Source organism: Sminthopsis crassicaudata, chromosome 2, assembly GCF_048593235.1.
Source record: "Sminthopsis crassicaudata isolate SCR6 chromosome 2, ASM4859323v1, whole genome shotgun sequence".
Lineage (NCBI taxonomy): Eukaryota > Metazoa > Chordata > Mammalia > Dasyuromorphia > Dasyuridae > Sminthopsis > Sminthopsis crassicaudata.
Genome location: NC_133618.1, coordinates 36,011,427 through 36,083,515, shown reverse-complemented (window position 1 = coordinate 36,083,515; position 72,089 = coordinate 36,011,427). Strand labels below are relative to the sequence as shown.

Here is a 72,089-nt window from a genome sequence, read left to right as displayed (position 1 = left end):
TAGAAGTATGCCTAGTTTTCCCATAAGTCAAAGAGGTCAGAGAGCTCCCCTGTTCAGCTATTTACTCTATTTTTATTCCTCCCTTCAAAACTCTACTATTTCTTGTTTCAAATCTTAAGTTTCCAATCTTAACACACATACCAATTTAAAGTGGTTTTAAAATTACCCACTTTAGTTTGAGAAAATTCCTAAAATCACCCATGATATTCTATTCAAACATTTTTTCTTTTCTTTTTTAAAAATTTATTTATTTACTTATTTATTTTATAATAGTTTTTATTTTTTTATGCATGGGTAATTTTACAACATTGACAATTGCCAAACCATTTGTTCTAATTTTTCCCCTTCTTCCCCCCCCCCCCCCCACCAGATGGCAGGTTGACCGATACATGTTAAATATGTTAGAGTATAAATTAAATACAATATATGTATACATGACCAAACACTTGTCAAACTTCTTTTCTTTGATAAGCCACCAAAGAGTTAAGCACCAATCCTTGTTTTACCTTGAAAAATTTTTTTCCTCTTGCTGAGTATTAAAAACAGGCTCCTTGTTTATAGCAGTGATAGCCACTGTTCTTTTATGTGGAAAATGTAAATGTAGAAAGAGAATGAAAGGGTGTGGGGGAACAAGTAGGGAGAGGAGGGAGACAAAGAAGGGAAGAGGAGAGGGAGAAGACAGAAAAGGAGGAGAAATAACAATAATGTGGGAATTCTTGGTGCCAGTAATATTTAATTTACCTTACCCTCCAAATGAAACATTACAACTATAAATATTTTAATTTTCTGGACAAATGTGTAGCCCAATACATTTAGAAGATTGAGATTCTCTCTGATGAGTATTTTTACATCAAAGAATGAATATATGTGCATTTATCATTTTTTAAAAATGACTTAAAGAAAAGGCTTAAATGACATAGGATCTCCTTATCAAAGATTCTGAAGTAAAAGAGAGACTAGCTGGGCTAAAAAACGTTACTTGACAGATGAAAAACCTAGGCAAAAGTTCTTATATTTGCCAAACTTTACAGAGGTGGAAAGAATTAGGGGTGTCACGCGCGAATTTAACCCTAACTCCTACTGTCCTTTCATTGTCATTTTGTAGACACACACACACACACACACACACACACACACACACACCACACACACACGGGCCAAACATTCACAAACGTCTCTTGGGATGAAAATATTTTCAGTAATAATATTGGGGACAGATGGATGGATAAGAGAGATAAGCAGATTATAAACTCCTAGGTGATTGATATAAACGCTATTATATTTGTATATATATATATATATATATGAATAATTCTAAATATATCAATGTCTTGCATACATAGTAGATTCACTTATACATATAATTTAAGGACCGTAAATTCCTACTTAAAATAATTATCAAATCAGGAACTGTTACAGCTGAAGTAATGAGAGATGTTTTCTATAATATCTACAATTTGTAGGTAAAGAAACTAAGACCCAGTGAGATTAAGTAACATTTCTATAATCCTTCAGTAAGGAAGAAACACATCTGGAAATAAAGCAGAGTAATGTATTTCTTGTGATGGAGTCCATAAAAAATTAACACTGAATCTCAGGAGCAAACCAACATTTATTAAGCCCCTATAACATACCAGTGCCTAAGCACTGGGGATAGAGATGCAAACCAGAGACCTAGGAGTTTAGGACTTGCTGGGGGAAGGGCAACACACAAAAGAGAAGTTCCAAGGGGGAAGACACAAGGTAAGTTGGTGTGGTGATAAATTTTCCATGGAGGAAGAAGTCCAAAACAAATGCAATCAAAGAAAAAAAAGAAGTCCAAACTGGGAGCACTTTGGTAGCAAAGAAGGAGATATTTGAAGGAAGTGAGTTTCTCGTGCTGCCCTTCATGAAGGGGAAGTTGAGGATTTCCCAGGTGCCCCATCCATAATAGAGGCAAAAGTTTTGAGGGAGTGTGAAATCAAGAACTGGGTAAATCACCAAACTTTTCTGAATCTAAGTTTTCTCATCTGTCTCATCCAACTCTATCCACTGATGCCATAATTCATAGGATCAGACTGATTTCACAATTATAGAGTAGGAACTCTGTCACCTATGTTGCTGGAAGATTGGCACACCATGAGAAAATTGATGTGCCTATACTCAAGGAGCTTTCATGTTGTTTTTGTGAGGGGAAAAAGCTCTTAGATGTCATCGGATTCAACTTATTTCTGAAAATAAACAACTAACCTCATCCTTTCTAGAATTTCCTTGAGAGTTGGTCATCCAATATGGACTTGGAAAACTTCTTGGATGCCAAACTGAGCACCTCATCATGACTCCCCTCCTCCAGGGCCATCTCCATTTCTCTTGCACACCATCTTACGAGCAGACACAGATGGCTCCAGAGGAGAAAGCGAAATTGCCCATTCTTCCCCCACTTAAATCCAACTCACTTATATCACCTCCCCCACATCATGATCTTTTTTGAAAATGAAGGACAAAAAACAAAAACAAAAGACAAACAGTAGCAATTTATCCCTATGGAGCTGAGCAGAACAAGTCAATCCAATTTCTCTTGTGTGTGTCATCTTTTTTTGAGTTCAAGTCTTGTTAGCAAACTGCTGATAAAAATGAAACCATTTGGGGTACAGAGTATATCTCAATCAAGTGTTCTCCAACTTTTAGTTTTTGGTGACACCTGTATGAGCCTGTTGAAGTCTATGGATGTCTTCTCAGAGCAATGATGATGTCTCAATTTAAAAACGTGCAAAAGTTACAGATTCAATTGAAACTTTTTCTGCAATGAAATTTGAAGAACTCACAAGGTTGCTCGGGATACTATTAAAAACATCTCATCTAAGATGTACTCACCAGCCATCTTGAAGCATTTCAAATTCAATGATGCCCTATGTAACTTCACAAAAGCGAGTAATCCGAAGACATTTATTAGAGTCCTATCAGTTCCCTGGAAGTTTGTTGACCTCCAGGGTACAAGGAGACAAAAGTTGTCTTGTGTTAACAATCTATCCTTTGAGCAGTAAGTGATAACACAGCTGATACAAGCAGGCTGAGTTTACACCTCAGCTTCACACCTTAGCTCCACATCTCAGCAACTCTTCACTTGGATGGGGCTCCAGGCTTCCCATCCTGTTTGTCCATGGGACTTTCCATAGGGATTATCAAAGGGTTTATGACAAACTGATTATGGAACTTTACACTTTAAGATTTGATTCTCATTATTATACTGTGGCAACTCAATTTTTGCAACATGTCAAAAATTTAAAGTCACCAGAACGCTTTTATGTCTATAGCTTGTCTGATAATAAAAAGAAATGGATCATGGTTCCAGGTAGCTCCTCTGGAGAGAGATATGCCATTTATATAACTGGATGTGATGAACTTGAGGCCATGATAGATTCTTGGAAGAAGAATGATATTGTTGGGAAATCCTAATAACATTGTGTGGTCACAATCCTGAATGACTAAGAATTCAGACCTTTTGCTGAGAGGATAAATTTACTCAATGCTTAAATCAGGACCTACAGTACCTTGACCATAAACTTCTTTAGATATGAAGATACAAGATGTTAATGTCATTGTAAGTCAGCCATTGTTGTAATTATCAGCTATGTAACTTACTGGGTAGAGTACTGGACATAGAGTTAGGACGACCTGGATTCAAATCTAGTCTCAGACCCTTATTGGCTGTGTAATCTCGCTGAAGTCAATTAACCTGTTTTCCTGTTTTCTTAAATGTAAAACAGAGGAAAGAACAGGTTTTTGTATGGATTAAATGAAATATGTGTAAGGATGTTTACAATTTCTGACAAATTTATAGTTGACTTTTGTCTATTCTGCTGATCAGAATTAGATCCCCATGAGCCACTAGGAGAATTCAAATTAAAAACATAACATAACAAAACAAACAAACAAAAAACAACTTAATGACATTGCAAAAATTATTAATTTTTTTTTACTATTACCTACTCCTCCAGAAAACCAATATCCAACATCCCTTTCTTTTCTTTTTATTTCAATTTTCAATGTCATTTTCCTCTCTTCTCAGGTCAATGCCCTTATGACCTGATAGTCCCTTCCCCCAGATCCTCAGGGGGTTGTCAATATATGCTATCTATACTTCTGGCCAAGATGGCGGCGTTGAGGCAGACAGCTGATTGAGTTCTGCTTTTTCTCTCAGGACTTACTTCATGACAAGCCTTAGAGTTAATGCTTGATGGGAAAAGAAAGCCACAAATAACTGCCAACAGAAAACATCCTTGAAATTCGCCAGAGAAGGTCTGTGTTTACTCGGGGGAGGGTTGAACAGATTGGGCAAAGACTGAGGGCAGGCAGGGAGAGTAAGATAGGAAGCTCACACAGCTAGAACTGGAGGGGGGAGGGGTGTGATCTCTGCCCTTTCTGTGAAAAGATTTTTACCCCAGTGTGGATGTTCTGTTTTTGGCAGCAAGCCAGGAGCAGCAGAGAAGGTGTAATTACCGGAGGTGAAGAATAAAACCCCAGAAAGCTATCATCTCTAGGGACCTGGCCACCCCCACCCCCACCCCCACCCAAAGTGACTCATCATGTTCTTAGAGCCTCAGAGCAAAGAAGCAACACAGCCTTTGCTGTCCTGTTAGTGCCTCGCTGCTGTCTCCCTCAGTCTGTTGAGGAGGCCAAGTAATATAATCCAGTCCCATCTCCCCCCAAAACAGACCAATTGTTTCTCTTGTCAATTTGTTTTCTTCCATTCCCACTCTGACAAAATGAACAAAAAATTTGAAAAGCCTCTAACCATTGAGAGCTCCTGTATGGAGAGAGAGCAGACTTCAAATACTGAGGACACTAAAAGCAGACTGTCGCCAGAGGAATTCCCTAAGGGGGATATGAGTTGCTCCTCAATATATAAGACTCTCATAGAGGAAATCAAAAAGGCTCTCACAAGAGAGCTAGAAGAGAAATGGGAAAAGGAAAGGGAAGCTTGGCAAGAGAACCTGGAGAAGTCATTCCACACATTTAAAGACAGAGTGGATAAAGAAAACAAATCATTGAAAAATAAAATTAGTGAAGTAGAAAAAGTAAACAACTCCAAGGAAAACAGGATTAGTGAACTGGAAAAAGAAAACAGCACTATAAAAAATAAAATGGATGAAACGGAAAAAAAATTCCATAGAAGATAAAAACTCAATTGGACAATTACAAAAAGATATAAAAAAAGTGAGTGAAGAAAATGCATCATTGAACATTAGACTAGAATAAGTAGAAATGAATGATTCAAGGAAAAACCAAGAAGTAGTCAAGCAAAACCAGAAAAATGAAACAATTGAAAAGAATGTCAAGTACCTTGTTGGAAAGACAACAGACCTGGAAAACAGATCCAGGAGAGACAATTTGAGAATAATTGGACTCCCTGAAAAATGTGAGGAAAAAAAGAGTCTGGACACTATTTTCCAGGAAATTATCAAAGAGAACTGCCCAGACAGTTCAGAAACAGAGAGTAAAATAGACATTGAAAAAATTCATCAATCACCTATTGAAAGGGACCCTAAAATCAAAACGCCAAGAAATATATTGGCCAAGTTCAAAAACTATCAGACGAAGGAAAAAATACTGGAAGCTGCTAGAAAAAAGCAATTCAGATATGGAAGAGCCACAATAAGGATAACCCAGGATCTAGCAGCATCCACATTAAAAGAATGAAGGCCTGGAACATGATATTCTGAAAGGCTAAGGAACTTGGTATGCAGCCAAGAATAACTTACCCAGGAAAAATGATCATCGTTTTCCAGGGAAGAAGATGAACATTTAACAAAATAAATGAATTCCATCTATTTTTGATGAAAAAACCAGACCTACACAAAATGTTTGATCTTCAAATACAGAACTCAAGAGATTTCTAAAAAGGTAAAAAGAAATCTTGAGAACTATATTTCTGCTATAAAGATATGTAAAGAACACATGTATAATTTGTCCTAGAAACTAGAGGTGGAAAGGAAATTATATCATAAAAAAAGGGTAAAGTGGTGGTACTATATCTAATGAAGAGGCAATGGTAACCTATTATATCTGAGAGAAAGAAAGGAGGGGGATGAACATAGTGTGTATCAATAGAAATATTCGATTTATGGTGAAACTTCTTCCACTTCATTGAAAAGTGAGAGAGAAGGAATAAACTAAGGGGAAGGAATACAGAAATTGTGAGAAAAAGGGGTAAAATAGCAAGAGGAACTTTAAGGTGGGGGAGGGATACTAAAAAGGGAGGGCTGTGAAAAGCAAGTGGTGTTCACAAGTTTCATACTGGGTAGGGGGGTAAGAGGGAAGGAAAGTAGAAAAACATAAAGAGGGTTAATAGGATGGCAAGCAATATAGAATTAGTCATTCTAACCATAAATGTGAATGGGGTAAACTCCCTCATAAAGAGGAAGCAGTTAGCAGACTGGATTAAAAGTCAGAATCCTACTCCATGTTGTTTACCTGAAACAGGGTGATACATTCAAACTAAAAGTAAAAGGGTGGAGCAGAATCTACTATGCTTCAGGTGAAGCCAAAAAAGCAGGGGTAGCCATCCTCATCTTAGATCAAGCAAAAACAAAAATTGATCTAATTAAAAGAGATAAGGAAGGGCATTATATCCTGCTAAAGGGTAGCATAGATAATGAAGCAGTATCAATATTAAACATATACGCACCAGGTGGTGCAGCATCTAAATTCTTAAAAGAGAAATTAAGAGAGCTGCAAAAAGAAATAGACAGCAAAACTATAATAGTTAGAGATCTGAACCTTGCACTCTCAGAATTAGATAAATCAAACCACAAAATAAATAAGAAAGAAGTCAAAGAGGTAAATAGAATACTAGAAAAGTTTGATATGATAGATTTTCTTCTCAGCAGTTCATGGAACCTATACAAAAATTGATCATATACCAAGACATAAAAACCTCAAAATCAAATGCAGCAAGGCAAAAATAGTAAATGCATCCTTTTCAGACTACATTGCAATTAAAATTACATTTAATAAAAAGCCAGGGGAAAATAGACCAAAAATAATTGGAAACTAAATAGTCTTATACTAAAGAATGATTGGGTAAAACAACAAATCATAGACATAATTAATAATTTCACCCAAGAAAATGACAATAATGAGACATCATACCAAAATGTGTGGGATACAGCCAAAGCAGTAATAAGGGGAAGTTTTATATCTCTCCAGGCCTACTTGCATAAAACAGAGAAAATTGGGCTTACAACTAAAATTGCTAGAAAAGGAACAAATTAAAAACCCCCAGACAAACACAAAACTTGAAATTCTAAAAATAAAAAGTGAGATTAATAAAATTGAAAGTACAAAAAAAAACTATTGAATTAATAAAATTAAGAGTTGGTTCTATGAAAAAACCAACAAAATAGACAAGCCCTTAATAAATCTGATTGAAAAAAGGAAATAGAAAAAGCAAATTGTTAGTCTTGAAAATGAAAAGGGAGAACTCACCACTAATGAAGAGGAAATTAGAACAATAGGTAGGAGCTATTTTGTTCAACTTTGTGCCAATAAATTTGATAACTTAAATGAAATGGAAGAATACCTTCTAAAATATAGCTTCCCAGATTAACAGAGGAAGAAGTAAGTAGTCTAAATAGTCCCATCTCAGAAAAAGAAATAGAACAAGCTATTAACCAACTCCCTAAGAAAAAATCCCCAGGACCAGATGGATTTACATGTGAATTCTACCAAACATTTAAAGAACAACTAACTCCAATGCTATATAAACTATTTGAAAAAAAAAGTAGCGATTGAAGGAGTCCTACCAAATTCCTTTTATGACACAGACATGGTACTGATACCCAAACCAGGTAGATTGAAAACTGAGAAAGAAAATTATAGACCAATCTCCTTAATGAATATTGATGCTAAAATCTTAAATAAGATATTAGCAAAAAGACTTCAGAAAATCATCCCCAGGATAATACACTATGATCAAGTAGGATTTATACCAGGAATGCAGGGCTGGTTTAATATTAGGAAAACTATTAGTATAATTGACCATATTAATAATCAATTTAATAAAAACCATATGATCATTTCAATAGATGCAGAAAAAGCATTTGATAAAATCCAACATCCATTCCTACTAAAAACACTTGAGAGTATAGGAATAAATGGACTATTCCTTAAAATAATAACGAGGATATATTTAAAACCGTCAGTAAACATCATATGTAATGGCGATAAACTAGAACCTTTCCCTGTAAGATCAGGAGTGAAACAAGGTTGCCCACTATCACCATTACTATTCAATATAGTACTATTAACACTAGCCTCGGCAATAAGAGCTGAGAAAGAGATTCAAGGAATTAGAGTAGGAAATGAGGAAATCAAACTATCACTCTTTGCAGATGACATGATGGTATACTTAGAGAACCCCAAAGACTCTGCTAAAAAGCTATTAGAAATAATTCAGAATTTTAGCAAAGTTGCAGGATACAAAATAAATCCACATAAATCCTCAGCATTTTTATACATTACCAACACAATCCAACAGCAAGAAATACAAAGAGAAATTCTATTCAAAATAACGGTTGATAGTATAAAATATTTGGGAATATATCTACCAAAGGAGAGTCAGAAATTATATGAGCAAAATTACAAAACACTTAACACAAAAATAAAGTTGGATTTAAATAATTGGAAAGACATTCAGTTCTCTTGGATAGGCCAAGGGAATATAATTAAGATGGCAATACTCTCTAAACTAATCTATTTATTTAGTGCTATACCAATCAGACTCCTAAGAAACTATTTTAATGACCTAGAAAAAATAACAACAGAATTCATATGGAACAACAAAAGGTCGAGAATTTCAAGGGAAGTAATGAAAAAAAAAATTAAATGGAGGTGGTCTAGTTGTACCTGATCTAGAACTATATTATAAAGCAGCAATCACCAAAACCATTTGGTATTGGCTAAGAAATAGACTAGTTGATCAGTGGCATAGGTTAGGTTCACAGGGCAAGATAGTGAATAAAAATAGCAATCTAGTGTTTGACAAACCCAAAGAACCCAACTTTTGGGATAAGAATTTATGATTTGACAAAAACTGCTGGGAAAACTGGAAATTAGTATGGCAGAAACTAGGCAGGGACCCACATTTAACACCACATACTAAGATAAGATCAAAATGGGTCCAAGATTTAGGCATAAAGAACAAAATCATAAATAAATTGGAGGAACATGGGAAGGTTTATCTCTCTGACTTGTGGAGGAGGAAGGAGTTTGTGTTCAAGGGAGAACTAGAGACCATTATTGATCACAAAATAGAACATTTTGATTACACCAAATTAAAAAGTTTCTGCACAAACAAAACTAATGCAAACAACATTCGAAGGGATGTAACAAATTGGGAAAACATTTTTACAGTTAAAGTTCTGATAAAGGCCTCATCTCCAAAATATACAGAGAATTGACTTTAATTTATAAGAAATCAATCCATTCTCCAATTGATAAATGGTCAAAGGATATGAACAATTTTCAGATGATGAAATTAAAACTATTTCCACTCATATGAAAGAGTGTTCCAAATCACTATTGATCAGAAAAATGCAAATTAAGACAACTCTGAGATATCATTACACATTTGTCAGATTGGCTAAGATGACAGGAAGAAATAATGATGAATGTTGGAGGGGCTGTGGGAAAACTGGGACACTGATGCATTGTTGGTGGAGTTGTGAAAGAATCCAACCAATCTGGAGAGCAATCTGGAATTATGCCCAAAAAGTTATCAAAATGTGCATACCCGTTGACCCAGCTGTACTACTACTGGGCTTATATCCCAATGAAATACTAAAAAAGGGAAAGGGACCTGTATGTGCCAAAATGTTCGTGGCAGCCCCTTTTTTAATGGCTAGAAACTGGAAAATGAATGGATGCCTAACAATTGGAGAATGGGTGGTTAAATTATGGCATATGAATGTTATGGAATATTATTGTTATGTAAGAAATGACCGACAGGAGGAATACAAAGAGGCTTGGAGAGACTTACATCAACTGATGCTGAGTGAAACAAGCAGAACTAGGAAACCATTATACACTTCAACAACAATACTATATGAAGATGTATGCTGATGGAAGTGGATTTCTTCAACATAGAGAAGAGCTAATCCAATTCCAATTGATCAATGATGGACAGAATCAGCTACATCCAGAAAAGGAACACTGGGAAATGAGTGTAAACTGTGAGCATTGTGTTTCTTTTTTTTTGTTAGTTTGTTTGTTTTGTTTTGTTTCTCATCCCAGATTATTTTTACCTTCTGAATACAATCTTTCCTTTGCAACAACAACAACAACAAAATTCAGTTCTGCACAAATATATTGTACCTAGGATATACTATAAGATATTTAATATGTATGGGAATGCCTGACATCTAGGGGAGGGGGTGGAGGGAAGGAGGGGGAAAATTCAGAACAGAAGGGAGTACAAGGGATAATATAAAAAAAATTACCTATGCATATGTACTGTCAAAGAAAATGTTATAATCATAAAAATTAATTAAAAATATTTTTTAAAATGTCTTAGGAAGATTCTAAAGATTACCTGGTTAGGTAAGGTACCTTATATTGAGGTCCTTTCTTGAATGAAACTGCCAAGCTTTCATACTCTTCAGCAGAGAGCACAATTCTGATATGCTGGCCACATTGTTCAAATGCTAAATGTATTTTTGCCTAAAAGATTATTTTGTAGAAGACTCACATAAGGCACGTGTTCACATGGTGGTAAGAAGAAGTGATACAAGGGCACTCAAGGTCTCCCTAAACAACTTTGGAATTGATTTCAATACATGCAAGATGCTGGTAAAGAACCAATCAATATTGTCTGCCCACATCAAAGAAGGTGCTGTGCTCTATGAGCAAACCAGAATTAAAGTGACTCAAAAATGTGAGATGCATAAATTTAGAGAATGTACTGTAAATGTTCACATGGACTATTTGTGCCCAACCTGTGAAAGTCCAACACTTCTTCAAGAATGAGGAACAACCAATCCACAACTGGGAGCAAATAAAAAATGCTGATTTGGGCATTCAAAGCCTTTCATTATATTCTAATCAATATTGATGTAATATTTGTTATCCAGACACAAGTCCTATTCCAGAAGTCTCATCATGAAATGGAAATAACCTGTTTTGGTTTTTCAAAATCAAGCAAAAACAAAACAAAACAAAACAAAAACTGGTTTTGGGATTCAAAGCCCTTTATTTCATTCTAGTCAATATTGATGTAATTTCTATTGTCTAGATACAAAGGCCTGGAGAGACTTATGAACTGGTGCTAAGTGAAATGAGCAGAATCAGGAGATCATTATGTAATGCTGGAAAAATATTTTTTGGGGGGAGGTTGTTATTGATATAGTCAATTATGCTGTTAATTTTCCTAATATTGAACCAGTCTTCCTCGGTAAAAACTCACATGGTCATAATGTTTGATCTTTGTGGTATATTGTTGTAATGTCCTTGCTAGTATGTTATTTAATATTTTTTGCATCAATATTCAATAGGGATAGTAGTCTACAATTTGCTTTCTCTGTTTTTGCTCTCTTTGGCTTAGGTATCAAAACCATATTTGTGATTTAAAAGGAATATAGCAGGATTCCTTTATGTATTTTTTCCATATAGTTCATATAGCATGGAAATTTATTATTATATGTTTGACAGAAATCATTTGTATCTATCAGTTTCTGGGGATTTTTCTTAAGAAAGTCATTTATCATATTCAATCTATTTTTCTAAGATTTAAATATTCTATGTCTTTGTTTTAATCTGAACAATTTATATTTTTGTAAATATTCGCCCATTTTTCTTAGATGGTCAGTTTTATTGGTATATAATTGGGCAAAATGTTGTGCCACAATTCCCTTTGTTCTGCCTCAATTTCTCTAAATTATTCTGCCTCAGTTCCTTGAATTATTCTGCCTCAATCCCCTTGGATGCAACCCCCCCCTTTCCTGCTCATTAGACTTGAGATAATTAGGACTGCAGAGATCTGGCCACCCTGGCATTCCAAAAGATAAAATTCCAGATGTCCTATCTCAGTTACCTAATTGGCATCCTCTATCTCTAAGTTCCAGACTTTCTATCTCTAATTGACTACTCCTTTCACTCTCTATTTATAAGAATTTATGGTCCTCACCCCCAACCCTGTCAGAACTGGATTGATGGTCTCTTCTTGGAAATTCCCGCTCTAAGTGTTCTGACTCTGTCCCTTGCCTTTGTCTACCCTGATCTCTGGAAACATATAATTCATTGGAATCTCACTTTCCTGGCTGAGGCTGAGGCTGAATGTTTTAAGACATTAGCTCTGGGACAAAAATGGATCCTTTGGTCCCAGAAAATCTCTCCCTCTCAGAAATACAAATAAAATATTAAAAACTCTCTATCTTGCCTCAGTTTCTCTGGCATTACAAAAATAGCTTCTTAAATTGCTTTAATTTTATCTTTATTGGTGGTAGCATTTCCTCTTTTAATTTTTGGTACTGGCAATTTAGTTTTTTTCTTTCTTTTAAAAAAACAATAATTCATCTCCTTTATTAATTTTTAAAAATAAAATGAAATTCTATCAGTTCAATATTTTTCTCTTACTTTCAATTTTATTAATCTTTCCTTTGATTTTTTAGGATTTTTAGTTTGTTCCTTTTTTTTATATATTTTATTTAGAATTTTTTTCACAGTATATATGCATGAGTAATTTTTAAAATAATATTATCCCTTGTATTCATTTTTCCAAATTATCCCCCCTCCCTCCATTCCCTCCCCCCATGACAGGCAATCCCATACATTTTACATATGTTACAATAAAACCTAGATACAATATATGTGTGTAAATCCCATTTTCTTGTTGCACGTTAAGTATTAGATTCCAAAGGTATAAGTAACCTGGGTAGATAGACAGTAGTGCTAACAATTTACATTCGCTTCCCTGTGTTCCATCTCTGGGTGTAGTTATTTCTGTCCATCATTGATCAGCTGGAAGTGAGTTGGATCTTCTTTATGTTGAAGATATCCACTTCCATCAGAATATATCTTCATACAACATTGAAGTGTACAGAGATCTTCTGGTTCTATTCATTTCACTCAGCAACAGTTGATGTAAGTCTCTCCAAGCCTCTCTGTATTCCTCCTGCTGGTCATTTCTTACAGAAGTTTGTTCCTTTTTTTAAAAAATTGAATTCCTAATTCATTGACTTGTTTTTTTTCTCTTAAAAAATAATTTAAGAGTTAGAAATATACATTTTCCCCTAAAGCAATCTCACATATTTTGGTATGTTGGCTCACTGTCATTATTTTTAATGAAATTATTGTTTCTATGATTTGTTTTTTGTCTCACTCATTTTTTTTTTAAGGATTATTTAGTTTCCAATTAGTTTTTAATCTATGCTTTCAAGGTACTTTATTGATATAATTTTATTTCATTATAATCTGAAAAAAGTACATTTAATATTTTTGTTTTTCTGTATTTGGTTTTTATGGACTAATACATAGTCAATTTTTGTGAAGGTAACATGTACAGTTGAGATAAAGATATATATGTCCTTTCCATTTCATTCAATTTTATCCTATTCTATTCATTTTAGATATCTCCATTATAGCTTTATTGTCTGATTTCTCTCATTTAATTTTTCCTTTTAAAGAACTAGGACGCTCTGCCACTTGGTTTTGATATTACTTAACTATCAGTCTCCTTTTGTATCATTTCATCAGTGGCTTTGAGTCAGATATTGTTCATATTAATAGAGGCTTGGTTACTGGTTAGCCTAAAATGGCTGGAGGAATAGCCTTGAACCCTGAATGAAAGAATTAAAGGAAATAAAAAATAAAAATTTCCCATAATACCACCATTAAACACTTATCACTGAATTCAGCACATATAATTGCTTAATAAATATCCCTTGACATAAGCACTTAGACCTTGTGCTACTGGGTACCTGTATCAAATACTGGTATTATTTAATTGAGTAGCTAGGGGATTCCGTGGGCAGAGGGCCAAGCTTGGAGTCCCAAAGGCCTCAGACTCTTACTGGCTGTGTGTGAGACCCAGGACTTCACCCTATGTGCCTCAGTTTCCTCATCTGTAACATGGGCGGAAGAAGAAAGTAGCAGATGGCTCCAGTTTCTCTGCCAAGAAAATCCTAATAGGGTCATGGTGTAAAACGTGACTGAACAACAAAGTTTCTGCGTTGTTGCTTTCACAATGCCCACTTTCTGTGGTCCTGTCCAACTGATTGCAGTTTTAGAATTTCTCATAGGAAGAGGGGTCAGGAGGGGCCCATGATTTCACAGGTAAAGGAAGATTCTGGATGAAAAGCTCTCTCTTCCAAAGCAAGTATAGCCAAGGATCATCTGGCCTAGTGACCTCAGAAATCTGGAGTTTCTGTGACATTCAAGGGCAGGGCTAGTTTCTGTCAGACAGGATAGTCACTGAAAGAGAAGCTGCATCTGAGCTAGTTCACCAGTACATTTTGCTTCTGCTACATGTTTTAATTTTCTGTAGGTTTTTGTTTTGTTTCCAATAAAAAACAAAACAAAACAAAACAAAAAAACCTCCCCCCTCTCCCTTTAAAAAAATCTAAATATTTTCCTAATTTAAAATGTCACGTCCCAGAGAACCACAAAGCCCACTCAGATGGAAAGCAGAATTTGACGCATGCCCAGAAAACCTAGGGAGGTGTCACCTAAGCAGGGGCCACTGGCCCCTGGGGGAGTGGGAGGGGAGGGGGGGGGGGGACAAAAGTGACGCACGCGCAGACATTTGGCAAGGCTTCCTTTTATTGGCTGCGCAGCCGAAACTGTCTTTTAATTTACTTTTGACGTGTAGGTTTTTCTTCATTTTAAAAATGTTAACTCAGTATCACATGACCCACCCCAAAATTAAAAAAAAAAACAACCGCACTAAAAACCTAACCTTCCCTTAATTTATGTTTATAAAGCTTCCAACTTTCGCGGAGACGTGTAGTCAATTCCCAGGGAAGACTTTCTGAACAAGGAACGCCCACTGACGGCCATTTTGCAGCCTCGCTTCCCAAGATAAAAGTTCTACGCGGATTTAGCGTTTACTAGTCCTGATTGGATGGATCCTGGTGAATTATGGGAAATGTAGTTCAAGGCGATCTGCGCATTCGCAGTTCTTGAAATGAAGCAGAGGAAGGGTTTGGTTTTTCCAGCTTTTAATTCTGGACGGGCCTTTGTGCCAGTGGGTGAGTCAGGGAATGCATAGGTGTGTGCATGCGTGTGTTGTAAGTTCCTGTTTGTGCGGGCTGGGCTGTGCTTGTGTGCAAGTGTCCTGGGCAGGGATGTGCGCGTGCATGTATCCGGGGCTCTGCATGTGGGCGTGCAGGGGTGTACGTGTGCAGAGGTGTGTCCATGCACGTATGGAGGGGTGTGTATGTATATGTGTGTGCGCGGTGACGTACGTGTGCAGAAGTGTATCCGTGCATGTATCCAGGTGCGTGTGCATCTGTGCAGGTGTGCAGGTGTATATGTGTGTGTGTGTAGATGTGCGTCATGCGTGGGTGGTGTGTTCGTGGTGTTGGGGAGTGCAGGGAGCCTCCCTCTGGGACGGCGAGGGGGAGAAGGAATGAGAGAGCAGGAAAGGGAATGTCGGTATCAAGCCTACAAGTGTGGGACAGGAAATTTGAACCCAAGACTTGGCACCCCAAATGACGTGAAAGGCTGGCCCGGGAGAGGAGTTGAGGGTCCTTGGGAGCTTGAGGGGGTGATGAGTTTATCCTTTTTGTATCCCCAGTTGGTTGATTTGATTCCCCAAGAGCCAAGACAGAGAGAGAAGGGGATCCATCCAGGACAGCGAACTCTGACATCACCCACACTTCTAGGAAACATCAAAAGAAATGAAGCGAGTCTAGGGCAACCTTTTCTTGATGAAACCGCGCTGATTCTTCAGCTTTTCTGCCTCCAACTATTCCCTGACCACAGCCTTCCAGAATTTTGCAAGGAATCAAGGTCAAGCTTGGGGATCTGGAGTTTGTAGATTCACTTCTGCTAAACTTTTCTGAAACTTGGGACGACATTTCCCGTGCCCAGTTTCCTGGCACCTCTCCCATGCCTCCCTCTTATTTTGATAATACCTCGGCAAGGACTTCAGAACTTCCACTCGTGGGTGAAACGGGGGCGCCTGCTATTTGATGAGATGGTTTAGTCTGGGTGAGAGATAAAGTTCCAGAAATTTAAAAAAACAACTGATCAGTTTCTTCTCGATGTAAGAACTCTATTTTCATGGACACATGTTCCATGCCTTCTGATCCTTTAATGTTGTAGCTGCTAAGTCCTGTGTATCCTGATTGTGACTCCCTAACATTTGTCTCTTTGTACACATATAATTTGTACTATATTATAGTAGTATAAATATTACTATTTGTAATATTTTTCCTTAGCCTAAGAATTCTGAAATTTGGTTGTCATAATTTTTTTATCCAGATTAAAGTAGTGATAAGATACTTCCAGAGATCCCTCCCAACTTTCTTTTTGCACAGGAAAAGTTTTGTCTTTAGCTTTTTCACTTTTCAGGGGCTTTGGAGTAATTATTGGTAGGAAAGCCAGGTGTTATCTGTTACCTCTACTTACAGATTTATTCTTTAAGAGTTTATCATTGTAACTGGTTGATGGGACAAAAGAGAAAAAAGGAAAAGGGGAAAGTATCTGATGCTGTGGCTCACTTTGGACCTATTCTCATTGGGACCAACTTGTTATGAACTGATACAAAAAAACTCAGAGAAGTTAGTTTGTTCACAAAAGTTACTTTGTGTCGGATTCTTAACAATTTGGTCTGTAAACAGTTGATGTAATTGTAGATCCTCTTCCTGTAAGGATGATTGTGTGTGTGTTTGTGTGTGTGTGTTCGTACTATTTGGAAACAACTAGGTAGGAAGGTCTCTTTTCTGATTTCTTTCTTTCTCTTCACATCTGTTTTTTTTTTTTTTTTTTTTTTCAGTACTGTTCTTCTCCAAGAAAGGTGAAACTAGAAGGAAATGGCTTCTGTGCTTCTCACAGCTGGGCCGCAGGTGAGTTAAAGACTTTCTCTTTCCTGAAATGCCATCTCTGTTCTCAAAGTTTGGACACTTCTCTTTCCCTTGTTCTCTGTTTTATGATTGCAGGGGCCTGAACTCATTTTGTACCGACTGGCAATTTTTGACAAATACTTTAGAATTCATAGATTCTTTTTGAGCTAAGAGGAATGTAATCCAACTCTCTTAATTTCATAATTCATGAAACTTTATCCTTTAGCATTTTCTGCTAAGGAGGAGTGGATTTATTTTGTAAGTTAGTAGTGATATTGTCCAGTATGCATCAATTGACTTAGAGCTAGAAGGAAATCAGGTGGGTTCTTATTAGTGGGAAATAACTGAATAAACTGTGGTGTATAAAGATATATTGTCCTTCAAGCTATGATAAGTACAAAGATTTTGGAGAAACAAAGAAAGACTTGTATGAATTGATACAGGTCAAAAAATAACAGTATTTGAGAGTTGGAAGGGACCCCTATTTAATCCAACAATAAATGTAATGTAATAGATGATTTGCCAGATCACCCAATAATTGGTGAGGCAGAATTTGAACTCAATTCTCCTGGTCCCAAATCCAGAACTACTAGCCATGATTTATAGTCCCATTCAAAATCGTTTTTATTAATGTTTCTGTAGTAGTGGTGAATATTACTCTTATGATTCCTCTCTGTACTATACTACTTATACATCTTCCTCTATTTCTTTGAAATCTTCATATTTATCACTCCTTAGATCATAGTAACCAGTCTACTCTTTGGAAATACTGTTGCCTTTTTTCTGTTGCAAATATCACTGTTAGAGATTTTCTTATATATAGGTTTTTTTCATTTTGTCAGTAAACTTTTTGAGAGTAAAAAACAAACAAGAAAACTAATTAATTGTGAGATCAGCCAGCTGGGTCAGAGAGTGTGAAGAGCTTTGTAACTTTTTTTGTGGAATTCTAAAGTGTTTTCTAAAATGGTTGGACCAGCTAGCAGCTACAGGATGTTTTTATATCCCAACAAACATGGAATTATTCCATCTTTGGCAGTTTGGAGGGTATGAATAGAAAGTGCAGAGTTTTCATTTGTCTGATTATCAGCCCTAATGAACGGGTACTTTTGGGTGATTGATTCTTGAATGTCTGTGTTAAATCTTTTGGGAATTTCAGAATTTCTTTCCTTCTTTTCTATTAGGAACTCGGTATTTGGATAAATTTGTAGAGTTATATATCAAAATTTTATCATCTTTTCTGCAGAGATTTCCTTATCTGTATCTTTACTTAGAATTAGAGATCTTGAGCTATTAAAAAAACAAACAAACAAACCTCAGAAGTCATGTTGTCCCAAGCCTCTCAATTTACAGTTGAGGAAACTGAAGCTCAGAGAGAATAAGATCTGGCAGGCATTATAAATCTTATAGTTGGCATTTGAACCCCTTGTCTTTTGATTCCAGAGCCAATACTCTTTCCCTCATACCACTGTGCCTCTTAGTATACACATATGTATTTTTTTTTGAACAAAAGTATTTTATTCTTGTTGAATTCAAGTAATCTATTTTGCCTTATGTGACATTGTCTCCATTGTATCTGCTTACAAACTCATTACTAATTCTTTGACCAAGTGTGCCTGTTTTTATTCATGCATCCTTGAGCATTTAAACAGAGAAAGCCGGTCCCCATCTGCTTACATATTCATATTATCTCTTCTCTCTCTGTGATAATGAAAGGCTGGAAACTAGGTAGATTCTCATTAGTGGGAAATAACTGAATAAACTGTGGTGTATAAAAGTATATTGTTCCATAAGCCATGATAAGTATGAAGATTTTGGAGAAACATTGGAAGACTTTTATGAATTGATGCAAGTCATTCTGCAGAGCAATTTGGAACTATGCCCAAAGGCTTATCAAACTGTATACCCTTTGACCCAGCAGTGTTTCTACTGGGCTTATATCCCAAAAAGATCTTAAAGGAGGGAAAGGGACCCACATGTGCAAAAATGTTTGTAGCAGCCTTTTTTGTAGTAGCTAGAAACTGGAAATTGAATGGATGCCCATCAGTTGGGGAATGGCTGAATAAGGTATAGTATATGAATGTTATGGAATATTATTGTTCCATAAGAAATGATCAGCAGGATATTTCAGAGAAGCCTGGAGAAACTTACATAAACTGATGTTGAGTGAAATAAGCAGAACCAGGAGATCATTATACATGATAACAACAAGACTATATGATGATCAATTTTGGTAGAGGTGGCTCTTCTCAACAATGAGATGATTCAAAACAGTTCCAATGATCTTGTGATGAAAAGAGCCATCTACACCCAGAGAGAGGACTGTGGGATCTAAATGTGGATCACAATATAGCACTCTCTCATTTTGTTGTTGTTTAACTTGCATTTCATTTTCTTTCTCATTTTTTCCCTTTTTGATTTGATTTTTCTTGTGCAGCAAAATAATTGTATAAATATGTATGCATATGTTGGATTTAACATATTTTTTTTACCATGTTTAACATATATTAGATTACTTGCTGTCTAGGGGAAAAGGTGGGGAGAAGGGGAAAAAAATTGGAACACAAGATTTTGCAAGCAAGCGTTAATGTTAAAAAATTATTCATGCATATCTTTTGAAAATTAAAAAGCTTTAATTAAAAAAAAAAAGATAATGGGATCTTCACCTGGCTTGTAAGAAGTATAATTTCCAGGTATAGGAAATGACCATTCTGATGTCCTCAATATGTAGGATAGCCTGGAGTGAGAAGATACTTAATGAGGAGGCCATTGGCAGTAACATAGGCAAGAAATAATAGGGACCTGAACTAAGTTGATAATCTTGTGAATAGAGAGGAGTATTGATACTAATCTAATAGATGAATGAAGGTAATGCCTAGATAGAGGTTATCTGGATTTCAGCAAAACTTTTTTGAACAAGTAAATTTAGATTGATAGCATTGTTTTTTTTTACATAACTATAATCCTGTATCCATTTCCCTCCCAAAGTGCCATCCCTTATAGCAAATATTATTTTTTTGAAATATAAAGAAGAGAAGTCTGAAAAAAAATCAGCATAACTAATACATCAAAAAAGTCCATAAGTATGGGCAATGTCCAGTATTTCTCTATCTCTGTAAAAGGGGTAGGATTGTGTTCTCAAAGCTCTTCTTTGTAGCTATAGAAAAATTTTCTGCTTAATAGTATAACATCCTTTTTTATGCTTATATCAATTTATATTATGTTGTTTATTGGACATAATATTGGAGTGTATATCATGTGTATTGTTTTCTTGGCTCCATTTCATTGCATCAATTTGTGTAGATCTTTCCACACTTCTCTCTATTCATTACATTTTTTATTTCTTAGAGAAGTTATATTCCATTATATTCATATTCCATAATTTGTTTAACCATTCTCCAATCTATGGGCATCTATTTTGTTTCCAGATTTTTGCTATCAAAAACATTCTATTTAAAAAATTGTGGTGTAGATGGGGACTTCTAATTAATGACTTCCTTTGGATAAGCCTAGTAATGGAATCTCTGGCTCAACAGTTATGAATATTTTAGTTCAAATTATTTTTCAAAATAGTTGTACTGATTCACAGTTTCACTAGCAATGAACCAGCGTGCCTATCTTCCCCCCATTTTTTTTTAAACTATTCCCAGCTTTTGCTGTCTTTGTCAGTTTGCAGAATGGAAGGTAAAATCTTGGGATTGTTTTAATTTGAATTTCGATTATTATTTGTGATTTGAAAAATCTTTCATATAGTTGTTAAGTTTCTAATGTTTTTTTTGAGAACTATTTATATCCTTTGGCTTCTTGTATTGGGGAATAGCTTTCGCTTTTATGTGTATACCCTTGTAAATCAGGATAATATTTGCCTTTCTGTAATTTTTGTGGTTCTTCTCTCATTTTCTCTGATTTTTTTAAATTGAATTTTTATTGGCACCTTTTTTCCTGTATTGCTTATATCTCCCCTTGTATCTCAGTCAGCCCTCCCCGTAGAGCTATCCCGTATAATAACAAATAAAAAAGGGGGGGAAAGTTTAGTAAAATTAACCAACTTATAGCACAAGTCTTTATTACATATTTACAATGTGTCCTTTACTTTGCAGATTCTGTTCTTTTCCTATTTTGTGTGAATCAGGACAATATTTGTTATTATCTCAATGTGTTCCTCTCCCATTTTTCATAAACTTCCAGATATCTTTGAATATGACTCAGCAATCACACTTGTTGGCCTTCTTAGCACTCAGGCAGGTTTTTCATCTCAGATGATTTGGATTCACAGAAGGCAGAACCAGGAGAACAGAATACATAGTGCATATTATTAGAAGAACTATATGGCAAGAAACATGGTGGACTTCTGGGAAAGGCCTGATGCTTCTGACTAGACCATGAGAGGTTATGCTCAAAGCAACTGGATAACTTGCTTAACCACTCCGTACTCTGGGGGATCTTTCTCTAAGGCAATTTTAGCTACAAGAAAAGTATTGATTTACATTGATACAGGGAATTTTCCTGCAAGGGAGCTCCTCATAGGAGCAAAATAACAGGCCAGTACCATCCCTTGCTGTTGATTCTCACAAGATTATAAAGCAGGTGTTATTTTTATGCTTATTTTACAAGTGAGAATAAGGTAGAAGTTGCAGATTTTTATTATTTTTATTCCTATTAATTAATAGGAAAATATTGGCATCGATCCCTAAATTGTGATTCTCAGGATGGTTAGATGATAAATTAGAATCAAATAGCTGACTGATGCTTAACTAACTAGTGTGTGTTCAGCACAGACTTTATTATACTTGTAATATTTCAAATCTTGAAGGAACCCAGTGATATGATTGTTCTCATTTTGATTTCATCAGTTGTGCAATTTGGGAGTTTTCAAGTAAAATGGATGATTCACTTTGGGTTCAGTATAAAAGCTCATTTTGTAAGGCTGTCTTTGAGTGGTAAACCTTTTTTTATAATATTGAGTTTGTATAAACTGAAGTAACAAATAAGTGAGCTCTTCAAAAATAGCAAAAATAGAATATTTAAAACCCTTAATGCTTTGAGAATCAGTGCTAACTTTACTTTTTGTCAACTTCACATCTTCCTCTTATTCTCCATGAGTTTGATCCCCAAGTGAGCAGGTTCTTGTTTGCTATTTCAGATCCCATTGACATTCCAGGATGTGGCTGTGGACTTCACTTGGGAGGAATGGAGGCTTTTGGAACCTTCTCAGAAGGACATGTACTGGGATGTGATGCTGGAGATCTATGAGAATTTTGTCTCCCTTGGTAAGGTCAGCTCTCCCCCAGACAGACTTATTAATTTCCCTTATGTTGTTCTCTCATTTCCTCTTGGCTAACCGATGCCTGAAGGGCTATTCTTCTCATGGAGGGATATTGTCTTGACTGGGGTAGGGAGTGACTTCACAGCTTTTGGTAACCAGTGTCGCTGGTATATCTTCTCTGTACTTAAGTGAAAGTTAATTTGGGTTGTATGATGAGAAATCAGCACTTTTACTGGACTTCCCCCTAAGGCTGAACTTTCACAACTTGGCTGTTCATTCAAGTCAGAGTCTCCCCCAAATGCTCAGTATAGTATCTTCCTAGAAAAGATTGGAATAATATAATTTCCTCCGAGCCAGTGATCCATCCCCTTTGTTTTGTGGGAACATATGCAGCCATCTGAGTCATGATAGCATGCTTCTAATTCTCTGATAAGCAAGAGGATTCTGAATTTTTTCTCTGATCTAAACATTTTATCATTTATTTTCTAATAAGGAGGCATTCCCATTTCCATACCAAATGTGATTTCTCATATGGAAAGAATAGAAGCACCATGGATGGCAGAGGGAGGAGTCCTGATTAGCACTTTCCTAGGTAAGTGAATAAAAAATAAACAGATGGGAAACACAGTAAACTTTATCCTAGCTGGTGAGTAAAGCTTCTGGTCAGGGAGCTTTCCTTAGGCCTTTTAAGAAGAATTATGTCATAGTGTATGAGAAGAATGAAGAAGGAAGACATGAGATCCTCCCAGAGTAGTCAGTTTTCTGATGAAATGAAATGTTGACAGCCATGTGAAAGTTTTTTTGAACAAGATAGTATAGATTTTCAAAAGCAATAGGTTTTCTCAAAAAGTAGCCTGAGTATATGCAACATAGTATTAGCAGTAAGAGTACTTTGAGAGTTCAAAAGAACAAGTATTTAAGAATGAGTGATTTAGTAAAACTTTATTAAGAATTGGGTAACTGTGCAGAAGAGGCAGTTAGAATTTGTACAAATTGAGAGGGAAGGGAAAAGGCATTCTTTGTTGGAGAACTATCATGTGAAAGGCAGGCTATGCAAGAATTTGACTGGAGCAGAAGATGTTTTGTAGAATCCATGAGCAACTTCCTTGAGGAACTGAATTATCCTTTAGCTTAAGTACATTAGGGTAATATAGCAGGTTTTTTTTGTTTGTTTTTATTTTTTAAAGCAGGGAAGTGGTATGATGAAATTAATGTTTGGAGGAGTGAGGGCTCTTGGAACCTTCTCAGAAAGACATATTTTGAGATGTGATGCTAGATAACATATTGTAAAGTTTTGATTGGAAGAGAAAAAAGTGGCAATTTTTTTGCTAATTACCTGTTTCCCTTCTAATTGTACTTGCATTGGTTTTGTTTATGCAAAATTTACCTAATTAAAGTTATACATTTTATCTTCAATGATCCTCTCTTTAATTCCTTGTATGATCATGGACTTTTCCCCTATCCATAGAGAAGAAAAATAATTTATTCCTGTCTTCTCAAATTTGTTTTAAAACATGACCTTTTATATTGAATTTTTATATCCATTTGGAACTTATCTGGGTGCAGAATATTCTAAACCTAGTTTCTGCTCAGACTGCTTTCTAGTTTTTCCAGCTTCCCCCCAAATAGTGAGTTCTTACTCTAGTAATTGAGGTGTTTAGATTTACTAGGTTTATTTGTTTCATTGTGTTTCATATCTCATTAGTTTTACTGATTAACTTGTAACCAATACCAAATAGTTTTGATGATTTTTGTTTTGTAGTATAGACTTCCTTCCTTGCCATTTAAAAAAAAAATGTCCCTTTAGATTTTTGAGCATTTGTTCTTGTAAATGAAATATATTATTATTTTTTCTATATCTTAAAAATAATCTTTTGGTAGTTTGTTGCATGGCAGATACTTTATTCCTAAGGGGTTATTGGTTTGAGAGGCTTTCCCCTGAATTTATCTGCAGATTATTGTGAAGCTTGTTAATCCTTAGTTTACAAAATTAATCTATTTCTTCTTTCTGAAGATGGAGATATTATTCCTAAATTTCATGAATAAGGATATTCTGATGACATTTATAAATGCTTTCAGTACTGTGGAATATAATTTATTAAATCTGTGCAGCTAGTTACTCTGATACAATATTTCCTTAATTATGTTGGGCTTTAATTTCCCAATAACAATGACTGTGTAAATTTTTCCAGGTTAATCATGATTGTCTTTAAAGGAAAAGATAATGTAGACTTAGTATAAATCCCTTTGTTTCCTTCCACCATAGAGAATAAAGGCTATTTACACATTTATGTTGCTTTCAGATTCTCTTAATCAGAAGACAAGATGTGAAATCAAGGAGCCAACTTTAAAGCAAGATATTTTTGTGAGAGAACCATTCCAAGGAATACTTACAAAGTATGGCCCCTGGCGATCTACTTTGGAAGAAACTTGCACTCCTGATGTTGAGTTAAATAGGCATAAGGAAAAGCAAGAGAAACAGTCTATGGAAGAAAAAATCACTAATGAATCTTCTACTGAATGTAATATATTTGGGAAAAACCTCATCCTGGGATCAGTTGTCATTCCTCAACAGAAAATTTCTATAGGAGGAAGTATCTATAAATGTGATACACTTGGAAAGAACTTAAAACAGGTTTTAGATCCATTTAAACATAAGAGAATTTCCATTGGGAAGAAACTTTGTAAGGATAGTAAATGCAAAAAGCCCTTCAGTTGCCAGACAAATATTATTCATTACCACAGAAAACATGTTCAAGGGAAACTCCATAAGTGCAATGAATATAACATAAACTTCAACAGCATTACTGTTCATCAAAAAAATCACAGTGGGGTGAAACCCTATAGATGTGATGATTGTGGGAAAGCCTTCAGTAAGAAAGGGATCCTTAATAAACATAAAATAATTCATACTAAAGACAGACAATTGAAATGCAATACATGTGGGAGAACTTTCAGATACTACTCATGTCTTATGCGACATCAGAGAATGCATGCCAATGAGAAACCCTATAAATGTAATGAATGTGGGAAATGCTTTAGGCAGAGGGGAATTCTTAAGACACATCAAATAAGTCATACTAGAGAAAACCATTTGGAATGTAATCTGTGTGGGAAAGGTTTCAGATACCGTGCATCTCTGAGGGTACACAAGAAACTACATAGTGGAGAAAAACCTTACATTTGTAGTGAATGTGGAAAAGCCTTTAGCCTCAAGGGAAATCTTAAAAGTCATGAGAGAATCCATACAGGTGAGATGTCTTTTGAATGCAATGAATGTGGAAGGGCATTTATCCTGAGGAGAGCTCTCAATAGACATAAGAGAGTTCATAGTGCAGAGAAACCCTATATATGTAATGAATGTGGGAAAGCCTTCAGGTGGTGTACAAATCTTAAGACACATAAAAGGACTCATACTGGAGAGAAACCCTATAAATGTGATGAATGTGGGAAAGCGTACACTGATCATCAAAGCTTAATTCGTCACCAACTATTTCATGCTGGAGATAAAACTTTTCAATGTGATGAATGTGGGAAGGTCTTTACCCACAAAGCAAATCTTAAACGACATAAGAGATCTCATTCTGGAGAAAAACCCTACTTATGCAATCAATGTGGGAAAGCTTTTATTGCAATGGAAAATCTTAAAAGACATATGAGAATTCATACTGGAGAGAAACCCTATAAATGTAGCGAATGTGGGAAAGCTTTCACCAGTCATCAAAGCCTAAATAATCATCAGGTATTTCATACTGGAAAAAAAACATTTCAGTGCAATGAATGTGACAAAGCCTTTACGACAAGAGCAAACCTTATTATACACAAGAGAGTTCATACTGGAGAGAAACCTTATGTATGTAATGAATGTGAGAAGTCATTCAGTGTGAAGAGATCCCTAACTTTGCATAAAATAACTCACACTGGGGAGAAACCTTTTGAATGTAATGAATGTGGAAAAGCCTTCCGCCAGAAGGGAAGCCTTAAGAGACATAAAAGAATTCATACTGGAGAGAAACCTTATAAATGTAATGATTGTGGGAAAGCCTTCACCAATCAAGAAAGCCTAACTTACCATCATAATCGGGAGAGACCCTTTCAGTGTAGTAAATGTGGGAAAGCCTTCATCCGGAAAGGAAAACTTAATAAAGATGCAATTACAGATACAGAAACAAAACTCAATATCTGTTATAAATGTGAAAGAATATTTAACCAAAAGGGAAACCCTAAGACACATGAAATAACTATAGAGAAACATTCTGAACATAATTAATAGCTTAATGGATCTTGGGAGGAAGATGAGCCTTAAAATCTCATTCTGTCATATAACTCCAATTGGAACTTGGGGGCCATTATGTAAGAAATGATTATATAGGGACAGGGCAATGATTAAGGGTATGATGGGAGTGGTAAGGAGTTGTTTTTTTTTTTTTTTTTTAACCCTAAGTCATGTAGTTAACTACCACCATGGACTTAAAATCATCATTAGAATGCAGGATTTAAAAGAAAACATTTAAGTCTATGTGAATTCAAGTGGCTTTTATTAGTTCCTTAGATGGTTGTGGTGTGTTAATCCCAAGCTGTGCATTCACTACAAGAGCATCAACCTGACCTTGCCAGGGAAAGGCTTCTGATATCTGCACTCTAGGAGATGAGAACAGAACATTAAGTAGTGATTAGGGGTTAAGTTCAGAGTGTACCTCAGTAACAATAAAGTGTCAGAGACAATACAGTTTAGGTTTGAAATGATAATCGGTAGAAGTGGATGGTGGAGGGCAGAGTTCAGCCAACACAGAACAGTTTGGTTTAAATTATCAGAGGGCATCAGCCATTCTATAATATTAGAGATGTGAGTTGCTCCAGCCTTATTTATGCCATGTTCATACCAGTATTTCATGTATTCCTTTAATGTATTCCCTAGACAAATATTTACTACATGTGTCGTTTATGTGTTTCTTGGTCGTATGTCTGGCAAAATGGTGAGTCTATGCTCAGAAAAACCTGAGTTCAAATCCAGCCTCAGACACATACCAATGGTCTTATCCTGGGAATTGTTTATTCTCTGACTGCCTCAGTCTTCTCATTTGTAAAATGTGGATAATAGTTGTAGCTACCTCCCAGGGTTGCTATAAGGATCAAAAGAGATAATAATTGTAAAGTGTTTAACACAGTGCCTGGCACATAATATATACTATATAAATGTTATTTATTTATTTATTTATTTATTATTGCTGTTATATGTTCTCTACTGTACTTCCCAATTGCAACTGTGGTAACCTGTGGGAAAACCTCATGGGTGCATGGGAGTATCTTATTACATCATTTATTATACTATTTGATTAAATATCTTTTAAAAAATGTGTCTTCATAGTGAATATTGATCTACAGGGTCCCTCAAACCTAGGAAAAAGGTTTTTTGGGCCCTTATTAGAAAAAGTAAGGGAAATATTAGAGAAAATCTTGACAATAGAATTGTTTAGAAGTGGAATAGATTGCTCCAGGAGCTAAGTGGATTCCTTAAAACTGATAGTTTTAAGTAGTTGTTGGATAATTATTTGTCAGATGTTACAGAGAATATTCCTATTCAAGAATGAGTTGGAACAGATAATCTCTAGGCCGTTCTTAATTTATATCTAATGAGACTCTTAAATTTTAAAATACATGTAACTTGGATTAAATGGGATAATACTTGTAAAGAACAAAAGAAAACAAAGTTGCTACTGACTTTGTTTTGCTCATTGATTAGTTGTTGATTTAATACCAATACCTGGATAAGGTAATAACTTTTCTCATAACAATAAAATTTCATACAAAAGCCCAAGCTGAAAAAAAAAGATCTCTGAAAAAAAAATTAGATATACCAGACAGTTATTTGGGCATATCCAGCATTCCTGTTGCTAACCTTTTATAAGTCAACCTTTGAAAATAGAAATAGAGGCAGCTAGGTGGTTCAGTGGATAGAGTATTAGACCTAAAATAAGGAGGACCTACTTGAGTTTAAATGTGACCTCCGATACTTAACACTTCCCATCTCTGTGACCCTGGACAAGTTACTTGACCCCAATTGCCTTAGCAAAAAAAAAAAAAAAAAAAAAAAAGATACTATATTAGATTGTTTCCTATCTTGGGAACAGGATAGGGGTGGAAGAAGAGAAAAAGTTGTATCACAAAGTTTTGCAAAAGTGAATGTTGAAAATTATCTTTGTCTGTATTTGGAAAAATACTATTAAAAAGAAAATAGAAATAGCAACCCTTGTAGTAGGTACCAGAAGAGTCATTCAGAATGGTCACTATATGGCAATGGTATCCAAATCAAATGGAGATGACATAGTGACTTAGAAAAAGAGATTATCATCAGCTATGCTGTATATTTATTTTGTTAAATATTAACCAATTATATTTTTCTCTGCTGTTGGGAAAGGGGTTGCCTTCAGCTCTGAGGTAAAAAAAAAAAAAAAAAAAAAAAAAAAGTACTTTTAGTACTCTTGGTTCTTATTTTACTCTGCCTTTTTTTCCCCTGGGCATTTCAATTTCTTTTTTCCCCTAATTTTTATTTTCATTTTCCACAATTACAGGTAAAAACCAACATTTTAAAAGGAGTTACATATGTACATTCTTTATTTACATGTTTCCTTATGAATCATGTTGGGAGAGAAAAATCAGAATAAAAGGGAAAAACCATGAGAAAAAAAAAAGAAGGGAATAAAAATTGAACATAGCATGTCTTGATTTTCATTCAGACTCCATGTGTCTCTGGATTCAGATGGCATTTTTTATCCAAAGTTTATTGGGGGGGGGGGTGCAGCTAGTGGTGCAGTGGATAGAGCACCAGCCTTGAACTCAGGAGCACAGGAGTTCAAATCTGGTCTCAGATACATAACACTTCCTAGCTGTGTGACCCTGGGCAAGTCACTTAACCCCAGCCTCAAGAAAAAAAAAACAAAAACAGAAACACACACACACACACACACACACACACACAAAAAAAAACAACCCACAGAGTTTATTGGGATTGCCTTGGATCACTGAAGCACTGAGAAGAACCAAGTCTGTCATAGCTGATCATCACACAGTTCTGCTGTTGCTGTGTATGATATTTTCCTGATTCTGTTTTTTTTCACTCACAATGCAGTATTACTATACCCATTATGGGAAGAAATGATATCTACTGGAGAACAATAATAAGGCCAAAATGTGCTGTGGTTCTTAGCAACTCATAAATTTAGTTTTAAATGATCCAGTTACTACTAAAGAAGAAGATGGTAGTAAACAACATAGTATATGTGGGAAGGAAGGAGAAAGGAAAAGATATATGTGTACATATTTTCTCAGTATGTTCTAAAAAGGAAAACTGAGCCATATGGTTCAAAGTTCAGTAAAGCAATGATCAAATTGAAATTGTACAATTTGCACCTTGCTTCATTTTAACTTACTTCAGTAGTCAGTACCCCTCTAATAGTTAAGGTAAATTTTTCCTTGTTTGTTTTGATCGGCTTGGAAATTTTCCAAAGTGCCAGGAATTGAGTGATTTGAGAAGGGATGAATTTGATAAATTAAAGTGATAATGGAGTTCTAGCTTGACCCTTTGAAAAGGAACTGTTTGGAGAAGAGGGTAAGGAGATGCCTCAGCTTCAGCTATGGAAAAGCTCCCTTCACTTTCCCTCCACATCCATTCCTTTTGATGGTAACATGTTATACTGGAAATGCAGACAATCTGGAGATAGTGAACATGATGCCTCCAGTTTTGAAATACAAATATACTTACTTATTGTTATCTTCCTCAGAGATCCATGAGGTAGGTATGTAGCAAAAGAGGGTAAATTTCCCTATACATTCTACTAGAAAAAAAAAAGAAGAAAATGGTTGAAACCAATAAGAAATCCAGCCCAAATGCAATGAAAAGAAATCAAAGAAACAGAAGAAATGCTATGGTCCACTTAATCAGCTCAAGTATCAGAAGTAATAGAGATAAGAAAACAAACTATTAAATATACCTAGAGACAGCTCCAAATGTATAAACAGTGGAAACAATGAATTTAAGTTAAGATTGGCAATGTTAATTAATGGATAACCATGAGAATCTCTTATTGGGATCTATCTCCTTATGGAGCTATACAAATGTTCTGGCTCTTTGTGAGGTCCTAGTATTACTCCCTCCTGAATGGGGACTTGAGTCAAAGGTGATTGTCTACTGAGGGACTTAAAGCAATTAGGACACCAGGTGGTTAATTGTGTGAATTGAGTAAATCACACTGATTCCATCTTGTGATTCATTTCTGGAGCTATCCCAGTTCCCTCTCTATCCAATTATGGGATTAGTTCAAATTCTGTCCTGGGGGGGGACTTTATTAATTTGTGAGAAAACCTTATTGCATTGTTTAAACCTAGACTGTTGAGATTGAAAAACTGGACTACTTCTCCTTGCTGCTTAGAGACCCTTAATCCAAGTCCTAGGTTATTCTCTGACCAGAAACAATCAAGCAACCCCTATGGCCCTGTACTGATCAATCAGTTATTGTTTCCATGTTCCTTTGATTGTTTAGAGATATTTGGGGATGGGGGAGAAGTGGATCAGCTCCTTTTCTGATTTCAGGGAATTGCACCTGTTCACTCTTTCCCAAATTCCTAATCTTTCCTTCAATTAAAAATCAGTTGATCTAATGCTTCAGTGTTTCATTTAATTTATGGTTTTATTGAATTGTTCCCCTTGTATTTGGGGTACAGTTCTAAGCTGAAGAAGAGACCTTGTCCTAGTTTTTTGGACAATTGTTATCCATGCTTAATAAATCAACATGCTCAGAAGGTTAAACTTTTTTTTTCTCAGTCATTTCATCTTCCACTGCTACATCACAAAGAGAAAGAATGTAGAAAAGTCATAAAATTATGGAAATGCCTCTATCTGCTTTCTCTTTGGGATGTTTCCAGTACTTTCTCTCCCTTGCACTTCCATAGAGAAGGACTGAGAACCCACTCCTTTGTGGAAAAGACAGCTATAGGGAATTGTTTTGTTTTTGCTGAGGCAATTGGGGTTAAGTGACTTGCCCAGCATCACACAGCTAGGAAGTGTTAAATGACTGAGGCCAAATTTGAACTCAGGTCTTCCTGACTTTAGGGCTGGTACTCTATCCACTGCATCACCTAGTTGCCCCTATAGGGAATGTTGGAATGTAAGAGAACCTAACTTTTCTGACAAACAGTTGAGTAAATTAATTATATTAGATTTTTTTTTTTAAATTCAGGGCAATTGGTAGTATAGTGGATAGAGTACTAGACTTGAAAACAGGATACTCTTCCTTATTGGCTTAAATGCCACTCAGGATACTTAAAGGTTATGTGATACTGAGTAAGCTGTAAAATAAGCTGCAGAAGGAAATGGCAAACCACTCTATTACCTTTGCCAAGAAAATCCCAAATGTGATCATGAAGAGTCAGATGTTACTGAAATGATTCAACCTAAAAAATGAACAGAAGTAGCTATAATCTCTTCCACCTAGTCTGGGACCACACAAAAAAGACTGCCAGAATACCAAGGAAACCATAAATTTAAGTAAGCCCATAGGTGGAAGGCATGCACAAAGACCCCTCCCCGCAAAAGTGCTTTATTTATTCTTTGAAATTTGAGATTTCTATTTTGTTGTTTAGTTGATATTTAAATTATTGCTTTTCTCTTTGCTTTTTTTTTAGTTGCATACCCAGTTTCCTAATATGTTCTTTCTTTCTTTTGTTGATGAATGTATTTAGGGATGTGGATTTTCCTATAAGGATCAATTTAGCTACATCTACAAAGTTTTTAGCATGTTGTCTAATTGTCAAGTTATTAGTCAAATTTTTCCAGTCAAATTTCCAAAAATTTCCATTTCCAGTTCTTTGACTCATCAATTCTTTGGAATTAAATTATTTAGTCTTTAATTGATTTTAATCCATTCTTCAGTCAATTTATTAAATATAAATTTTATCATATGGTAAGTCAAGAATTTTACCCAGGAAGAAGTAGTATACTATCTCAAAACTATACTCCAAAGAAGTAATTGTTAAAATAATTTGATAAAAAGTTACACAATAGAGGTCAGTCAATGGAACAGATTAAACATTATGTACAAAGCAAATGAACATAGTAGCATAGTGTTTGATACAAAATATGCAAAATCTCTGGAGAAAATTCATTATTTGACAGCAACTAGAAAGCAAGCTTGGAGAAGTTAGGTACAGAAAAATATCTCACACCGTATTAAAAACAAAGCTCCTGGGGCAGCTAGGATAAAGTGTCATTCCTGAAATCAAGAGGACCTGACTTCAAAACTGGCTTTAGACACTTTATATTTTCTAACTGTGTGACCCTGGGCAAGTCACTTAATCCCAATTACCTCACCTCGAAAAAACCCAAAGAAACCCAAAAAAACTAACCTCCAATTGGATATGGCTTAGATATAAAAGGTCACATCAAAGAAAGATTTAGTGACTAAATGACAGAGATCACAGAAATCAAAATGCACAATTTTGATTGCATGGAATTAAAAAAAATTTGCATAAACAAAATCAATATATTAAAATTGTGTTGAAGATAATGGGAGAAAGAAAAAAAATCTCTGAAAAAATTTTTTTTCTGATAAGTCCCATCACTCAAGATATATAAAGGATTGATTCATGTGTGTGTGAAAAACAGAAGCCTAATAGATAGATGGTCAAAAAATATGAAGACAATTTTTAGAAAAAGAAATCCAAGCTACAAAATCCCTATCAAGAAATGTTCCAAATCATTCTTTGAAACAGTATGGAAGTTCTATCTCACAACCGTCAGATTGGCAAAGTTGATAAAAAAATCAAAATGAAAATTGGTCAAGAAACTTTGGGAAAATAAGTACACATTGTTGTTTGAGTCATGAACTGGCTTAGTCATTCTCGAAAATATTTTGGAATATGCCCAAAATGTCACTAACTTTTGTTAGCCTTTTGACTTGGCAACATTAGACTTATTCTTCAAAGAAATAAAAGAACTAGAAATTATGGACATATCTTTTAAGTAGTTAATGGCTGAATGTGAGGTTAATGGAATTCTATGGAGGTGAAAGAAATGACAAAAATCATGGTTTCAAAGAAACCTGGGAAGACTTGTATAAATCAATGAAGTGGACAAAATGAGAACAATTTGTTCAATTAAAAAGATTTGATGAAAAACAGGTTCCTTATCTCCTTTCTCCCCAAAATAAAAGGAATAGACAAGAAAAAGAAGTAGGGAAAGGGGAGGGATTATTAAATCATTTTAAAATGCACAGAAAAAAGTGGAAGGCAGATAGATTGAAAGACAGGCTAGAGGATTTTGAAAGTTACATGTTGAATTTATTATATTGTTAAAAACAATAAAGGAAAAAATAAATTTACTCTACCCTTTTCTACTTCTTAAACCATAAATTTATCACATTTGTGCCCCAAATTTTGTGATCAGAGTAAAAAGCATATAGTTATGACAAATCTCACTAATTAACTTATATTATGCATCATCTTGGGGCAAATTGTTACTTATAGTATTCTTGATTGTTGTTCTTTTCTGATTTAAAAATTATTTCTCCAGCCTTTCACCACTGGCATTATACTTGTTGGTTTCTTGTTTTTGAATGTATCAACACTGACATCATTTTCTTCCCTTCTTTTCTCTCCCTCCACAGCCCAATGCATTATGCACTAGATCCTAGAAGCATTAGATTTTGTACAAAAGGCACACTTTCTTTTTTTTATTAATTTATTTTATAATTATAACATTTTTTGACAGTACATATGCATAGGTGATTTTTTACAACATTATCCCTTGTACTCCCTTCTGTTCCAAATTTTTCCCCTCCTTCCCTCCATCCCCTCCCCTAAATGGCAGGCATTCCTATACATATTAAATATCTTATAGTATATCCTAGGTACAATATATATGTGCAGAACCGAATTTTGTTGTTGTTGTTGCAAAGGAAGAATTGGATTCGGAAGGTAAAAATAATCTAGGGAGAAAAACAAAAAATGCTCACAGTTTACACTCATTTCCCAGTGTTCCTTTTTTGGGTGTAGCTGATTCTGTCCATCACTGATCAATTGGAATTGGATTAGCTCTTCTCTATGTTGAAGATATCCACTTCCAGCAGAATACATCCTCATACAGTATTGTTGTTGAAGTGTATAGTGATCTCTTAGTTCTGCTCCTTTCCCTCAGCATCAGTTGATGTAAGTCTAAAAGGCATACTTTCTATAACTAAGCTTTTAAGATGATGAAAATGTTGGCTAACATCAATCTCAACTGTCTTTGAATTTTAGTTAGAACTCAGATTTTCTAGAACTAAGAAAGTATGAAATGGACTTTTCCTTTCAGAAGACAAAAGCCTATTTGTTCAGTAGGACTATACTGAGGGACAGGACCTAAAGGTAAGGTGAAGAACTTAGCACATGTCAAAAAGAAGCTGACCCTGAGGGACTCTAGTGAAATTCAAGCTAAAAAAAGCTACAAATAAGAGTAGTAGGAGTAGTTATTTTGGTCTACTTTTTTTTTTTTTTTTTTGAAAAAGCCCTGACTTTGTCAAGGAAAAGGACACTAATTGCTGGAAATCTCTATGTGGATAGGTAACAGGAAATTCCCTAAGCCCTTGACAGATGGGGACAATCATGAGGCTTCCCTTCCAACTGTGACCTAGAAATTACACACACACATCCATCAGTCTTACCATATGCTACAAATACCATCTTAACTGTGTCACCCTATATCCTCATCTTTCTCCTATCTATCATTCCACAAATATTTAATTCAATATGCATGACCAAAAAAAAGTGAGATCAAGATATTTAAGTACAATGTAAAGTTTAGTTTAATGTATAATGTTTAAGTATTATGTAAAATAAAATCCTATTTACTGCCTCACATATGTTTTCACTTGATGTAGGATGTCTGTTTTCTTTTTCAAATATTGTCTTGCAGTCTTTGATCTTTGACATTATTTAAAAAAAACATATTGATATAACACAATATTTCATAACAGTCAAATAAACCTCCCTAGAAAATAGTTTATGAATTGCTAACAAAAAGGAAGAGCAGCTAGTTGGTGCAGTAGAAAGCACCTAGTATAAAATCAGGAAGGCTAATCTGAGTTCAAATCTAGCCTCAGACACCTACTGTGTAACCCTAGCCAAAACTTTTAACCGTTTGCTTTAATTTCCTTGTCTGTACAAATAACCTAGAGAAAGAAATGACAAATCACTCTGGTATCTTTGCCAAGAAAACCCCAAATGAAATCACAAGGAATTGGACACAACTGATATGATTCAACAACAAAATGGAGAGAAGGGCCTTTAACCAATTATGTAGTACTAATAATTCTACATTTCGCCAACTTCTTACCTGTTTTACTTTATATTGTGATCATAGATTGTTTTTTTTTTCCTTTCCTACTATAGCATATACCCACACACCACTTCAAATCAACATTATTTCCTTTAAGATCTTCTAGTTAGGTTCATAATCAAATTCATGGGATTTGAATATAGAGAAACAACATCGGTAGATATCTAGTCTAATTTATAGCAAAAAAAAGAATTACCAATTTGACTCTTGGTTGAAAGTTGTAGCTTTGGGGTCCCCTCTAGGACCAAATCATGACTAGGATCTTTTGAGGGCTTAGTCTATCAAATCTCTTATTAATATTTCTTTGAATTATGGATATTTAGCTAGTTATTCACTTCTTCCCCTAAATCATCTGTCTCACAATTTTCCCATCCTACTTTGTTTTCAATCATATATTCTTTGCCCTTACAACTTTCCTACTAGAGTATTTTCCTAGTCTAACCACCTGGAGTCAGTTAAAAGAATTTGAGTTGGGAGAGACCTTATAGGCTATGTAGTCTCTTTATTGTACCTTCATAGGAATAGCCTCTGTTATATCTTGACAAGTAAAGTGGTTAGATGACATAGTGGATGAAATGACACAATATGTCATTGAGTCAGAAAGATCCAACCTAAGACACGAGCTGTGATCCTGAACAAATCACCTGAACTGTCTGCTTCAATCTCTTCATCTGTACAATGGAGATAATTAAAGCACCTACATCCCTGGGTTGTTTAAGTATGAGATACTTATGAAGTACTTTCAAAACCTTAAAGTGCTTATGTAAATGGCAGCTTTTGCAATTAGCTAACTATGATCTTTCATTTACCATTTAGGACCACTAGTGTTAGGGAAACTATTAACTCTTGAAGAAGTCTACTCTGCCTTTGGCTAGGTCTACTGTCATGCTTTCTCTTAATATAATAACTTACTTTTTTAATGTAGCCCACTAGAAAATCTTCTCCAGATTTGAATTTATCTATGAATGAATGCTTACTTGAAAACACAGCTCACAGTTCCAACAAATGTATTTACCTTTATCAGACAAACATAAGACACACTAATTAAAAAAAAGTTAATCAAATAGCACAGTAAAGAAAGCAACAACAACAAAAAAAAAACCCATGGAGTGCATATCCCACAGGTTACAAAAACGGTTGGAAATATTCACATAGTACTCACATGAGCTGGGAAGACAAATGGAAGGCACACACAAAGGGACACATGTTAAGGGAAAAAAATAAGGTACAGATGTAGCCACAGCACATGTATGACTGGAACAATGCATCTCTGTTTTCTGGTGATTGTCACATTTCAACTCTATTGTGTTGCTTCTGATGATTTCATGTTTACTGAGTGAGACTGTGCAGGGGTTCCAGCATTAAGGGATACCCTTCTGTTCTCTGTTCTTAACTGAAGTACAATGTTTAGAAGTCCTTAATTTATAAGGGGAAGACTACTATTCTTAATGCACAACTTGGAATTATTAAATACATGACATTTGTCTGGGGAACTAACAAACGCCAATAAGATGCTCTCTGAAGCTGTCTTTTCTTTTGAATCCAATTGTCGGATGATGATTTTAAACCCATGGCCCTCATCATGATCTGACTTTGGGTTAGACCAATCCTCATAACTCCTCTGTTGAAGATCATAAATCTATGTCCTCAAAAAGCATCATCTTAAACAATGGCTCTTAAGCTTCTATGGAAGCATACATATATATATATATATATATATATATATATTTAATTATAGCTTTTTATTGACAAAACATATTCATGGGTAATTTTTCAACATTGACCCTTGCAAACACTTCTGTTCCAACTTTTCCCCTTCTTCCCTCAACCCCTCCCCTAGATGGCAGGTAGTTATGGGAATATATGTTGACGGGGGCTTTAGATCCATCTTATATTTAAGATCTCTGAATAGCAGGCAACTCAACTCGAACTGAGGGCTAAAATGAGATTCAGTTGAAACATGTAGGTTAAACAATCTCATCTTTACTTTTACGCCCAATTGCTGCTTTTCACTTAGACTCAAGCTTTTCAAGTTTCCTTACATATAATAAACTGAAATCTGCCTCTTTACAACGTCTACTTTTTCATTTCTAGGTAAAAGTAGAGTAAGTTAATCTATCTTCCATATGAATTCATTTTGATTCTCACCTTGTCTCTCTGAATAGTTTCCTAAGAAAGTATATTAGGTTCTCAGAACTCTGCTCCCTTGGTAGCAACTCATTTGACTTACGGTGAGGTTACTGTCAGTTACCTTAAAAGAGTTTGTCTCTGAATGAATTTTAATTCATTTATAGATGAGTATCATGCTGTTCTTTTTCTAAACTTTCCCAATTTTCTTAAATTTAAATGGACATTACTTCAGTATAAATTATCTGATATGGCCCGAACCTGAATATTTTCCTACAATGTTTTTATTCAAAGGGGACAGGGGAGGTTTTATGAATTTCATTATGTACAGTAATGTTTGAACATGGCAGTTGTCTCCACTAAGAATTCTGAGGTTCTTTGAGTACAATTATCACACTGGAATGGCATCCTTTGAATATAAAATGAAATGGATCTTGAATTCTGGTCAGTTTTCCCATACTAAGTAAATAGAACAGGCACCTCATTGAATGAATTCTCTCACATGAATTAAGTTTCCTTCTACTTGAAACCTTTTGAATATTATATATAAATGCTTTCTCATTAGTATGAAATATTGATGGTAATTTAGGCTTTGATAATACTTGAAGTATTTCACATTTATTTATATGGATTCTTTTATGTATTTTATGGCTTCCTAACATTAAGTAATTCAAATTGTATTTCTCCACTATGAGTTATTTTATGTGTATTAAGATTTCCCATCTGGTTAAAGGCTTTTCCACATTCATTACAGATGTAGAGTTTCATTCCCTTATGAGTTATGGAATGTCTATTAAGTTTTCCTTTCTGGATGAAGGTTTTCCCACATTCATTACACTGAAAAGGTCTCTCCCTGGTATGACAGACTTGATGGTAAGTTAAACTTTGTTGATTGGTAAAAGCCTTTCCACATTCATTACATTTATAGGGTTTCTCCCCCGTATGGATTCTCTTATGTCTTTTAAGACTTCCCTTCTGGCTAAATGCTTTCCCACATTCATTACATTCATAGGGTTTCTCTCCAGTATGAGTTATTTTATGCATAGTCAGGGTTCTCTTCACATTAAATGACTTACCACATTCATTACATACATATGGTTTCTCTCCAGTATGAACCCTCTTATGTATATTAAGGTTTCCCTTTGTGGTGAAGGCTTTCTCACATTCATTACATTGAAAAGTTTTCTCTCCTGTATGAAATATTTGATGATGAATTAGGCTTTGGTGATTGGTGAACGCTTTTCCACAATCATTACATTTATAAGGTTTCTCTCCTGTATGGATTCTCATATGTCTTTTAAGGTTTCCCATGACAATAAAAGCCTTCCCACATTCATTACATATATAGGGTTTCTCTCCAGTATGAATTCTTTTATGTCTATTAAGGTTTGCTCTCTGAGTAAAAGCTTTCTCACATTCATTACACTGAAAGGTTTTCTCTCCAGTATGAAATATTTGATGATGAGTTAGACTTTGATAATTGGTGAATGCTTTCCCACATTCATTACATACATAGGGTTTCTCTCCAGTATGAATTCTCTTATGTGATTTAAGACTTCCATTCCATCTGAAGGCTTTCCCACATTCATTACATACATAGGGTTTCTCACCAGTATGAATTCTCTTGTGTTTGTTGAGATCTCTTCTCAGGATGAAGGCTTTCCCACATTCATTACATTCAAAAGGCATCTCACCTGTATGAAATCTCTTATGCGTTCTAAGATTTCCCTTCAGGCTGAAGGCTTTCCCACACTCATTACATATATGTGGCTTCTCTCCAGTATGAATTTTCTTATGTACCCTAAGGGAAGCACGGTATCTGAAACCTTTCCCACATACATTACATTCCAAGTGGTTTTCTCTAGTATGACTGATTTTATGTGTCTTAAGGATTCCTCTCTGGCTAAAGCCTTTCCCGCATTCATTACATTTATAGGGTTTCTCACCAGTATGAATTATTTGATGTTGTTTAAGAGATGAATGGTATCTGAAGCCTCTTCCACAGGCACTACATTCAAAACGTTTCTCTCCAGTATGAATTAGTTTATGTGCACTAAGACTTCCTTTCTTGCTGAAGGCTTTGTTACATTCATTACATTTATGGGGTTTCCCCTGAGGGTAGGTTCTATGGTAATAAATAAGGTTCGACTTATAGCTGAAGGGCTTCTTGCATTTACTATATTTGAGTTTCTTCCCAATGGAGATTCTCTTAGGTTTAAGTGGGTCAAAAAACTGCTTTAAACTCCTTCCAAGTGTGCTGTATTTAGGAAGACTTTCTCCTACATGAACTTTCTGTTGTGGAATAACAACTGACCCCAGGTTGAGCTTTCTCCCAAATATATTATATTCATGAGCAGATTCATTAAGGATTGTTACCTCCTGAGACTGTGTTTCTTGGTTTCCTTTCTGCCTATCTAACCTGTCACCACAATCCCAAGTTTCTCCCCATATGGAATGCCAGGGGCCTTCCTTTACAAATTTCTCTTTAAATAGTTCTCCCAAAAAAATATCCTGCTTCCCAGTTGACTCCTTGGTTTCACATCTTGTCTTCTGACTAAGGGAATCTGAAAACAACAAAAACATGTCAATATCCATTTTCTCCCTGGTTGGAAAGTCTTTTTACTTAAAGTTAATTAATATGGAAAAAGCAGAATAATCATTGCTACCAGGGAATTTTAAGCCCAACCAAAGGGATCTATCTTAGGCTCTAAATTTAACATTTTAATCAGTGACTTGGAAGAAAACAGAGATGGCAGGTGTATCAAATATGGGGATTATCAAAAGCTGGCAAGGAAATAGTTACAGTACACCTAGCTGCTAGGAAGCTAATTTAGTGATTGATACCTCTCAAGACTGCATCTTTTGCTTTCCCTTCTGTCAGTCTAACCTGATATCACAATCAAAAGTTTTTCCCTTTATGGAGCTCCCTATGTAGTTAGAAAGAAATATTTTCATTCTGAAAATCAGTTTTTGATAAACTGCAAGATAATTTCCAGGAAAATACAGGAATAAACCTACTAGATGACCAATGATTTGTAATTGCTTAGGGGAAAAAGTGTTGATTCCTACATTAAAGCATAAATTCACTAAAAAAAGAGATTATGCAAACTAACATTTTTATAAGATATAACATTTATAACATATAACATTTATGACATATAACATTTTTATAAGATGAGTGAGCTGGTGGATAAGGAATTACTGTAGGCATCAAGGTAGCTAGATTTCAACAACCTATTTGGAAAATCTTATTTCTCAGGAGATAGTTGATGAATAGATTACACAAATGTGGGTTAGATGAGAGTAAATTTGTAGATGCTCAAATAATCTTTCCCCAAGTCTCAAATATGGATTTGTTGTGAATCTGCAATATATTTCTTTTTGTTTTATGCCTGAGAACTGTGGACCTGGCCTTTCCCCATTCATCATTTTTGATCAAACAACAGAAGACACTCTAATTTGCACAAAGAAAGGCAATCTGGCTTGGTGGTTTGAGAGTCTGAAAGACCCAGGATCAATTTCCTCTCTGTCATATGTTATCTAGGCAAATCATGTAACTTCTGTGTTCTAGGAAACTTCCACAGTCTAGAAGAATCACAGAAAGGACCAACATGCATTGGCATTTTCTTTACCTTATCCTTATTTAATATAAAAAACTAATGAAATCAAAGAGAATATTCTTACCAATATTGCTGAAATGAAGGTATATGAGATAGCTAATAAAAATTAGGATTAAAAAAAAACTCAAGGAGATGGGCTAGAAAAAACAATTTGCTATTTAATAAATGCATATTCCTGTACTCAAGACATTGACTGTACAAATGGAAGATTATAGATACATAGTTGAGAAATAAATTCAAAAGGCCTGGGATTTTAGGTGATCCCAGGGAAAATATGGACCACCAATAAGCAGTGATTTCTGCTATTCTTAAGCTATTCTTATGAACAGGGAGAGGTACTAGCCAGATAACAGAGAAATAAAGTAGACAAATAAGGTTGTATGACAAATATGACAAGACCCAATGAAAAATCATTATTCTCTAGATGTCAGCCTGGAAAGAATTCCCCAAAGTTACCAAAGGGATCTATCCTAGGCTCTGAATTTAACATTTTAGTCATGACTTGGAAGAAAACACAAATGGCAGGTTTATCATATGTGTGGATGATCAAAAGCTAGTGAGACTGCTTAATACAATGGAATATAGGTTAGGATGACCAAAGGTCCTGACAGACTAAAATGTTAAGTTCAATATAATAAGCTTAAGCTTATGATGTTTATATATAAAGTCCTATACTTGGGTCACAAAACATCAGAAACACAAGTTAAAGGAGGAAGGGCTCCCTCATCAAAGTTCACTAAAAAAAAAAAAAAGCAGATTTTAATGGATTGGAGTGTAGCATCACAGCATATCAGTGGTTTGATTTGACAGTTAGAGCACCTAATGTGATTTAAGGACAATTCAGGTGAATTTCACAATATTCTACCCTGACACATTAGCAAACTAGCTAATGTAACTTTAGGGTATACAAAGTGGCTTGGGGTCCCGTGCAAGGGAAGTGATATTCTGATTCTATTCTGTCCTGAGGATACCAACATCTGGAGTGTTCACTTCTGGTAGGAGAGGGCAGAGTTCATCTAGAAGTGTGTGCCTGGGAGATGGAGAGGGTTACTGAAGGGAAAGAGGAAAGGAGATAGGAATAAGTATAAAAGTCAGAAAACAACAAAGGATTGGCAGAAGTGGCTTAGGATCAGATTCATGGCTTTCATCTCACAACTGAGTTATTTAGCCATTCAAATGCCCACAGTTATTTCATCTTCTAATCTAACAACCCCTTCACAGATGACATTATGATGTTCCCAAAACATAAACTTCATCATAGCATTTCCCTTTCCAATAATTGTTATTACCTTCACCCATATAATATAGCCAGTTCACAAAGGAAACACTGAAGGGAATCCACAGGGCATCATAAGCTCCAGTCAAACTGTCACTATTGCCTAGAGTGCTTTTTATATTATTCTTCTCTATCAAAAATGCTTCATTCCTTTTTTCACCTAATCAAATTCCAATGGGATCTTCTGGGGGAAGGGGATATTTAAAATGGAGATGTTTGGAAAGTTGATGTAGATGTCTGGAGATGTCCAGGCAATGTGGATTTGGCACCTTCTATAAGAGGAGATGTAAGAGATAAGAGAGAATAGAAAGAAGATGAGAAGGATGAAAGGGGGTAGAAAGAGTGGAAGAGAAATAGAAGAATGAGGGGGAAAGAGATGAAGGAGATAAGAAAAAGAAAGGATTTTTGTACACTGTAAATTCCAGAAAAGCAGTTCTGAAAAGAGGTGTTAAAGTTGTAAAGAAAAATGAAATAGGAGGAGAGTAAATTAGGGATTCTGAATATAAGGTAAGGGTTAGCATTAGAAAAAAAGAAAAATTTTTCTAAAAGTGATTAAGAATGAGTGGAAAATGATCAGAAAAGTGATATTTTAAGTGAGAGGGGAGAAAACTCAAATGAAATAGAAAGAGTACTTCTTCAAAGACCTAAGAACCCTTTAGGAGAGCTCCCTGTCCAGCAGGGACCAATGACTATTTGTGATGGTGCTTACAGTGTTTTCCACTTGTTAATTCTTCACTTACTCACCTAGGAAAGTGCTAATCAGAACTCCTCCCTCTGCCTTCCATGGTGCTTCTATTCTTTCCATCTGGGAAATTACATCTGGTATGGAAAGAGGAACACCTCCTTGGGGAAGGGGGGAATAAAGGGAGAGTGAGGAGGTCACAGATAGAACTCAGAATTCAATCTTTCTCACTAGGGAATAAAAGGCATGCAAGGCAAGACCAGATGGAGTACTAAGGTCTCCTGAAGTCTCCATATTGTATTATCAAAAAGTATGAGGGAATGGGTCACCAGCTCAAAGGAAATGATTCTATTCTAATACATTCTTAGCCTAAAGAAAATGCAAACTGGTGACATCTTCCAAGTATCTACACTAGCTCTTTGGGGGCAACTCATTGATTTGAAGGAATAGCCAGTAATAGAGATATGCAGTCCTAAGGATAGCCCACTAAAGCTACTGATGATTTCCCATCATACAATACATTTTTTCATTTAAGTAGTGACTCGGTACCAAACATCTGTGAAGATACTCTCTATCATATGTATTCATAACATTATCCTTTCATGAGAAAGGAAGTACTTCAGGAATCAATCAGCCACAAGGAAATGAAGGGAAGTTGATAAGTCCATCTGGGGGAGAGCTGACCTTACCGAGGGAGACAAAATTCTCATAGTTCTCCAGCATCACATCCCAGTACATGTCCTTCTGAGAAGGTTCCAAGAGCCCCCATTCCTCCCAGGTGAAGTCCACAGCCACATCCTGGAATGTCAATGGAATCTGAAATAGCAAACAAGACACCTGATCACTGGGGATCAGACTCAGGGAGAATAAGGGGAAGACATGAAGTTAACAGAAGGTAAAATTAGCACTGTTCCTCAAAGCATGATTTTAATATTTCTGGAGAAATGGCTTATTGGATGCGTCATTTTATGCTAGACTCAATATTATAGGAAAGTTTCCTGCTAAAAGTCAGCCTTACATATGAGCTCCCACATTGAGCCCAAAGTGAATCATGCTTGCAAACTCCTGTCATGGGAACAATTTCCTAACCTATGCTTCCACCCAAATCAGTTTTTCCTTAAAAGGTATTGAGACCGACCTTCTCTATCACAAAAAAAGGGCAACATTGGGGCAGATGGAGCATGTTCTTTCTGCCTCTGAACTCCTTAGGGTACAGCGGGAGAGAGAACAGCACTAGTTAGGGCATGAGTTTGTAACCAGACACTTCAAAGACAATGTCACAAAAGGCAAAAAAATTATTTCAATTCCATGGAAATAAAATGCTTTTGCTCAAAAAATGCATATGTGTAGAATAAAAAAAGGGAGAGAAGTACTGTAGAAGGAGCAATTGCTTTGAAATCAGAGGACCTGTATTCAAATCCTATCTCTGAGACTTATGATACCTGTGTGGTCTTGAACAAGACACTTGTCCTCCCTGACCCTCAGTTTTCTCAAATGTAAAGTGAGAGGCCTGGAATTCATGGCCTCTGAGGTCTCTTCTAGCTTCAGATCTGTGACACCAAGAGAAGATGTACTTGTGAAATTTCTGTGCGTGCTGCAATCCCCTGATTCTAACACATAAGTGGGAAAGGATATTAGCAAAAATTTTCAAAAGATTTTATGTATTCACATACTAGCTCTGCTAATTTCTACCTATGTGATCTTTCCCAAATCACAACCCTTCGGTCCTGTTTGTCATCTATAAAATGAGGTACTTGGACTACATGGATGGCATGGGATATCCCTTCCAGTTCTGAATCAACAAAATGTTATTAATTTATATACTAATATGCTATACTAGCATACTAATTTATAATTTGCGCCCTCATCGTTGCTTTCGATAAACACAAAACTATCCAGGTTTAACAATGTGAAACCTTCCTAGCCAGAACCACTCATTTATCCTGTTTCACTTGTAGGTTTTCTGGAACTGTACAATATAGAGGATATAAACAACAATAAAATGAAGGTTTGTATAATGTATCAAAATTTATGTGAATGTGTCCTGCTGCCTCAATAGACTCTTTGATGACAGAAATTAGGTTTTAGATTTATTTAGCTCAACACTGACTACACACTGGATTGAACATACCAATGAGTAGTCAAAGGGGCAGTCAGAATAAAAACTCTGAATAAGCAGGATAAGACCCAGATGAACTTGAGTAAAAGAATTCATCTGTCACCTGTGCCTCAGCTTCTTCATCTATCAAATTAGGATATTAAACTATTCTTTCCAATTCTAAAGATCTCTATATATTCTGTCATCTGGAAGAATCCCACCAGTCTTCAATGGACAAGAACTGAGATTCAGATCCTAGATGCAACTTGATCAAAGACAAGGTAACGAGAATGTTCTACACTTTGAGAAAAAAAGATGGCATTTCAGGGAAGGGGATAAAAAGGCCTAACTCACCTGGGATTGGGCTGTTAGGAGCACTGAAGTCATTTCCATCTTTCTTGGGGAATTGTTCTTTCTTGGAGAAGAGCAGAGTACTCACTAAGAAGCCAGAACTGCAGGAGGAGAAAGAAATCAGGATGGCGAACAGTACTGCTTTGTTTCCCTAAATCTTTTAGGGGTAATTTCCCTTCTCTCCACATGCTCATTGTAATTACAAAGGGAGGACCATTTGGCTGGGTTGTGTGCATGACTAATCAGAGAAAAATATGTGAATTAAAGGATTTAATCAGAAATTCCGGCCACAAACAAACCACAGATTTTGTCCCTTGGATCACCTGTGCTACTGAGAGATCCTAAGATGCAGCAAAGAACATGAAGGACAAATTCCTTTCCTTGAGAATATATCTGAACTCAGCTAGCATCAGTCAGATTCTCTCCCTAACTTCCCTTTTCCCTTCCGTGGTCCTTATAGTGCTCAAATCATCTAAAGTATAGAATTGTAAGTATGGATAATTTCCTGTCCAGTAACTACTCTAAAAGCCCCTTAAAAATGAGAGGATATTCCTAACATAGGTCAAAGATGAACGTTTCTAGTGTAAAAAGGGAAAACTAGGAAGTGTCACTGGAGTAGACCTGCAATCACCTTTTCTAAGCTGGCAGAATTTCAGCTTTCTTTCTATATCCGGTTAGTTTTAAAACATATCATTTAATATTTTAAATACATTATCTTTTGGATATTATTTTGGATATTTATTTTGTGTGTGGGGGGGGAGGTTGTTTTGTTTTGTTTTTACAGATTTTGCCTTTTCCTTCCTTCCAAGTGTGAACTTTGATTAAAATACATTCACGCGGAAAAGATTCAAGAATAGCAAGTGAGCAGAAGCAGCTAGTTGTGCCTCTGTGGAAAAGGACCACTTGGACACAGAGCCTCACTCACCAAGCCACTGACAGTCATGGGAGAGGCGGGTTTTTGGAGACATTCTCAGGGGTAAACAACATGAGAGGTGCCAAAGGACAGGGCAATCCCAGTTTTCAAAAATGGAAAATTTATATACTACAGGCCAGCGAGCTTGCTTGCTTTCTAGCAAAATTCTAGACTGTCAACTTTAGTGAGCATTAAGAACTATTATATCATTAAAACTATTAATTTAATAATCAGCGATCATTAATGGCTAATTATCATTCTGCTTATTCGGGAGGACAATGAATTTAATGAGTATTAAAAACTTCAGGAGACATCTAGAAGAGGGAGCAGGGATCCTGGAGGGGCAGTAGGGCCTCTTCAAGCACAGCTTCTATTAGATTAATGTCCATTTTTTGATTGGGATGAGGACTAGCCTGGGAGATTTTGATCCAGCAAGGCCCTCTTGGCTACACTATTATCTGACCACCCTGCTCACCTGTCTCCTCCTGGTCACTCTCCCCTCCCCAGGTGTTCATGATCCCTTCCCCAGGCTTCTTCTGGGCTCCCTCTCCCTCACCTCTCACCTATGAAATGTCACCATTTCTCTTCCCATCTCATCCCTACAGCCCCGCCTCCACTCCCTCAGCCACTGCCCCAGCACAGGCTCCTGCCTCTTCTCTCTCCACTCTCACACAGAGGGATTCTCCCAAAGCCTGATCTCACCTCTCTCTCCCCTACTCCAAAAGCTCCAGTAGCTCCCTACTGCTCTAGAATCCAATACGACGTCCTCTGATATTTCTCACACATCTCTAGGGTTCTTCCCCCTGCCCTGGACCCTCTGGTTACACTGGACTCCTGCTGCACCTCTCCCACAACCCTCCCCCCCCCACAAGGTGGGCTATCCCCAGCCTTGGGGGTCTCGGCCTGGCCAGCCCCTCCAGGCTCTCCCAGCTCCCCCTGAGTCTCAGCTGCAATCCCACCTTCTGTAGGAGGCCTTGCCCTGTCCCCTCCTCTCTCTCCCTCACCCCTCCTTCCCATGGAGACCACCTTTCACACCCTCTACAAGCCCCTGCCGTGGGTGAGCACGGAATCCGTTTGTTCTGCCTCTTTGCTAGTCTCTCCACCACTTGGTTAGGTGTAGACAGCCCGCAAAGCAACCCACGGACCCCGCTGTGCCGCTAGGAAACGTATGAATGAAACTGACAATGAAATTGTCAGACTAGCCCGTTACTGCAGCTCCTGCACCGAGCTCCTCGCAGGCACCTGGGGACCGACCCGCGGTCCCTACATCCAACAGGGGAACTCCTGCCTCTCTTTGGACGCTCAGCACAACCCAGTCACACACCCAGGCGGCGTCTAATCAATGCTGGCTGATTGACTGATCTATCCGGCCGGCCCTTCCCGGGCTCAATCTTGAGAGGGCCTCTTTCTTTCTAGAGGGCTCCACTGTCACCTCTGCAAAGGGACCCCCAACTTCTCTCCAGGGCCAGTCTGGGCTTGGTTGGACTCCTGGCCCCCTCTTTCCCTTCTCCCGCCCCTGCCCGTCCTGCTCTGCACATGCTCACGTTCACACACACACATTTACACACTTTCGTGTGCAGGAGCGCTCACCCACAGAAACGCTTCCTGCGGGAGCACCCTTACCTACATAGGTGCATGACATACGCATGATAAAAGCATGTATTCAGGCGCACCCGCCCGCCCGCACAACAAACGCACGTATATTTTCACTTTCACCTGAGTGCAAAATAAAACTCATTTTCACACACACTCTTTTCGGCCAGCACACAGCCACGCCCACTTCCGCAAGAACGCGGGCAATCTGGTCCCTTCTCCTCCCCTCCCCTCACCCGCCAGCAGCGAGAAGGATCGCCTAGTGCTCCGGTCGCGGATAACCCGGCCGCTTCCTCACCCGAGTACGGCGCCTGCGCGGAATCTACCAGAAACTACCATTCCCAGCATGCCTCTCGATGGGGGGCGGTCTGCGTCGGCTGGAAACCTGGGAGACCCATGGACCGGATTGGAGAGGATTTTTCCAGCTAGATTCTGGGAAATGGATGCCAGTCTGGTCTTGTTCATTTCTAACTCCTCGGAAAACTCGGGGAAGGGGCTCGAAGGGACTGCTCTGCATTGGCGCCCCTCTGGGCTGCCCTCTTGTTCCGAACCACACAAAGAGAAACTTCCCTGCTCAGCTTCTTACGTGCAAAAAGAAAACAAATGTCTCCAGGGGTGGGCACAGGGCTGCCCGCTGATTTGGGGGGGTCTACACTCTCATCCCTTCTGGGGATTCCTACCTGGAAGACAACAGAGTATGGCCCCTCATTCTCTGGGTAATCCCACTCTGGAAGAGGGAAATGCTTTGAGCAGCACCAGGTTTTCACTGTGAGATTTATGCCCAGCTATTTCTCAGGGACCCCAGAGCCAATGTGGTGCAGCCTAAAGCATCCATTGGCTCCCTAGACAAGCTCATAACCCTGTTTCTTGTGTCTGCACTCCCGTGCCTGCCAGTTTGTGAAGAGTCTGAGTGAGGAGTCCCAGTGAGTTCCTGGCATGCCTTTCTTTGTGTAAATTTGTTTGAACTTTGGAACTGGCTCAGAATTATCTGATAGAATCCCAGGAAGCTCAAGAAGGTTCTGGTGCCTTAATTAAGGAATATCCTCTATGGCAGGCCTGTGTTTACCCTGGAAACCTGGCCAGTTCTGTTATGCCACAGTTCTCAGTCTCCTTAATTATCCTGACCAAGTCCTGACTCAGTTTCTCTGCTTCAGCTAAAAGTTCAGTCCCGCAAAACCTCCCCTCCCTCTTTATCAGAATACTTGACAAGGATAAAAGATCTTATGTTTTAGAATATCAAAATGCCTCTTCCCAGATACCATCTTATCAGAATGCTTCTCCCCTTATTCTGGGTGCCTCCCCCTGATTATGTCATCTCATCTCACTCCCCCCGGTCAGTCCTTTCCCCTCCCACAATCAGCACCCTGACTCTGCCCCTCCCTCAGTCTACGTGAGCCACGTGTATATGTTTTTGAGAACTCACTTGTTTGCTGGATTCTTGGAGCCAATAGTCTCATTCAGCTCTGGGACCAAACCATGGATCCATTGGTTCCTGTATATCTCTCCATTTAATAAATTATTAAATACTCTCTAATCTCTATCTTGCTCAGTTTCTCAGGCATTACAGTACCTGAGGTAAACATAATCCCCCTAAAGGAATAGACAAATGTTCTCCTTGGTGGGCCTCTTGTGATGAAGTATCTTGCTAGAGTTTCACATTAAATGAGCATATTTAGCATTGGGCCTTCTTTGTTCTCAGCCTTTAAAAACTGTTTAAGGAAAGAGATTTTGAGGATTTGGGCCAGGAAATCTTGTACAAACTTATCAAGCAATGGCTCCCACACAAGAATCTGAATACTTGTGGCTATAAGTCTTTCCAACCAAGGAATTCAGATGTTGACGCTTCCTCAGAATGGTGATGATAATGGTGTATGCTGTTTGTTTGTTTGTTATAATGGCCACTGTGTTTGTTAATTGGGTATTTTTTTATGCTGTGAGTTTCCTCTTCTCTTATGTCTTATTTAAATCAAGGTTCTGAGCAGTAATAAATTTGTACCTATCCTCTCTAAAGACTACACTTGTTGAAATGCGAATTTTGAACCTAGGTTAATCCAAGTTGAGACAATCAACTTGGAAACTATTCCCAAAAGACCCAGGGATGCCATGCTGTCTGTTCCTAAAATAGTCCAGATCACTTGTGGTTTTTCTGCATACAAAGCACTGCATGTTAAATCTTCCTTCTTAATGATGGAATTTGAACCTCAGCTTGGAAAAGGAGGAAAACAAGAAAGGCAGAGCGAGAAAAATCCTCTTGACAAGAATTCAAGAACCCAAGTTATCTGTGGCACAGAATAGGAAAGTTTATTTCTGAATATCACTAAGAAAGAGACTCTTAGTGGACAAAAGCCCCTAGTACAATCAGGAGATTTTGCAAAGACGTTTGTTGATGTTACCTAGTTTAATGGACAGATCCTAGAGCTTGGTGCAATTGAAACTATGGAGAATTTTAGAATTGAATGGGTGTCTATTTACCTCTATAGAGAACTTAATCAGTAGTGAGTGTTATCAATGGGGGTGGTCTTTCAAGATAACAGAATGAAGCTGGTTATCCTGTTTGCTTCTGGTGGGGGTCAGAAGCAAAAATTCAAGGAGGCTTCCCTTCATTCAGGCTTCCCTTGTCATTAAGACAGCTTCTGCTTGCAAACATCATTTTCGTCACTCTGAAATTAAACTTCTGTTTGTGTCCTGATTCTCCTGTCTCCATCCTGCATGTGTGGCATTGACCCCCAGAGTAGAGGATGGTACTAGTCAGATTGGTTGTGTGGTATGTGTGTATTTGGATGAAATCTGTGTGCCCAAGCCAATGCCATGGCTCTGATGGGAAGTGGTAATTGGACAAAGTGGGGAATAATGTAGACCAACATCTCTAGGACCTTCTGACAGTCAGTTCTAGAGCTTCTTGTTGAGTCAATGCAACCCTGTCTTGTGATCATCATACCATACACAGTGTTTGCAGGACTGGTATTTCTGGAATGAGTTCCAGCAAGGTCTCTGTTTGTAGTTAAGGGCAGGGGAAGAAAAATAAGTTGTTACTCACTAGCATAGGTGCAGGGGCCTTGGGTAGTGGTAAACAGGACATGGTTAATCACACATACATATACCCAGGTGCAAGGATCTTGGGTCCTAGTAGACTTGAGCTAGGAAGCTTGGGTCCTGATGCATGTTTCTATTCCTTGTTTTTCCTCAAAATCTGGCCAGTGGTTAAGAAATAATCATTTCTCTGGAGAGGTTCTAACCAATGAGCAAAGTATAAACATCTTCCTCTTTCCACTCCTCTTTCCTTATAAAATATCCATCTTGGAGTGACCCCTTAGACCAATCAGTCCCCTGATGTTGCTTGGTCCTCTCATGCTTTATATGACAACAAAGCCTTTTCCTTTGAGTTCAGTGTGCAGGTAATTCTTAACTATGGAACCTGCTCTCCCACTTTATGACTGGTCTTGAAAAAGTAGTTCTGAGAAATGAGCTGACGGCAGAGAAAGTTGATAAGGTAAAGGAAATAGCCAGAGATCACTAAATTATATTAAGGAATAGAGACTTAAAAGAAGGACATGACCACTATGTGGGATGGAGATCAGAGTAGAAAAGGCAAGAATGTACATTCCTTGATATTTTTCTCTGCATAGGAGAATAAGTTTTGGAATGGAGGGAACAGAACCAACAGAACTGGGGAGTTCAGATCCCCAATTACTGTCTCCAGTGATAACAAGAGCTAAGATTTTCTTGAGTTCAAGATACCAGGCTCAGATCAGTGACTGCCAGGCTTTCAAAATACAATGGTGAATGTGATTGCTGATTTTTGAAAGATCATAAGAACAGAAATTACTTCTGCCCAAATAATTGTCCTAACATTGCTTTCTCATTACACTTCTCTTTACTAATCAAGCTTCAATTTCTCTCCCCCAATTGTCTATTAAAACTTTTACTGGCATTATAGGGGTCCATATTTGTTTTGCAGGCTTATCTCATGCTGTGATAAACAACATTCTAATCAAACTGGGTAGAAATAGAGATGAAAATAGGCTTAATTTAAGAAAAAACACAACACAGCTAGGAAACTGCATACTATATACACTTGGGGGGATATGTCTACATGTGATTATGGAAAGCAGTGTGAAATTGTACCCCAAAGTCATTAATTACATATTCACTCTGACCAAGAGATACTATTCCTATGATGGGGTATTCAGGAAGGATCAGCATCTCTGATGTGAAGGCTGCCAAGCCCTTTCCAAGGCTGCTCATTCACCTTTGGTGCCCACCAACACGTCTCCCTGATTTTCATTTGTGGCTTCAAGAAACTGTAATGTATACAGTGGCCATACCTCAATAAAACCATTTCAGCAGACTAGCTAAAATAGGTTGAGGGTAATTGAAAGGCTGTATATCAGTCAATGATTTAGGGTAATGTCTACTTGAAGCATGTGAAAGCTTCCCCTGTTGGAATGGACAAATGAGAACACTTTATTCCAATGGCCATGAAAGCAGCTGAAGTAGACATTGAGGAATGCTTAGAGTTTGGTCAGACATCCAAGACACCAAGGTCATCCACTGCATCCTGGATCATTGTTTGTCATCCTAGCTTTTGTCCTGCTATCCCAGACTTTGAGGACTGTGGAAGAGAGAGGCTGAAGACTGTGCAACTCTGCCTCACTTACTCACATTACCCTGTGATATTATTGGTCTTTTTGGATATAAAGGGGAAAAAATAAACACTACTTGGCATACATCCCAAAGAGAAAGAATCCTGGGAACAAAACTATTCATAGTAGTTCTTTTGCAGTAATAAATAATTAGAACCATAGGGGATATTCATTAATTGGGAAATGGGTCGAACAAATTATAGTATATAATTTTTTTTTTTTAAAGGACACTTTCTCTATATCATCCAAAATAGAAGTACAGGAACCAGGGAAATTTTGATCTACTCTGTTTTCTGCTCTGGCCAGGATCAGCCTTCCTTAAATAACTTGGTGGCTTCTTGTGGGGATGGGCTGGGGTTCCCCATATTGATAATAGACTTAATGCAATTCAGAATTTCATAGCTCTAGGGATCTGTTAGTTTCAGCATCAGTGACCGAGGATTGTAGTATTAACATTCTACAAAATACTTAGGAAATGGATGGATTCAGAGAAATGTGGGAAAACCTGTAAGATCTTATGCAGATGGAAGTAAACAAAACTAGGAGAACAAATTTATACAATGACTTAAACGTGATAAAGAAAAAAGATTTAAGCACTGATCAGGGAGTAATCAAGGACAACTCCAAAAGACTCATGGTGAATCCTGCATTTTTAGACAAGGATTATATACGAATCTTGTGTGACCATACCAACTTGCTTAAGGAGAATTTTTTAAAATAATGATAAAATTGGATAGAATTGTGAGAGGAGAGAGGAGGTAGTAGCAATGCAGGACAAAAGTGTCAGTAAGGATTTTAAAATGTAAATAAAAAAGAGTACAGAGCCTCCAAGAAAAATAGACAAGAGAGACAGCTTTTGAGCTGAGGCACTAACAGTGTGTGTATGTCTACATCTGCATAGGGATATAAACATATACCTATAGATATGAGTGTTGTAAAGATACACACGTTATTTTATTTGTTTATAAATATGTATCTATCTTGTAATGGCACAACCCTAGACAAAGAGCATCAGGATTCTACAAGATTCTCCTGGTTCCATTCTCTTTCTGACTCTTTTTTCTCCTCTCTCAACTGTTTATCCCTCCTCCTTTTTTTTCTCTCTCTGCCGCGCTTTCTCTTGCCCAGTCCTCTGTCTACCCGCGTCGGTAGTCTGTCTGTCTCTCAACTCTTTCTTGCCCTATCTCTTGGATTTTTCCTCTATCTCTCACCGCCCGCTCTCTCCCAAAGTACCCTATCTCCTCCCAGGCCACTAATGCTCCCTCCTCCTCCTCGTCCCACTCACCCGGCTGTCGCGAGTCTCAGGTTCTTGAAGCTTGCCTCCAGTTCCACCTCCTAACTACATTTCCCAGTATTCTTTTCGAAGCGGGCCCTTGATCTCCGAGGTCTCGGCCTTATCTGGACTGAGTCGCAAGGCATGCTAGGAATTGTAGTTTCACTCTGAATCTGCGCAGGCGTACCTCGGGTTCGGAAGCGGCCGGGTCTGGAGCCTTGAGCACTTATTTGGGGGGCCTTCGCTGCGAGTGAGTGAGAGGGGGCGAGGTAGTAGAGGGGGATTAGCGTTGGCTCGGATGTGTCTGTATCCAGGCATGAAAGTGAGTTTCTGTAGGGGCTAGTGTGGAAGTATGTGTTGTGTGTGTGCGCTCGCGCGCAGGGACTGAACGGGCTGGAGTGGGATTGAAGAAGGATAAGAGGGAGCCGGGAGTCCAACCTAAGACCTGCCCCCGAAAGGATGGGGGAGGCTGGCCCTGGAGAGGAGCTGGGGGTCCTCTTGCAGAGGCGACAAGGGAACCACCACCGAGAGGGAAGAGCTGCCCAAGACCGAGTCAGGGCAGGCCACCGGGATCGATCAGTTACCAGCCTGCACTGATTAGGCACTGCCTGTGTGCGCGACTCAGGATGGGATCTTAGGAAAGGCAGGAGCCCCGCTGCTGGGAGTAGAGCAGCGGGTCGGTCCCCTGGTGCCTGCGAGGAGCTCGGTGCAGGAGCTGCAGGAACGAGCTAGTCTGACAATTTCATTGTCAGTTTCATTCATACGTTTCCTAGCGGCACAGCGGGGTCCGTGGGTTGCTTTGCGGGCTGTCTACACCTAACCAAGTGGTGGAGAGACTAGTAAAGAGGCAGAACAAACGGATTCCGTGGTCACCCGCGGCAGGGGCTTGTAGAGGGTGTCCATGGGAAGGAGGGGTGAGGGAGAGAGAGGAGGGGGCAGGGCAAGGCCTCCTACAGAAGGTGGGATTGCAGCTGAGACTCAGGGGGAGCTGGGAGAGCCTGGAGGGGCTGGCCAGGCCGAGACTCCCAGGGCTGGGGGATAGCCCACCTTGTGGGGGGGGGAGGGTTGTGGGAGAGGTGCAGCAGGAGCCCAGTGTAACCAGAGGGTCCAGGGCAGGGGGAAGAACCCTAGAGATGTGTAAGAAATATCAGAGGACATCGTATTGGATTCTAGAGGCAGTGGGGAGCTACTGGAGCTTTTGGAGTAGGGGAGAGAGAGGTGAGATCAGGCTTTGGGAGAATCCCTCTGTGTGAGAGTGGAGAGAGAAGAGGCAGGAGCCTGTGCTGGGGCAGTGGCTGAGGGAGTGGAGGCGGGGCTGTGGGTGAGCAGGATGGTCAGAGGCTCCCAGATAATGTTGTAGTCAAGGGGCCACACTGGAGCAAGATCTCCCAGGCTAGTCCTCATCCCCCCAAAGAATGGAGATTAATCTAATAGAAGCGGTGCTTGAGGAGGCCCTGCTGCCCCTCCAGGATCCCTGCTCCCTCTTCTCCTGTAGGTTTTAATAGTCATTAAATTCATTGTCCTCCCAAATAAGCAGAAGATAATTAGCCATTAATGATCGCTGATTATTAAATTAATAGTTTTAATGATATAATAGTTCTTAATGCTCACTAAAGTTGACAGAGTCTATATTTTGCTAGAAAGCAAGCAAGCTCGCTGGCCTGTAGTATATAAATTTTCCATTTTTGAAAACTGGGATAACCTTTGCCCTTGTCCAGTCCTTTGGCACCTCTCATGTTGTTTACAATCTTTTTGAGTTCCCTAAGAATGTCTCCAAAAAGCCACCTCTCCCATGACTTTCAGTGGCTTGGTGAGTGAGGCTCTGTGGCCGAATTGTCGTTTTTCCACAGAGGCACAATCAGCTGCTTCTGCTCATTTCATTTGGTAACACTTATGACAGCTCCTCATGCTTGGTTGCATTGCTAGGATTAATCTCCCCCTCTTGATTCCTTTTTTTCTCATTCATTTCTGGCTTCTCAGTGCTCTGCTCTTCTCCAAAAAAGAAGAAAAGAGGAGGAATGGCTTCTGTGCTCCTAACAGCCAGATCCCAGGTGAGTTGATTCTCCCTCTCTCTGTCTCTGTCTGTCTCTGTCTCTCTCTCTGTCTCTCTCTGTCTCTCTCTCTCTCTCTGTCTCTGTCTCTCTCTCTCTCTCTCTCTCTGTCTTTCTCTCTCTCTGTCTCTGTCTCTCTCTTTCTCTCCTCTCTCTCTCCCTCCCTCTCTCCCTCCCCCCTTCTCTCTCTCTCTCTCTCTCTCTCTCTCTCTCTCTCTCTCTCTCTCTCTCTCTCTCTCTCTCTGAGTTGGTCTTTCTATCTCTCTCTGAATCTGTCTGTGTCTCCCCCGAAATATCATACTTTTTCCCCTCCATGTATAGAACCTTCTCTTTTTTGTGTTTTCTGCTAATTCTGGGGGCTTGAACTTGAACTTCAGTTTTTGTCAATTTTGTCAGTGCTAACTGATGATATAGTGTGAGGGGAAAGGGTATTGTGCAAGAGCTGATCTCTCCTTTGAACATTCATTCATTTGTTCAACTTATTATGGAGCCAGTACTGACCTAAGTTTTTTGAGGTAAAGAAGCCTAAAACTTAGTTCACATCCTCTGATAGTTTTAGTGAGGCAGCAAGACTTATTTACCAGAGGCAATTTTAAAAAATGGTTGTATTGATAAATTTTACCTTGATACAGAGCCCCATATCACTCCCATTTGTTATTTTACATCTAAATTACTGTAGTGGGCCACTGGTTGATATACCTGTCACAAATCATCCTCCTAAATATGTTCTTAAAGCCCAGATCTGACTACATCACTCCCCTATTCAATAAAGTCCAGTGATTCTCTAAAACCTCCAGGAATCAACTATAAAATCTTGTTTGGCATTCAAAGCCCTTCCTCTCCTAGCCTGCTCCCTTCTCTTTTCAATATTTTTACCTCTTGTATTTTCAATATGTATTTTATGATCCAGTGAATCAGGCTGTCTTGCCATTTCTTGAACAAGATGCACTTTCTATGCTTGAAATCCTCTCCTTTTTTGTCTCTACTTCCTAGTGTCTTTGGCTTCCTTCAATTCCTAGCTAAAATGTTAGCATCTAAAGAAGTCTTTACTTTTAAGCTGTATATAGCTTGTTGTACATAACTTTTATAGGTTGTCTCCTCCATTAGACTGTGGGCTCTGTGAAAGCAGGGAGTTTATTTTTTGACTTTCTGTGAAGGTCCGGTTGCCTCTAGGTTATCCTTCCAGTCTGCCGTCCCAACTCTGTCCCAGGCTAGACTAGACTCCAGACTCAATGCTGCCCTCATTTATCCTTGAAGAGATTGTAGTGAGAACTCAACGGGGCTTGTGAGAAAATACTTCAACCAGTGAACTTGCTCCTTTTAAAGGTTGTGTAAACTCCTTTTCAGAAGTTCAACAGTGTAAACTCCCCCTAAAGGCCGGAAATAAAGGTGTGAATTTTGAGCTAGAGAATTGCCCAGACAATCTGAGTTCTGTCTTTCCCCAGTGCTTAGCACAGTACATAGGACATAGTAGACTCTTGATAAATGTTTTAATGGACAGTTGATATATGCTGCATCAGTAGTTATCTGTTAAAAGTAAGGATGGGAAAACCAAAATTAGGACATGATTTAGGCATAAAGAATGAGATTATAAATTAGAGGAACATAGGATAGTTTACCTCTCAGATCTGTGGAAGAGGAATGAATTTATGTCCAAAGAAGAACTAGAGATAATTTTGATCACAAAATAAAAAATTATGATTATATCAAATTGAAAAATTTTTTGTACAAACAAAACTAATGCAGATAAAATTAGAAGGGAAGCAATAAGCTGGGAAAACATTTTTATAGTCAAAGGTTCTAATAAAGGCCTCATTTCCAAAATATATAGAGAATTGACTCTAATTTATAAGAAATCAAGCCATTCTCCAATTGATAAATGATTAAAGAATATAAACAGACAATTCTCAGATAAAGAAATTGAAACTATTTCTAGCCATATGAAAAGATGCTCTAAATCATTATTAATCAGAGAAATGCAAATTAAGACAACTCTTAGATACCACTACACACCTGTCAGATTGGCTAGAATGACAGGGAAAGTTAATGCGCAATGTTGGAGGGGATGTGGGAAAACAGGGACACTGATACATTGTTAGTGGAGTTGTGAATACATCCAGCCATTCTGGAGAGCAATTTGAAACTATGCTCAAAAAGTTATCAAACTGTGCATACCCTTTGACCCAGCAGTGCTACTACTGGTTTTATATCCCAAAGAGATCTTAAAGAAAGGAAAGGGACCTGTATGTGCAAGAATGTTTGTGGCAGCCCTCTTTGTAGTGGCCACAAACTGGAAACTAAGTGGATGCCCATCAACTGGAGAATGGCTGAATAAATTGTGGTATATGAATATTATGGGATATTATTGTTCTGTAAGAAATGACCAGCAGGATGATTTCAGAAAGGTCTGGAGAGACTTACATGAACTGATGCTGAGTGAAATGAGCAGGACCAGGAAATCATTATATACTTCAATAGCAATACTGAATGATGATCAATTCTGATGGACGTGGCCCTCTTCAACAATGAGATGAACCAAATCAGTTCCAATAGAGCAGTAATGAACTGAACCAGCTACACCCAGCGAAAGAACTCTGGGAGATGATTATGAACCACTACATAGAATTCCAATCCCTCTATTTTTGTCCACCTGCATTTTTTATTTCCTTCCCTGGCTAATTGTACACTATCTCAAAGTCCTATTCTTTTTGTACAGCAAAACAACTGTTTGGACAAGTATACATATATTGTACTTAATTTGTACTTTAGTATATTTAACATGTATTGGTCAACCTGCCATCTTGGGGGGGGGGGGAAGGAGGGGAAAAATTGGAACAAAAGGTTTGGCAGTTGTCAGTGATGTAAAATTACCCATACATATATCTGGTAAATAAAAACTATTAAAAAAAAAAAGTAAGGATGGGTCACGCAATATAAATTTAAATCAGGGTTGTACAAGGTTTATCAGTTTGGAGCTGGAGAGGATGTTCCATGTCATCTGTCTAGTTCAAGTGCCTCATTTTATATATGAGAAAGCATATTTAGACAGGCTGGTATTTGGCAAGGGTTTCATAGGTAGTAATTGGAAGAGCTTGTATGGGATTGCAGGCTTTCTTACCATACATCCATCACTTTCTACTAACTGTGCTATTTTTGATCTGATTGTTGCCATTTTAAGTTGTTTTCATTCACTTAGCTGTTGTAATTATGAATATTATTTTTTCATTATTCCCTAAATACTTTATATCACTTCTTACAGATCTTCCTCTATGTGAAATTTCATATTTGTCATTCCTTATAGCACATTCCTGAGTTTTTTTTTCCCCCTCAGTTTTTTGCAACAGAGTTTCAGGATAGGGTGTGGGTGTGACTTTTTAAACACACACGAGCTGCGTGTGTGTGTGTGTGTGTGTGTGTGTGTGTGTGTGTGTGTGTGTATGAATGCTCATTTAAAAGGCTGACTTTGAGCAGGAAACTTTTCTATATTGTTGAGTCTAGTATAAAATGATGCATCCAGTAAATCATTTCTCCAGAAATATTAAAATTGTGTTCAGTGCTTTGAGGAACAGTGCTAATTTTATCTTCCACTAACTTCATGTCTTCCTCTTACTCTCCATGAGTTTGATCCTAAATGAGAAGGTATCTTGTTTGCTATTTCAGATCCCACTGATATTCCAGGATGTGGCTGTGGACTTCACCTGGGAGGAATGGAGGCTCTTGGAACCTTCTCAGAAGGACATGTACTGGGATGTGATGCTGGAGATCTATGAGAATTTTGTTTCCCTTGGTAAGATCAGCTCTCCCCCAGACGGACTTATTAATTTCCCTTGGGTTGTCCTCTCATTTTCTCTTGGCTGACTGATGCCCTCTCCATGAAAAAGGGATAACATCCTGAAGGCACATGATAGGGAGTGTCTTCACAGGTGTTTTGTACTCAGAATCACTGGTATATCTTCTTTTAAGTGAAAAATGCGTTGTCTGATGGAAAATCATCAGTAGCTTTAGTGGACTTCCTTTAGGGCTGAATACCTCTATTACTGTCTGTTCATTCAGATCATTGAGTTGCCCCCCAAAAGCCAATGTAGATATTTGGAAGATGTCACCAGTTTTCATTCTCTTAGCTAAGAGTGTATTAGAATAAAGTCATTTCCCTCATACTTTTTGATAATATAATATGGAGACTTCAGGAGACCTTAGTACTCCATCTGGTCTTGCCTTGCATGCCCTTTATTCCCTAGTGAGAAAGAGGGTAAGATTGAATTCTGAGTTCTATCTGTGACCTCCTCACTCTCTCTTTATTCTCTCCCAAGGCGGTGTTCCTCTTTCCATACCAGATGTAATTTCCCAGTTGGAAAGAATAGAAGCACCATGGATGACAGAGGGAGGAGTCCTGATTAGCACTTTCCTAGGTGAGTAAGTGAAGAATTAACAAGCGGAAAACACTGTAAGCACCATCACACATGGTCATTGGTCCCTGCTGGACAGGGAGCTCTCCTAAAGGGTTCTTAGGTCTTTGCAGAAGTACTCTTTCTATTTCATTTGAGTTTCTCCCATGAACTCATCTTTCTCTTAAAATATCACTTTGCTGACCTCCCTTCACTATTACTTATTCCCCTGTTATGTTTTTGAGAAAGATTTTTCTTTTTCTGATACTAACCCCTCTACTTGTACTCCAGATTCCATAATTTTCTGCCTTTTCCTAATTTTTTTTTCATTTTTAGTTTCTCTTTTTAAACCTTTCTTTTAATTTTCATATAAGTCTAATTGTATATATGTGTATATGTATGTATATATATGTATATATGTGTGTACACACAAGTATGAATCCAATTTGAATCTAACAAAATTCTTTCATTGATCTCATTGCTTGTTTTATTTCTATACCTTGGACTTTTATTTTCTATGTGAGACCCCATCACCACCAAAATTTCTTTTGTAATCTTTTCCCTCCTATTCTCCTTCTCTTCCCTTCCTATATTTCTTATTTTCTTCTCTCCCCCTTGCCTTCTAACCTCTCCTTTCCTTCCTTTGTCTTATTTCATCTCTCTCTCTCTGCTGTAGCCCCATGTCTTGGACCTGGGAGTGGTCATGTAATTTCATTTTTAAAAGTATGCTTTCTACCCTCTCCTCCAGTTCCCCACCTCCACCATCATGAGTTTTCCTTGAAGTGCTACAATCTAGCTTCTGTCTCACTGCTTTATGGAAAATGACCTTTAAAGTTCTTTCTCCTTTTCACTTTGTGATAATATCCATATTTTACATATATATATGTATATGTATATACATACATATATATTTATATATACATATATATACATATACATACATATATACATACATACACATATATATATACATACATACATATATATATATATATATATATATATATATATATAAAATTTCCTATCTTGCCATGTACTTCTCTGACTTTTGGGGTGAGTCATGTATGTATTATTATCTGTATTTTATAGTTACAGCTTTTGAAACTCAGGGAGGTTTCTTACTGTCCATGATTGCTCGCCCAGTAGCTGTAGTAACTAGGACTCCAGCTGAGCCTTGCTCTCTTGTTCTTTTATATCCAGTAGTTTTTCCTGTTGTTTTTTTTCCCTATCTTCCAAGGATATTTTCTCAAGTTTTAATCTTGTTCCACTCTGTGCCATATTTCAATTATAACTAGCTGTTAATGATACTTTTGGGGGATGATGTCTATGGGATCTTCAGTTTTGTGTAGGTTTTACTAGGTAACTATTGGGATATTTTCAACTCAAAAATTCTGTGGAAGTCCCATCATGCTCTGTCTTAATTGGAATATTGTGGTGTGCTGTCATTTAAAAATTTTGTTAGTATTGGGGAGAAGATGAATGCAGACAAAGATGGCTTGAAGATGATTTAGGCCTAGACTACAATCTGGAAAAAGCTGGAAGAATGGTCTGGGTCAATGAATGTTTCCTTGAGAATGAGTGATAGTGGTGTAGTGAATGGATTGCCAAATAGGAAATGCTCTTGAGGGATAATAGTAGAGCAATGATCTGACTTGGATAACAGACTGAGGAATGATAAGAATACTAGAAGCAGTCAGAATGTGACATAATCTCTGCATAAAACTCAGAATTGTTGTAGATGTAATCATGCTGGTTTCAAATAGCCTATTATTAAATTAAATAGTAGCTCCCTCAGGTACTTTTTTAGGGAACTCCTAACATGTTTACATCTAGATAGTAATGACTCCTTAGTGGACCAGTCATGCTACCTTTCTTTTTTACTGTCTAGCTAATTCTTCTTCTTGTTCATAAGAACAGCATTAGGATAATCTGAATTGGTGTTGACTACTGGTCCATTTTCAACTTAGGGTCAACTAAAATTTCCTGACCACTCAACCATATCTCTATAATTCTGTATTTCTGCAGTTGATATCCTGTAGATATTCACTTTTGCCCTTATTGGATTACACACTATTTGTACTATCCCATTTTTCTATCCTTTTGATTTTTTTTTTTTATATTCTGATTTTTTTCATCTGTTAATATTAGGTATCTTACATAAACTTGTGGCTTCAACATTATTGGTAATAGTGTTTTCTATGGGACAGCTACATGGCATAGTGGATAGAACACTGGCCTTGGAATCAGGAGAATGAAAGTTCAAATCCAGCTTCAGACCCTGGGCAAGTCACTTAACTCCCATTGCCTCACAAAAGAAAAAAGTGCTCTCTATGATTTCATTAAATTTTTGGATAAAAATATTGAATAAGGGATAGGGTGAAGAAACTACATTTACCACAACACATTGGCTCCTTCTTTGCTGCTCCTAAGGCTTAAAGAATTTCCTGAAAAATTGAAACTTTAAATAATTTGCTCAGACAGTGTGTATCAAAAGGAGGGGCTCCTAATCTGATTCTCTAATAATCAAGTTAGGCTTCCTTTCTTTGTGTCAATAGCAATTTTGGTAAGAGTGCCATCAAAAATGGTAAATATAGCAGGGGCAGATTCACTTCTAAGATATAAAACAAGAAAAAGATTCTGTAAGTTGAAAAGAGCTCCGTGTTCTGTATTTTTAAGGTAAGGTTATTTGAGCAGCCACAAATTCACTAAATTGTACTCTTATCTAACTCACATTTATTTTTGTTTAAAACTATTTTTGGTTTAAATTTCCTGGCAGCAATTTTTGTTCTGTTCTATTCTATTCTATTCTATTCTATTCTATTCTATTCTATTCTATTCTATTCTATTCTATTCTATTCTCTCTCTCTCTATATATATATATATGTATTTATCTATCTATCTATCTATCTATCTATATATGTATATATATATATATATATATATATATATATATATATATATATATAGAGAGAGAGAGAGAGAGAGAGAGAGAGAGAGAGAGAGAGAGAGAGAGTTTTTATATTGAAGGAAAAGATGTGGTCTAGAGCATAGCACAAATATCTTTATTTTGATCAGAGTTTTCTAAAATCCCTAGTGTGGAGAAAAGTGGGTATTGACATGTTTTTGTTATTTTCAGATTCTTCTAGTCAAAAGACAAAATGTGAAACCAAGGAGTCAACTGCAAAGCAGAATAGTTTTATGGAACAGTCATCAAAAGAGAAATTTATAAAGGAAAGCCCTTGCCACTACCCATTGGGAGAAGGTTGGAATGGTGATGTCAGGTTAGAAAGACAAAAAGAAAACCAAGAAATACAGTCTCAGGAGATAATATTCACTAGTGAATCTGTTCATGAACGTAATATATTTGAGAAAAAACTCAATCTGGGATCAGTTATTCCACAACGGAGAGTTCACATAGGAAAAAATCTTCCTACATACAGTACACTTGAAAAGAATATGAAAAAGTTTTTTGACTCACTTAAATCTAAGACAATATCCATTGGGAAGAAACTTAAGTACAGTAAATGCAAGAAGCCCTTCAGTTATCAGTCAAATCTTATTCATTACCAGAAAACCCATCCTCGGGGGAAACCCCATAAATGTAATGAATGCAACAAAGCCTTCAGCAAGAAAGGAAGCCTTAATGCACACCAACTAATTCATACTAGAGAGAAACAAATTGAATGTAATACCTGTGGAAGAGGCTTTAGATATCACTCATCCCTGAAGCAACATCAGAAAATTCATACTCGGGAGAAATCCTACAAATGCAGTGAATGTGGTAAAGGCTTTAGCCGAAGAGGAATCCTTAAAACACATAAATTAAGTCATATTAGAGAAAAACATCTGAAATGTAATGTATGTGGGAAAGGCTTCAGGTACCCCATATCCCTTAAGGTACATAAGAAAATGCATACTGGAGAGAAGCCACATATATGTAATGAGTGTGGAAAGACTTTCATCCTGAAGGGAAACTTTATAAATCATAAGAGATTTCATTCAGGTGAGATGCCTTTTGAATGTAATGAATGTGGGAAAGCTTTCATGCTAAGGAAAGAGTTTAATAAACACAAGAGAATTCATACTGGTGAGAAACCCTATGTATGTAACGAATGTGGGAAAGCATTCAGATGGAATGGGAGTCTTAAATCACATAAGAGAATTCATACTGGAGAGAAACCCTATGTATGTAATGAATGTGGGAAAGCATTCACCAATTATCAAAGCCTAACTTATCATCAAATATTTCATCCTGGAGAGAAAATTTTTCAGTGTAGTGAATGTGAGAAAGCTTTTACACAGAGGGCAAACCTTAATCGACATAAGAGAATTCATACTGGAGAGAAACCCTACATATGTAATCAATGTGGAAAAGCCTTTATTGTGATGGGAAATCTTAAAAGACATATGAGAATTCATACTGGAGAGAAACCCTATAAATGTAATGATTGTGGAAAAGCTTTCACCAATCACCAAAGCCTAATTCATCACCAAACAACTCATACTGGAGAGAAAACCTTTCAGTGCAATGAATGTAAGAAAGTTTTTGCCACAAGAGGAAACCTTAACATACATAAGAAAGTTCATACTGGAGAAAAACCCTATGTATGCAATGAATGTGGGAAAGCATTCAACCTTAAGGGAAATCTGAATATACATAAAAAAATTCATACTGGAGAGAAACCCTTTGAATGTAGTGATTGTGGAAAAGCCTTCAGACAGAATGGAAGTCTTAAAAGACATAAAAGAATTCATACTGGAGAGAAACCCTATGAATGTAATGAATGTGGAAAAGCCTTCACTAATCAACAAAGCCTAATTTACCATCAAGTATATCATACTAGGGAGAGACCCTATGAATGTAATGAATGTGGGAAAACTTTCATCCAGAAAGGAAAACTTAATAGACATTCAAGAACTCATAACTAGGTAGAAAAAAGTAATACATATAAAATAACACACATGTGGAAAAACACATTGAATATAATGTTATAAATAGCCCTTAACCAGAAGGGCAAATATTAAATATATTTAAAAATCCATACTAGAGGAAACCCTGTAAATATTATGAATTTTGTGAATATTATGAATTATGTAAATTATGAAAATCTAAATTCCCATCAATATTTCATAGTGATGAGTTGCTATCAGTATGAGAAATAATTCATAATGGAGAGAAAACCTTTCATGCAATGAATGTAAGAAAGTCTTTGCCACAAAAGGAAACCTTAATGTATATTAAATAAAGGAAATTCATACTGGAGAGAAACTTTATGTATGTAATGAATGTGGATAAGCCTTCAATCAGAAGGGAAGCCTTAATTCACGTAAGAGAATTGTTAGTGAGATTATCTTTGAATTTTAGTTATATAGGAAAACTTTCACCAATAATCAAAGCCTAACCCAAAATTAAATATTTTTCATACTTAAGAGAAATCTTTTCAGTGTGATGAATGTCAAAAAGTTTTCAGATGGGGTGGAAACCTTAACATCATTCTTACTAGCGATAAACTTTTTGATTGTAATGAATGCAGCAGAGTCTGTGGTCCAGACTTTATTGCAAATAATAAAATTCATAGTTGAGGAACCCTTTGAATATAAGCAACATAGGGAGATTTTCAGGTCTAGCCTATTGCTAGTTAAACATCAGGTATTTTGTACTGGAGAAAAGCCCATTTGAACTTTAGGAAATTGGGGAAGTCTTCAAAAGAAGTAAGAGTATTAATGCATATCAGTTTAATTCATACTGTAGAGAAACCCTTTCAGGGTAACTAAAGCAAGGACAGAGATTGGAGGTGAGAGGAAGCAGAATTCTGAAAAACTAATGTGCCTTCTTTGAGAATGATATTCTGAGAGGCAAAAAGGGAAGTCAGAATGAATTCATATAAAAATTGAGTTATATCTTCTACTTTAACCTAGGTTGACAAAAGTTATAAAGAAGCAGATTTCAATTCTTTATAAAATCCAGAGAGGACTGGAAAGCTTGAATTTAACTGAAAAGTTGCAGTTAATGTATAGTAAGGCAGAATTGTGTGGTCTATGTGTTTCACTTAGCTCTTGTGTTCCAATTCCTAGTTTCAGTTACATGCCACTGATAGAAGTAATTAAGTATAAAGTGGACCGTAATGTTCCAACCTATACAAAACTATTATGGGATGTTGGATGTAAGTATTTAAGAAATGCTTTCTAAGTAAATGAGTTCAGGATCTAAAACATAATGGGAGTTATGAGGAATGTTTTAACTCAAAGTCAGATGACTAGTACCATGAGTTGGAAATCAGCATCAGACAATAGCATTCAAAAGAGAAGACTTGTCTTGGGGGTATTTTATGGCATATGTCAGTTTCCCAGATGGATGTAATGCCATAATTCCAAAATATGCACCAAAAGCATCAGCCTGACCTTTATAGGGAAAGACAATTTGAACATTATATTATAGTAGATGGAAACAGAATAGTAAGTAGCTCTTAATGCTTAAAGCCCTGTACAAGAAGCAGAGTATAACTCAGTAAATTATGAATTCATTTTGGAGGCAGCACTGGAAAGTTAAAATGATTCCTCTAGCAAAGGTGGTATAATGCATGGTGAAGGATAGCCAGAGCATTTAGGAGAAAACAATTTATTAATGTCATCAGAAGATGTTAGTTGTTCTGAAATTTGGAAGTACATCACCCCAGTCACACATGTGCCATGGTTGTATCGTTTCTGATGTGTTTTCTTTTACTTGCCTCTTCCATCTTTGTTCCTACATCGTATATGTACTCTTCATATATGTTCTTTCCATCTGTACTGATAACCGGTGGGAAAATGTACTCCCTATGTGCAGGGGATATTTTATCACTATATTTGTCATGCTGTTAGATTAAATACTTTTTATTTTGAATTCTGTTTTATGTCTGTCTGGTAAAATTAAAATTGCTTTTTGGAACAGGCAAGCTATGTTTTTGAGAAGGTGCTGATAATCATGTTGACTGAAACAGAGTGTTGATTTTCTGGGGTGGGCTACATTGGGAGAGGAAGGTAATACATTAAAGACAATCATTCAGACCTGTCCAAAAAAAGTGGGTTAGACTTATGAGTTAGTGGTTTCCCTACTACTCGTAGTTTTAAAGTGGTAAACATCACTTGTCAGATGTTACAGAGAATGTTCTTCAGATTCAAATTATACTATATAACCTCTGAGGTCCTTCCCAACTCTTCGATTCTGTAAGTTGGTTTTTAGTGATTAGACTAGATAACTACTCCAGTAGGAAAACCATAAGTGGATAGACTTTAGATGATAGGAGCAAAATGATATGGGAAAAATCTAGGGGTGGGAAATATCCAACATGGCTTTAGATGATTTAACTGGAAAAGTAAGAGGGTGAATGACTGAATGACATGTTAATAAGGGATTCTGTAGACTAAACCCTGAAAAGATTCTAGCATGACTTGGTTAATACTGGAGGGGACTCCTGGGACAGAAATTTTAAGTAAGAGAGAAAGTAGGATTCTTTTTTGTGTATAAATTAGAATAAACAAGCTGAGTAAATTTCTATTTTGAAATCCCATTAATCTGGTTATGGACTTGAAGCCTACACCAGAATGTATCATTCTTCCAGAAACCCAAAGACCCTAACAGAAATAGCTTTGACTTGAATTGGCATATATATTATTTGCTGTATTAGAAAAAATAAGGCAAACAAAAACAAAAAAACAAAATACCTCTACAAAATCCAAATTTATAACAACAATGTAATGTTAATTTGGAGAAGTGAAACATAATGGTCAATATTGGTACCATGCAAGGCCCTCTGTTCTGTTAGCAGTTGATAAACTAATTGCTTTTAGAGGCCTGTATTTTGTAAGGAGGTTTGTTTGGCTATTTGTTATAAAGTATTGTGTTGGGGGCAGCTAGGTGGTGCAGTGGATAGAGCATCAGTCCTGAATTCAGGAAGACCTGAATTCAAATCAGTCTCAGACACTTAACACTTCCTAGTGGTGTGACCCCGGGCAAGTCACTTAACCCCAATTGCCTCAGCAAAAAAAAAAAAAAAAAAAAAAAAGTTAAAAAAAATAAAGTATTGTATTAAAACATATCAACACGTTTTAAAAATTCTATGGGTCAAAGACTATATATATTTTCAAGAAGAGATTTATCCTACATCAGGTGAAAGCATATGTTGAGACAGTAAACAGGATTTACCTCATTGAGTTTTTATTTTTCCTTGTGCATAAATTTCTTGACCACAGAATTTTTCTTAGTCATAAATGTAGAATAGAATATTTGTGAAATGTTAAGAGAAAGATGAGGATATAAGACGATGCTCTTAAGATAGGATTTGTAGAACATGGTAATGACTGATGTGTATGTGTGTGTGTGTGTAATCACTAGGTCACAGTGAAATGAAGCATCATAATTATTCCCATGTAGTCAAAGGTCTGTATGAGCTTGCTTAGGATTTCACCTGTTTTGCAATTTTCCAGCAACTTGTATCCCTTCCCTTTGCAAATCTAGGGCTTTTTTAAAACTAGGGGACAAAATAATAACTCCTATTGACTTGGCTGACATGGAACTTTTAGCTTGAGTTTTGTTGAGAGTACCTTGATATTGATTTCTCTGCCATGTGATCAAAGTTTACTAGTTTATCCCTGGTTTCTCCTTTGGTTTTAGGCTCTGGACCAAATGATAGTTCCCAATTAACAAATAAGCTTAGTTATCTCTTGAAAGGAAAAATTCAAAACCCATTCTCTCTCTTAGCTCTGAGTATTCAGTAAAATCCAAAAGCAGTTTAGGTTTATGTTGGTTGACATTTTCATGTTAAACATTTAATTATAAAAACGTACCTTTTTGAACAAAGTTTAATGCTTCCAGAGCCCTGTAGAGGGAGAGAAGAGAAGGAATGAAAAAGATATCATAGTCAGTACCTTAAAAACCAAAAAAAAAAAGTTCAGTGCCAAAAATGAAAAATTTTAAAAAGAGCTTTTAAACTGGAAAAGGAGAATACTATTAATCAGGAGTACTCAAAAAGGATGTTTAATCTTTATTCCTGCATCCAACTAATGCACAATGTGATTCATTCAGTGGGTTTTACTATAATGCTTTTTCTCCTCTATTTGAAGCACCAGTTCACAAAATCTTTGACATTAATATCACAAAAACTATGCTTGTAGGAAATTGAGAGATAAGGGAAGGGCACTTTAAAATCCTTTATTTTTTATAACAGATTTTCAAAAAATAAGTTGAGCACTTCTACATATATAGTATATCAGAAAAGGAAGATTGTATATAGTACTGAAGACTTTCAATTACATGCAACTTGCTTTTCTTTTATGTAAATTCAACATATAACTTTTAAAGGTTTGCTTGTCTGATCCCCTTCTAGTTTTTGATTCTCTTCTCTTCATCTTAAAAATGATTTAAAGACTCTTCCTACTCTCTCCCCCTCCCCCTTTTTTGTTTTTCCTCTACCTTTTGAGTGAAGTCAACAGCACTGCCTTTCATAACCCCCTTTCCCCTAATTCCAACTTCCATTTCCTTTTGGAAAAGAGAAAACCCTTGTAGCAAATAGACATAGTCAAAGCTTAGTCAAGCAAAACATGTTCTCGTATTGGCTATGTTTTTTACAATGTATGTTTCATTCTACATCATGATTCCATTACTTCTACCAGGAGGTAGATAACATGACTAATGAAGTCATCATTCTTCTGGAATTATGGCTGGTCTTTGCATTCTCAAGTCTTTCAAAAGCATTTTTATTTGTAGTTATTGAATAAATTGTTCTTTTCATTTGCACTGTATTAGTTCATATAAGTTGTCCCAGATTTTATTGAAACCATGCCCTTTTAAATTTCTTACTACTCAATATAATATTTATCTTCAAATTTAGCAAATCTATTTTGATGGACACCATAATTTCTAGTTATTTAATTTCTTTGGAGAATAAACCTAATAATGATACCAAGTTAAATGGCTTTCACATTTTTGGAAATCATTCCAAATTGTTATCCAGAATATCTCGATAACTCAATATACCTGTTTACCCTTTGCCCCAAAACAATTTTCTTTTCCTTTTTTGGTAGTTGGGGGACCAGTTTTCCCAATCTGATTATTATGAGGTGGAAACTCAGTGTTGTTTCAAGTGATTTGTAATATTTTTTTTCTTATGGTTTTTATGGTTTGGATTTCTTTCTTTAAAAACTTCCTCTTCATTTGGACCACTTATTTTTGGCCATTTATTTATTGGGAAAATTACTTCCATTCATTAACATTTCAATCAGTTCCTTATATATCTTGGATATGAATCCTTTATCAGAAAAAAACTTTCTTCCCATTTATATATTTTGTTTCTAATTTTTAATATGTAGTTTTGATTGTGCAAAATCTTTAAAATTTTATTAAATTAAAAATTGCCCATTATATCTTCTGAAGTCTTCTCTATTCCTAGTATGGTCATTAATTCTTTTCCTTGATGTGACATTTACATGTGTCATGTCCATTTGGAGATTATCTTTGTACATGATATGAGATATTTTTCTGTACTTAATATTTGTCAGCCTGTTTTCCAATTTTTGTCACATAGTGAATCCTTATCCCAAGGTTTGGAATCTTTTTTGTTACAAAGCTTCATGTTGTTTTGTTGGTTGATTTTGTATATTGTATTCTTTATCTCTTCCATTTTGATCTCTCTTTAAACCATTACTAAATAGTTTTGATAATTAGTGCTCTATAATGTAATTTGAATTTTGAATGCTATTAAACTCCCTTCCCTTATCTTTCATTACTTACATAGAGATTCTTGACCATAGTATGATAAAAATTATATACAAATATTTGACTTTGAAGAAAGGATTTAAATCAACTTAAACCTAAATAATTGAATCCTAAGGAACTGATAAGTAAGAACATAATAATAGAAGCAATAGGAAATTTCATCTCATAAAATGATGAAATGTCATACCAAATTTTTTTGTGTGTGTAGCTAAACTGGTATTGAGGGAAAATATATATATATATATATATATTTCCAAATGCATTCATCAGCAACAGAGAGAGAAAAAAAATCAAAGAATTGGGCACACAATTAAAAGGAGAAAAACAATAAATTCTAATCCCTCTTAATCCAATAATAAAATAGAAATCTTGAAAATCAAAGCAATAAACAAGTTTGAAAGCAAAAAATAAACTACTTAATTGATAAAACTAGGAGCTTTCTGTCTTAAAAAAAATTACTAGTCTGATAAATAAGAGGAAAATTGAATTGTATCCAAAATGGGGAGGGGGGGGGTGAAAGTATTTTCAACCATAGAAGATAAAAAAAAAGAAACCATCAAAAACTTTTTGCCCCATTGAAAATTAATAAAATTAATAAGTTAATAAAACTGCTAAGGTAGATGAAATTGATGAATAATTACAAAACACCCACA

The 72,089-nt window shown here is 36.8% G+C and overlaps 3 protein-coding genes across 14 annotated transcripts; 2 read left to right on the top strand and 1 right to left on the bottom strand.

The window, feature by feature from the left end:
* Window positions 1-14,870: 14,870 nt before the first annotated feature.
* Window positions 14,871-29,041, top strand: LOC141554142 (uncharacterized). Of its 7 annotated transcripts, none has more exons than XM_074285722.1 (6): window positions 14,871-15,221; window positions 15,770-15,984; window positions 16,973-17,042; window positions 22,180-22,306; window positions 22,796-22,894; window positions 24,606-29,040. In XM_074285722.1, the coding sequence occupies exons 3-6, from the start codon at window positions 17,010-17,012 to the stop codon at window positions 26,570-26,572; spliced, it is 2,226 nt and encodes a 741-aa protein (XP_074141823.1). In that variant the 5' UTR covers window positions 14,871-15,221; window positions 15,770-15,984; window positions 16,973-17,009; the 3' UTR covers window positions 26,573-29,040. The 7 variants fall into 7 exon arrangements, with proteins under 7 accessions (XP_074141823.1, XP_074141821.1, XP_074141822.1 ...); XM_074285720.1 differs by having other exon boundaries at window positions 15,770-16,185; XM_074285721.1 differs by lacking the exon at window positions 15,770-15,984.
* Window positions 29,042-34,018: 4,977 nt separating this feature from the next.
* LOC141554144 (zinc finger protein 69 homolog) lies at window positions 34,019-54,359 on the bottom strand. 5 transcript variants are annotated; one of them, XM_074285729.1, is made up of 5 exons: window positions 54,260-54,359; window positions 45,829-45,926; window positions 44,066-44,192; window positions 43,439-43,537; window positions 34,019-40,362 (listed from the first exon to the last, which is right to left on the bottom strand). In XM_074285729.1, exons 2-5 carry the CDS (start codon window positions 45,865-45,867, stop codon window positions 38,444-38,446), a joined length of 2,184 nt encoding a protein of 727 aa, XP_074141830.1. In that variant the 5' UTR covers window positions 45,868-45,926; window positions 54,260-54,359; the 3' UTR covers window positions 34,019-38,443. The 5 variants fall into 5 exon arrangements, with proteins under 5 accessions (XP_074141830.1, XP_074141828.1, XP_074141831.1 ...); XM_074285727.1 differs by lacking the exon at window positions 54,260-54,359 and adding an exon at window positions 48,568-48,641; XM_074285730.1 differs by lacking the exon at window positions 54,260-54,359 and adding an exon at window positions 48,455-48,543.
* Window positions 54,360-54,423: 64 nt separating this feature from the next.
* LOC141554145 (uncharacterized) lies at window positions 54,424-68,588 on the top strand. Of its 2 annotated transcripts, none has more exons than XM_074285732.1 (5): window positions 54,424-54,497; window positions 56,228-56,298; window positions 59,959-60,085; window positions 60,609-60,707; window positions 63,820-68,588. In XM_074285732.1, coding segments are annotated over exons 1-5 (2,091 nt in total). In that variant the 5' UTR covers window positions 54,424-54,496; the 3' UTR covers window positions 65,613-68,588. The 2 variants fall into 2 exon arrangements, with proteins under 2 accessions (XP_074141833.1, XP_074141834.1); XM_074285733.1 differs by having other exon boundaries at window positions 54,463-54,569.
* The last annotated feature ends 3,501 nt before the right edge of the window (window positions 68,589-72,089 follow it).

Coding starts and splice junctions, on each gene's coding strand:
- LOC141554144 (XM_074285729.1), bottom strand. CDS start 45,867: ATGGAAATGACTTCAGTGCTCCTAACAGCCCAATCCCAG. Junction 44,193..45,828: donor TCCTAACAGCCCAATCCCAG/GTGAGTTAGGCC, acceptor TTGCTATTTCAG/ATTCCATTGACATTCCAGGA. Junction 43,538..44,065: donor TGAGAATTTTGTCTCCCTCG/GTAAGGTCAGCT, acceptor CCCTTCCCCAAG/GAGGTGTTCCTCTTTCCATA.
- LOC141554142 (XM_074285721.1), top strand. CDS start 17,010: ATGGCTTCTGTGCTTCTCACAGCTGGGCCGCAG. Junction 22,307..22,795: donor TGAGAATTTTGTCTCCCTTG/GTAAGGTCAGCT, acceptor TTTTCTAATAAG/GAGGCATTCCCATTTCCATA. Junction 22,895..24,605: donor CCTGATTAGCACTTTCCTAG/GTAAGTGAATAA, acceptor TGTTGCTTTCAG/ATTCTCTTAATCAGAAGACA.
- LOC141554145 (XM_074285732.1), top strand. Junction 60,086..60,608: donor TGAGAATTTTGTTTCCCTTG/GTAAGATCAGCT, acceptor TTCTCTCCCAAG/GCGGTGTTCCTCTTTCCATA. Junction 60,708..63,819: donor CCTGATTAGCACTTTCCTAG/GTGAGTAAGTGA, acceptor TGTTATTTTCAG/ATTCTTCTAGTCAAAAGACA.